Source organism: Homarus americanus, unplaced genomic scaffold (assembly GCF_018991925.1).
Source record: "Homarus americanus isolate GMGI-L3 unplaced genomic scaffold, GMGI_Hamer_2.0 scaffold31037, whole genome shotgun sequence".
In the NCBI taxonomy this organism is placed as follows: Eukaryota; Metazoa; Arthropoda; class Malacostraca; order Decapoda; family Nephropidae; genus Homarus; species Homarus americanus.
This window is the reverse complement of record NW_024722227.1, coordinates 14,125,425-14,197,513: the sequence shown is the minus strand read 5'-3', so window position 1 is coordinate 14,197,513 and position 72,089 is coordinate 14,125,425. Positions and strand designations below refer to the sequence as shown.

General features: G+C 41.3%; 4 protein-coding genes across 4 annotated transcripts; 2 read left to right on the top strand and 2 right to left on the bottom strand.

Moving 5' to 3' along the window:
• Positions 1-1,432: 1,432 nt before the first annotated feature.
• Positions 1,433-5,595, bottom strand: LOC121862617 (flocculation protein FLO11-like). The gene is made up of 7 exons (XM_042360933.1): positions 4,870-5,595; positions 4,606-4,749; positions 4,314-4,484; positions 3,301-4,071; positions 2,917-3,060; positions 2,569-2,829; positions 1,433-1,879 (listed from the first exon to the last, which is right to left on the bottom strand). The coding sequence occupies exons 1-7, from the start codon at positions 5,593-5,595 to the stop codon at positions 1,433-1,435; spliced, it is 2,664 nt and encodes an 887-aa protein (XP_042216867.1).
• Position 5,596: 1 nt separating this feature from the next.
• On the bottom strand, positions 5,597-8,978 carry LOC121862616 (mucin-5AC-like). The gene is made up of 4 exons (XM_042360932.1): positions 8,967-8,978; positions 7,486-8,730; positions 7,140-7,247; positions 5,597-7,036 (listed from the first exon to the last, which is right to left on the bottom strand). Exons 1-4 carry the CDS (start codon positions 8,976-8,978, stop codon positions 5,597-5,599), a joined length of 2,805 nt encoding a protein of 934 aa, XP_042216866.1.
• An 11,356-nt stretch (positions 8,979-20,334) lies between these two features.
• Positions 20,335-41,413, top strand: LOC121862614. The gene is made up of 4 exons (XM_042360931.1): positions 20,335-20,413; positions 36,403-36,513; positions 36,655-37,122; positions 41,067-41,413. Exons 1-4 carry the CDS (start codon positions 20,335-20,337, stop codon positions 41,411-41,413), a joined length of 1,005 nt encoding a protein of 334 aa, XP_042216865.1.
• A 67-nt stretch (positions 41,414-41,480) lies between these two features.
• On the top strand, positions 41,481-43,025 carry LOC121862613 (extensin-like). Its single transcript, XM_042360930.1, has 5 exons — positions 41,481-41,554; positions 41,818-42,038; positions 42,171-42,385; positions 42,449-42,693; positions 42,824-43,025. Exons 1-5 carry the CDS (start codon positions 41,481-41,483, stop codon positions 43,023-43,025), a joined length of 957 nt encoding a protein of 318 aa, XP_042216864.1.
• Positions 43,026-72,089: the final 29,064 nt, after the last annotated feature.

The following is a 72,089-nucleotide window of genomic DNA, read 5'->3' as shown; positions in this document are numbered from 1 at the left end:
CTCAAGCAACGTAGTTTATTGTTCCAGAGGTTTATCTCTCTCCTTACCCCCACCCCTTGAAAGTATAGCTTTTATAAATACTTTGGTTATGTTTCATTAGCATCTTAACTTCACCTCATGACGGGTAATACTCCTTCATCATCATCATCATCATCATCATCATCACCATCATCATCATCATCCCCCGTGTGAAAGAGAGAGAGCAACTTGAATCTTTCACACATGAACGGCGGCCTCTTTCTCCTCGTAAATGAAATGGGGATGGTACCAAACCCAGGACTGACAAGTATGGGCATTGAATTTCCTATCTTCTACACCCTGACGGTTAAGCTATAATTCCACAATTGCGGTATATACAAAAGAGTTGTTTCGAACAGAGAATGTGCTGCTCTTTCTGAAGAAAAAATTGGGAACTACATGTTCGACTCGTAAGGTGACCGACGAAAGAATAATTCTATTCTGTTTTTGTTTATTTGATACAACCTGACGACCCGACAACGTAAAGGTTGAGGTACTAAAGAATTTCACTGAGACATCCTAACCTGAAGCGGTCCTTTACTTGGGCACAAAAATATAAGAACATTAGTGCAGCTTATAAGATACACTTCAAGTAAAGCTGTTGGTGACTACCAGCCCAAACTTCTCATGAATTATCAAATAACAGAAACTGCTGTTGATTCTTTCTTCTCACAAGCCCTTTTGCAGAATTTATAACTCAGCTTAACCTGTGTGGGGATAGTGCTCTGAAACTAAACTGGTTACCCCATGAGCACGCCTTGAGGGACCATCAATTCTAATCTACTCTGAGTGGGTCATGGATTTCCTCAAACAGCAGAACCCTACTAGAACTATTGTGTACGTCCTGAACTATACATCACACACCACACAATTCACGCTCTGTAGGCTGCGAAACAAAAAAGCAGAGCTGAAGATGTAATAAACAAAAGCTTGATAACCATTGTCTTATGCATCAATGACGACAAAGTGTTGCATTACGATGTTTAATATCTGTTGACTTAGAGTCAAAGGTAAAATGTAATATAATTTTATTATTCCAGAGAAATTACGAAGTTTTCTGTGTCTTGTGCATTTATATTACCAGAAATATTTATAATTGTGTATCGTTACTTTACTATAAACATCTGTATTCCCTCAATCAGTATTTTACCAAGAACATGTATTTTTTAGATTATTTTTTATACATTAATCTTGAGCGTGCAATGTATATTTTTACTTAGAAGTATGTAACGTATGTGTCACATTAATGGGAATCCGACCTACAGTATATCAAGGAGGAAGCCAATAGAGACCCAGTTAGGGATGTTGAGCTTTTAGAGTTGTTGTGAATGGGCTCCTAACTTTATGGTTAGGAAAAAATAATACAGTTAAGTGCACTGGTAGCTACACTGCTTCAATGTCTACCAAGAAAGGACTAAAAGTCTCTAATGTGCACTACCCCTAACAGGCGGTCAGACCTTCGTGATCCATTGTCACTGTGTTCATTTGCCTTTTCCTTAAACTGACGAATTCTATTGATAGTTTTGTTGTATTTCTTACCTATACCCGTCTGCTTACCTAATGATTGTGTGTTCTGTGGCCGAGATGAGGTACTGGGGAGTAGTTCTGTGGCCGAGATGAAGTACTGGGGAGTAGTTCTGTGGCCGAGATGAAGTACTGGGGAGTAGTTCTGTGGCCGAGATGAGGTACTGGGGAGTGGTTCTGTGGCCGAGATGAGGTACTGGGGAGTAGTTCTGTGGCCGAGATGAGGTACTGGGGAGTAGTTCTGTGGCCGAGATGAGGTACTGGGGAGTGGTTCTGTGGCCGAGATGAGGGACTGGGGAGTAGTTCTGTGGCCGAGATGAGGTACTGGGGAGTGGTTCTAGGGCCGAGATGATGTACTGGGGAGTAGTTCTGTAATAGCCCCTGCCTTATAGGCATAAGTATTTATATAAATGGGTTAATTACTCTAGACTTATATACTCTATCACCCTCTGTACCTTTCCACTAGCAATGAGGTAGCATGTTCAGAGCACGTGATAAGGTGTGCCCACGGGGAGTCACTTCACTTAGTGCTGAGTTAAGGCACTGAGTAGCCGGCTCTCTGGCCACCTAATGCGGCAGTAGTTTGATATCCTTGACTAAAGGAAGACGTTATTGAGAGCCATCGTGGATGGTTCCGTCTTCCCTCGAGGGAGGACGTATATTACCGTTCTCCCTCGACGGGTATTACAGGCACTTTTACTCAACACCTCACACCAACAGGACGTATTTTAGAAGAGCTATTTATTATAGCTTCCGTCCTCATTTAACACTCATAGCTACAGTGATTAAGTTACGGTGATATACACTTGGAATCTGTATATAATATATTTTCTTAATAAACAGAAGAAGGACAGATGGGTTTCGCTACTCAAACCCTATATACTTTTACATGTTCCAGCCCCATTAACTCGTCAAGAATTAATGGTTAAAGGGCCAGTTCAGTTCTGTGCCTGAGATGACGTACTGGGAGTAGGTCTGTGGTCGAGATGACGTACTGGGAGTAGTTCTGTGGTCGAGATGACGTACTGGGAGTAGGTCTGTGGTCGAGATGACGTACTGGGAGTAGTTCTGTGGTCGAGATGACGTACTGGGAGTAGGTCTGTGGTCGAGATGACGTACTGGGAGTAGTTCTGTGGTCGAGATGACGTACTGGGAGTAGGTCTGTGGTCGAGATGACGTACTGGGGTAGGTCTGTGGTCGAGATGACATTACTGGGAGTAGGTCTGTGGTCGAGATGACGTACTGGGAGTAGTTCTGTGGTCGAGATGACGTACTGGGGAAGTAGTTCTGTGGTCGAGATGACGTACTAGGAGTAGTTCTGTGCCTGAGATGACGTACTGGGAGTAGTTGCTGTGGTCAGGGAGAATGACGTACTGGGAAGTAGGTCTGTGGTCGAGATGACGTACTGGGAGCTGATTCTATGGTCGAGATGACGTACTGGGAGTAGTTCTGTGGGTCGAGATGACGTACTAGGGAATGGACTGCAACACCTGGGGCGCGGCAGCACTGGGAGTAGTTCTGTGAATAAAGAGATGACGTACTGGAAGTAGTTCTGTGCCTGAGATGACGTACTGGAAGTAGGTCTGTGGTCGAATGACGTACTGGGGAGTAGGTCTGTGGTCGAGATGACGTACTGGGAGTAGGTCTGTGGTCGAGATGACGTACTGGGGAGTGGTTCTGTGGTCAGATAGTCACTGGGAGATGGTCATGGTCGGATGACGTACGCTGGGGAGTAGTTCTGTGGTCAGGATGACGTACTGGGAGTAGTTCTGTGGTCCGGATAGCGTACTGGAAGTAGGTCTGTGGTCCGAGATGACGTACTGGAAGTAGGTCTGTGGTCAGAGATGACGTACTGGGGAGTAGGTCTGTGTGGTCAGAGATGACGTACTGGAAGTAGTTCTGTGGTCGAGATGACGTACTGGGAGTAGTTCTGTGGTCAGGGAATGACGTACTGGAAGTGGAGTCTGTGGTCAGAGATGACGTGCTGGGAGTAGGTCTGTGGTCAGAGATGACGTACTGGGAGTAGGTCTGTGCCTGAGATGACGTACTGGAAGTAGGTCTGTGGTCAGATGACGTACTGGGGAGTAGTTCTGTGGTCGAGGATGACGTACTGGGGAATTGGTTCTGTGGTCGAGATGACATACTGGGAGTAGTTCTGTGCCTGAGATGACGTACTGGGGTAGTTCTGGTCAGGATGACGCCTGGAGAATAGTTCTGTGGTCGAGATGACGTACTGGGAGTGGGTCTGTATGGTCGAGATGACGTACTGGAAGTGGGTCTGTGAATCGAGATGACGTACTGGGGTAGGTCTGTGGTCGAGATGACGTACTGGGCCAGTTCTGCCTGAGATGACGTACCAGGAGTAGTTCTGTGGTCGAGATGACGTACTGGAAGTAGTTCTGTGCCTGAGATGACGTACTGGGGAGTAGTTCTGTGGTCAGAGATGACGTACTGGGAGTGGGTCTGTGGTCGAGATGACGTACTGGAAGTAGTTCTCAATGGTCGAGATGACACGTACTGGAAGTAGTTCTGTGGTCAGGAGATGACGTACTGGAAATAGTTCTGTGGTCGAGATGACGTACTGGGGGTAAGGTCTCTGTGGTCAGGAATGACGTACTGGAAGTCGGTCTGTGGTCAGATGACGTACTGGAAATGGAGTCTGTGGTGAATGACGTACTGGAAGTAGTTTTGTGGTCAGAGATGACGTACTGGGGAGTAGTTCTGTACCTGAAGACGTACTGGGAGGTAGGTCTGTGGTCGAGATGACTTACTGGAAGTAGTTTGTGGTCGAGAGATGACGTACTGGGAGTAGGTCTGATCCTGAGATGACTACTGGGAGTAGGACTGTGGTCGAGATGATGACGTACTGGAAGTAGTTTTGTGGTCAGATGACGTACTGGGAAGTAGTTCTGTGCTTGAATGATGACGTACTGGAAGTAGGTCTGTGGTCCGAGATGACGTACTGGGAGTATTAGTTCTGTGGTCGAGATGACGTGCTGGGAGTAGGTCTGTGGTCGAGATGACGTACTGGGAGTATTAGTTCTGTGCCTGAGATGACATTACTGGGGAAGTGGTTCTGTGAGTCGAGATGACGTACTGGGGTAGTTCTGTGCCTGAGATGATGACGTACTGGGGTAGTTCATGTGCCTGAGATGACGTGACGTACTGGGAGTAGGTCTGTGCCTGAATGACGTACTGGGAGTAGTTCTGTGGTCGAGATGACGTACTGGGGAGTAGTTCTGTGGTCGAGATGACGTACTGGGGAAGTAGGTCTTGTGCCTGAGATGACGTGTACTGGGAGTAGGTCTGTGGTCAGAGATGACGTACTGGGAAGTAGTTTGTGGTCGAGATGACGTACTGGGAGTAGTTCTGTGCCTGAGATGACGTACTGGGAGTGGTTTGTGGTCCGGATGACGTACTGGGGGTAGTTCTGTGGTCAGAGATGACGTGGGGAGTAGTTACAGATGAGGACTGACCTTGTGCAGGAATGGGTCTGTGCCTGAGATGACGTGCTGGGGAGTAGGTCTGTGGTCGAGATGACGTACTGGAAGTAGTTCTGTGGTCGAGATGACGTACTGGGGGTAGTTCTGCAATGCCTGAGATGACGTACTGGGGAGTAGGTCTGTGGTCCGAGATGACGTACTGGAGTAGTTCTGTGGTCAGAGATGACGTACTGGGAGTAGTTCTGTGGTCAGAGATGACGTACTGGGAGTAGTTCTGTGGTCGAGATGACGCGTACTGGGAGTAGTTCTGTGCCTGAGATGACGTACTGGGGGAGTGGGTCTGTGGTCGAGATGACGTACTGGAAATGATTCTGTGGTCGAGATGACGTACTGGGAGTGGTTCTGTGGTCGAGATGAGCGTACTGGGAGTAGTTCTGTGCCTCAAGATGACGTACTGGGAGTAGTTCTGTGCCTGAGATGACGTACTGGGAGTAAGGTCTATGGTCGAGATGACGTACTGGGAGTAGTTATGTGCCTGAGATGACGTACTGGGAGTAGTTCTGTGGTCGAGATGACGTACTGGAAATGGGTCTGTAGTCAGGAATGACATGCTAGGAGGTAGGTCTGTGGTCGAGATGACACTGGGTAGGTCTGTGGGTGTGACGTACTGGGAAATGGTTCTGTGCCTGAGATGACGTACTGGGGAGTAGGTCTGTGGTCAGGGGACCGTACTGTGACAGGTCTGTGGTCAAGATAACTGTGTACTGGAAGTAGGTCTGTGGTGGGAATATGACTGTGCTGGGGAGTAGTTCTGTGGTCGAGATGACGTACTGGGGAGTATGCTGTGGTCCAGAGATGACGTACTGGGGTGATTCTGTGGTCGAGATGACGTATTGGGAGTAGTGGTCAAGAGATGACACGTACTGGAAGTAGGTCTGTGGTCGAGATGACGTACTGGGGAGTAGTTCTGTGCCTGAGATGACGTACTGGGAGGTAGTTCTGTGGTCAGAGATGACGTACTGGAATTGGTTCTGTGCCTGAGATGACGTTACTGGGGTGATTCTGTGCCTGAGATGACGTACTGGGAGTAGTTCTGTGGTCAGATGACGTACTGGGAGTGGGTCTGTGGTCGAGATGACGTACTGGGAGTAGTTCTGTGGTCGGGGATGACTATGCTGGGAATAGTTCTGTGGTCGAGATGACGTGCTGGGAGTGGTTCTGTGGTCGAGATGACGTACTGGGAGTAGTTCTGTGGTCGAGATATTTGTGCTAGGGAGTAGGTCTGTGGTCAGATGACGTACTGGGAGTAGTTCTGTGGTCGGATGACGTACTGGGAATGGTTCTGTGGTCGAGATGACTGTGCTGGGGAGTAGTTCTGTGGTCGAGATGACGTACTGGGAGTAGTTCTGTGGTCGAAGATAACATTGCTGGGAGTAGTTCTGTGGTCGAGATGACGTACTGGGAGTAGTTCTGTGCCTGAGATGACACGCTCTGGGAGTAAGGTTCTGTGCTGGGGTGACTTGTGCACTGGAAGTAGTTCTGTGCCTGAGATGACGTACTGGGGAATGTGATTGTGTGGTCGAGATGACGTACTGGGGAGTAGTTCTGTGCCTGAATGACGTACTGGGGAGTAGTTCTGTGCCCTGAAGATGACGTACTGGGGAGTAGTTCTGTGGTCGAGATGACGTACTGGAAATGGTTTCTGTGCTGAAGATGACGTACTGGGAGTAGTTCTGGTCGAGATGACGTACTGGGAAGTGATTCTGCCTGAGATGACATACTGGGTAGTTCTGTGCCTGAGATGACGTACTGGAAGTAGTTCCGTTTTCAGAGATGACGTACTGGGAGTAGTTGTGTGGTCGAGATGACGTACTGGGAGTAGTTCTGTGCCTGAGATGACGTACTGGGAGTAGTTCTGTGCCTGGATGACGTACTGGGGAGTACGTTTCTGCTGGTCGAGATGACGTACTGGAAGTAGTTCTGTGCCGCAGAGATGACGTACTGGGAGTAGTTCTGTGGTCTAGATGACGTACTGGGGAGCGGTTCTGTGCCTGAGATGACATACTGGGAGATGGTTATGAGATGACGTACTGGAAGTAGTTCTGTGCCTGAGATGACGTACTGGGAGTAGTTGTGTGTGGTCAGATGACGTACTGGGAGTAGTTCTGTGCCTGGGGAGATGACGTACTGGGAGTAGTTCTGTGCCAGAGATGACGTACTGGGGAGTAGTTCTGTGGTCGAGATGACGTACTGGGAGTAGTTCTGTACAGGAATGACGTACTGGGGAAATGGTTCCTGTGCCTGAGATGACGTACTGGGGTAGTTCTGTGCCTGAGATGACGTACTGGGGTACGTTCTGTGTGGTCGAGATGACGTACTGGAGTCGTTCCTGGCTAGATATTATACTGGGGAGTAGTTCTGTGCCTGAAATGACGTGCTAAGATGGTTTCTTACCTGAATGACGTACTGGGAGTAGTTCTTATTACCTGAGATGACATACTGGGAGTAGTTCTGTCCTGTGAGATGACGTACTGGGAGTAGTTCTGTTGCAGATGACATACTGGGAGTAGTTCTGTACTTGCAGGATGACATACTGGGAGTAGTTCCACTGTGAATCAAGATGACGTACTGGGTAGTTCTGTGCCTGAGATGACGTGCTGGGGAGTGGTTTCTGGTCGGAAGATGACGTGCTGGGAGTGGATTCTGGCCTTGCTGAGATGATGACGTACTGGGGGTAGTTCTGTGCCTGAGATGACGTACTGGGAGTAGTTCTGTGGTCAGATGACGTACTGGGGAAGTAGTTCTGTGCCTGGAGACGTACTGGGAGTAGTTCTGTGCCTGAGATGGCGTACTGGGAGTAGTTCTGGTCGAGATGACGTACTGGGAGTAGTTCTGTGCCTGAGATGACGTGTGCTGGGGTAGTTCTGTGCCTGGATGACGTACTGGGAGTAGTTCTGTGGTCAGAGATGACGTATTGGGGAGTGGTTCGTGCCTGAGACTGACCACTGGGGTAGTTCTGTGCCTGAGATGACATACTGGAAGTAGTTCTGTGCCTGAATGACGTACTGGGGTAGTTGTGGTCAGAGATGGGAGTAGTTCTGTTGCTGGGGCATGCTGGGGCGTTGTACTGGGGATGACGTACTGGGAGTAGGTCTGTGGTCGAGATGACGTACTGGGAGTAGTTCTGTGGTCGAGATGACGTACTGGGAGTAGGTCTGTGGTCGAGATGACGTACTGGGAGTAGTTCTGTGGTCGAGATGACGTACTGGAAGTAGGTCTGTGGTCGAGATGACGTACTGGAAGTAGGTCTGTGGTCGAGATGACGTACTGGAAGTAGGTCTGTGGTCGAGATGACGTACTGGAAGTAGGTCTGTGGTCGAGATGACGTACTGGAAGTAGTTCTGTGGTCGAGATGACGTACTGGGAGTAGGTCTGTGGTCGAGATGACGTACTGGGAGTAGGTCTGTGGTCGAGATGACGTACTGGGAGTAGTCTGTGGTCGAGATGACGTAGGTCTGTGGTCGAGATGACGTACTAGGTCTGTGGTCGAGATGACGTACTGGAAGTAGGTCTGTGGTCGAGATGACGTACTGGAAGTAGTTCTGTGGTCGAGATGACGTACTGGGAGTAGGTCTGTGGTCGAGATGACGTACTGGGAGTAGGTCTGTGGTCGAGATGACGTACTGGGAGTAGTTCTGTGGTCGAGATGACGTACTGGGAGTAGGTCTGTGGTCGAGATGACGTACTGGGGAGTAATTATATTTCATCTCCCATGTTTCTAATTGTACCACTGAAACAAATTTATCTCTAGGCTAGCGATGAATTATATTAATCTATTTATCACATTATATAATACAGACACATGAAATATACACATTACAAACAATGATAAACATCGTTTGTAATGTGTACGTATTATATTACAAAATATATTTCTAGAATAAATATTTTCCTCTTTTACACATGTATTAACTATTATACCATAATAAGCATTTTGGTCAACACTCACTACCAAAAGGTTACCTTACTAGCACTAGTAAAGCAGCTTGAGTTCTAACAGTGAAAGTGAACTTGGTAAAGATCAAGATGAGACTTATGCACGCAAGTGTATGAACATTCGTTACTATGAGCGACACATTCTTACCAAGAACCTCTCACATTTTTTTAGATTTACCATCAAGGTAGAGTCCTATGAAGAAAAGAGTAACACTTTACGGGGAAGCCATTCTTCCTACATCCAATTTTCCTTGTAAAACATGAAGAAAATTAATAAATTCTCATATGAGACAACACACTGAATAAAGAAAGTAAATATTATCCAGTAGAATGCTAGGAACGAAGTACAGTACTACCGTATAAAACAATTTACACATCTGAAGAACTTTAAAACAATGATAAGCTTAGAGACGATTAAAAGAGTTTGGGAAGTAGAGATAACGAAAGGATGGGGAAGGGGATATATAAATCTACCATAGACTGTGTTGTAATACTGACAGAGGAAGCTTCCTAACACCAATAATTAATAAAACATTAACAAAAATAACCCTCAAGAGATGGGAACCTTTAACGGACTCCAGAATCAATATCAAGTTGGTTTTCGGAAAAGTATATAAACGATTGATCAGATTTTTGCCATTAACAACTGTTGTAGAAATACTGATAATATGGTTGAGTCGTGATATGTTTAGTTGAGGTAGCGCACATCAGTGTTCTCTGTTTAGATACTGGAGGTTCGTGGCATACTTAAGAGGCTGGTGGCAATGATAACATATTACTCAACCAGTGGCGTTTAAGTACAGTCAGAGACCAAACCTTTTTTTTTGTTTTTTAACATTACAAGAGAGGTGTCTTTTATTTACAGACTCTTCAGTTCCGTACTAGAAGAAGGTTATCAATAAATATAAAACACAGAGGAAGAAATAAAACTCCAAGATGTAAGGATCATAAGCTCAGCCAATACTGACGATGTAGATTTGATGGCCGATGATATTGAGGGAGAGGGATATATTATCCGCCCCTTAAAGCTAACGGCAGAGTGATGACTGAAGGTGAACCATACCAGAATAAAGTGGTGAGAATAAAAAAAAAAAAAGACCCAGCATTACAATATGTCCGGCTGAACAACCTTAACATACTGTACAAAGTGTTACTTAGTCTAAACATTAAAAGTAATAGATGCTAGGATTCAAGAGTTGTGTATTTTCAATTTAAGAAAGAAAAACCACAAGATTTCAGGAACAATTAGTTGAAAGTATACAATAGCTTGACAAGATCAGTGGTTACATGTGTCTGCGAATAACTAGATCAGAACCTGTGTAAGATATATATTTGATATAGAGACAATAAGTACAGAAGAAATTATACACTCAATCACAGAAAACCTGTTTTATAAGAACGTAAACAAAGATATCAGCTAGACATGTGGTGGGGAAGGATAACAGAATATCAAGAAAGGTAAATGAAAATGGAGGCCTCTTGGATGTGAAAATAAGAAAGATGGAATGATAACTTTGTGAGCGAAGTGCAAGGTTCTTGATTAATTGATCAACAGAAATGAATGAAGGAGGCAAGAGATAGTGAATAATGGAGTGGTTTGGACTGACGACATTTGGTCTGACGGCCAACCTGAGCAATTAAATATACCGGCCACCAGCATTTGTCTGCTCGAGGACAAACTAGAGGACTCCTATAATTTTCAGACCTCTCCGGTTTCGCCAGTTCTAGAAGCCTACTCGTCACACAGAAGAGATAACCTCTATGGTGTGGCTATTTATGTTGCCATAGAACTTCCTCATATGGAAGTCAGACTGAAAAGATATATATGCTGCAGCTTGTATGGGGTAAATTTATTATAATGTACTTTACAAATAATCAGTTCTACAATGAACATATGCCTATCTCTACTGGGCGAGGGTACTGTAGCCCGTGTAGGTGAACGGCCGACATACCATTAATTGATGTAAATTCACAGTCGACGCTGACACACGGTACACAGCCACACGAGCCATATAATATACAGTACACTGGTCGGTCGGCTTAAGTGTCTCGAGTATCAAAGATTCACAAGATATTAATTCTAGATTAAATACATTAAATACAATATAAATTATTTAAAAGACAATGAAAACTGTTGACAAGCAGGAAGCCTATTGGTAGACTCCAGTAACGCCCTCTATATCAACACAGTCTACCAAATGACCATCTCGCTCGTTGGATACCACGAGTGAGAGGAGAAAGCTCCGTCTGCCCGACCTACAAAAAGACGACAAGACTATAATTGAAAATTATCTTTTTTTCAAAAGAACCCAGTTGATCAGGAGGGCATGACTGATTTTTTATCAAAGTCATACATTTTAAATTTCGTGCACTATTATCTCACAATGATTCTACCATTTACATATCCAACTAATCAACTGTTTTAATTAAAACAAATTAAATACAAATGAGGGGGAGGGGGGTGGGGAAACTATGATTATATTCCCGGCAGAATCTTACAGGTGAAGCGAGGGACTCAGAATAAAGGCCAACAACAACACACTTGGCGGCCAGTCCAGTACATGTAACACAAGACCACAGAGATGCTTTTCAATTTGTTTTATAATATTTAAGAAGTTGACAGTTGCAGAACCTAGACCATTGATCAATGCCTGGGGTGATGAGCAGTTGAAACATCTAACTCTCTTACAACAATAATTTAATCAATGTGTTTCATCCTATCTGGGACACCTTCCCACTAAAAGATTTAATGTAAAAAAAAAATAAGTGTAAAACGCAATTTACATCCTTAAGGTCTTGAATATGATCACACTCTTCTTTCACTTAAAAACTGGTTATAACATCCCCACTGACTCTTAATGATACTCATCGACTCTTTAAAATTAGTAATAGTTTTACACACAATATTGATATTGTTACGGAAACTGAGCAGCTAAGAAGGCAAGTGTCTTAAGTTCCTTTACTTTACCTTTTACTTTATTTTAATCTCAAAATGAAAATGGTTTCTTTACCTGTGTGCGTCTCGGAGCTTTTGGAGTAAAATCATTTAATTATAATACCTTGTAATACTCATACCCAATTACGTAACAAATGACAATCTGTATGGTGAGCTTTTTTAGTTATTAAGTTTTACTGTAGGTTTAGTTATTATAGCATTACTTGGCTTAATAGAATATTTGGCATGACACGACAGCACCCAACACAGTATAGACAGTAGGACGTGAAAAATATGCAACTGATTTTTATATAATATTCTTAAAACAAAATCAACACAAAACACATATACAAGGGTGAAAAATAGTGTACTCAGCTGTACTAATACACGTTACAATAAACTGGCCAGTAGATCCCGAGGTGCACAGGCAGTGTGTATTTTATTTTTAATTTACTTATCTGAATTATTATTATTATTATTATTATTATTATTATTATTATTACATTTTCGCCCCCTAGGCCCCGATGTGGGTCGGGTGGGCTAATCCCCGTAAAAAAAAGAAAAAAAAGAAAAAAAAAGCCGAGGTGGTGGGAGTAGGACTGACTTGGTATCCCAGGGTTAAGGTTGACATCACCTGTCATAGATGGCGCCCCCAACAGCCGACGATGTTTTTCCACCAATCAGGAGCCATCTCAGGATTCGTGTTCTTACTAGTTGACTGCTGGTTAACTAGTGGTTTGGGTAGTGAGAAGTAAGCCGTGCAGATAAAGGTGACAAAGCAGTGTATATAAATGGAAGTGAGACCCTTCTATGGTACAATATTAATAATGAAATAATTTATTTAGCCATAAAAATAAGGATGCAGAGTGGATAAAAATAACAATATTGGCATGGTTGAGCCAGTTGAGAACCTGAGCTCTCTTAAAGGCACCTGATATATACTGTACATTTATTTCTTGTGTTTATTAAAACATCTTCACTATTTTCCCTCCACGATGATATGAAGTTTGTTTTTACTAGAATGTTGAAAGTAGTAACTGGCATGGGTTGTGTGTGTGTGTGTGTGTGTGTGTGTGTACACGACTTTAACATCACTAGAGGTAGATTAAAAGTTTTGCAATAAAAATGATCAGAGTTTATTTTGCCGTAGCAAGGATGTAAATGTCTGTATAAGTGATTCCCACTACCTGGCAAAAAACAATTACGAATTAATTTGTGACTGCCATTTTCGCCCCTGATGATAATTTGGCGATTTCAGCATCAATATTTATCACCGTCCTCGTGCTGGTGTGCAGCAAAAATATTATCTAATTATGCATAACTTGTGTTCTTTATATCCCTAATGGACTATTTTCTGGGACAATATTTAGCTGACTGGAAATGTTCAGGTACCATATACTGCCTTATTTATTGTTGTTGTTAACGTACATATTTACAACTGATCTGTCTTCTTGTATACACAGGTGTACAAATTACATACAATCCCTGAGAAATGCCACGTAACAATGCTGAAGAAGTCATGAAGGTATTTTCCCTCCTGGCCATGCAAAGGAAACAGCATGCGTATGTTTTTGTGCAAGTTGGGGATGAATTTATTTCTCAGAATTCACCTCTGAAAACATTCAAGATCACTTATTCAAAGGGGAACGAGGTCAGTAAGAACTCAACCAGGGGCCAAGAAAGAGCATTTGTGAATTGATTGTGTATTGACTGTAGGCAATATTTACTTTTCAGTTTTTAACAATTTAGAACGCAGAGAATATATGTTGAATACCGAGCCAATAAATTTATTACTGTTACAACATTCATGTTACATAACTCAACCTCTGACAAATAAATATTCACATACTCGTATATTTAATTCCGTATAGATCTCCCTCAAGAATATTCCTGGAGTACACCTTTAATATACAGTACCGTTGAGCTGCTAACCCAAGTGGCTGCCTGTTAAACGCCTTGCCTTCCATCAGCTCCATTAAGGTAATTCATCTTCCTCCCTCTCTGTCAGCTTATAATCACTTTCCGTTTGTATTATATCTGTCTATAATTTACCTTAATATATATTTATACTATTTACACAAAGTTGATAATGAATCGTTTCAGACTGTCATTGAAAAACTTAACCTATGTTGTGTATGTATGTAGGTCTGGCTTCATGCATGAGCACACATAACTGAACATCATCATACAATCTCTTATTCTAGACGACGTCCGCTCTCCAAATTTGTTTAATTTTTATCAATTTCGTTCACGAAATTTTGAGAAATCCACTCGTCTTTAAACTTGACAATTACCTTAATAATAATAATAATAATAATAATAATGATGATGATGATGATGATGATGATGATGATGATGATGATAATGATGATGATGATGATGATAATAATAAAAATGGATAAGGCTTGGAGGAGCAAAAATAATTGCCAATATTATCAATAATCAAATACATCTAAAAGTTATTATTTTATGTAGCCAAGAGTGTATAAAAGATTAATTTAACCCAGTTTCACACACACACACATAATCAACCAGTGTATTCACTCCCAGTCAATATAACCTTTTTGCATTATTATATATCATATTTGTATCACTTACAGTATGTTACTTGTATATTATTTGCCAATCAAGTGACCCATTCCCCAATTATGTAGCTGTATATTTTCAGCCTCCCGGCTGCCATGCTCTTTCAATAAACCGTTAATTATAATTATTACACACACACACACACACACACACACTCAAACATGTAACAACAGAGAAGAACGTAGACACATTATCTTAATATCATGGTCGAGAGAGAGAGAGAGAGAGAGAGAGAGAGAGAGAGAGAGAGAGAGAGAGCGAAATTGCCACTCTTCGCCGAAGCTTCCACTACCTCCCTAAATTACCAAATTACCAAAGAAGAAAAATATCCTCTTCAATATTTTCTCCTTCAACGGCACAATAATTAATCACCTTAAACATCTATTTATTTTTCCTAGTTCTTCACCATGGAAAATATCGGAGTTCATAGATTTCACACTTGGTAAGTGAATGTGTGTGTGTGCGTGTGTGTGTATAATAATAATAATAATAATAATAATAATAATAATTAACGGTTTATTGAAAGAGCTTGGTAGCCAGAAGGCTGAAAATATACAGTTACATATTTGGGGAATGGGTTACGAATTACAAATAATATACAAGTAACATAAGTGACACAAATAAGACATATAATAACTAGATGGGGAAAACCAGCTACAGTTCAATTTCAACAAGTGATAATGTAGGAGCAGTATTTACTGGGAGTGAATACACTGGTTTATTACAAGTTATTGATAATTTTTACAATGGTTGGGACTGGGCTGTTCTTATAGCGATCAGTTCGTGCACTTATGGGCTGGATGCGGTTGTGGTGTCAAACAGCAATTCTCGGGCTAGGGATCTCAGGTGGTAGTAGGAGCCGGTGTCGAGGATGGTGTAGAAGCTTCTTAGCAAATTTGCAGATGTGGTCGTGGTGATGGTCAGTGAAAGTCGAAAGGGTCAGTGTGTATGTGTATGTATGTGTGTGTGTGTGTGTGTGTGTATGTATGTGTGCGTGTGTGTGTATGTGTGTGTGTGTGTGTGTGTGTGTGTGTATGTGCGTGTGTGTGTGTGTGTGTGTGTGTGTGTGTGTGTGTGTGTGTGTGTGTGTGTGTGTATGTGTGTGTGTGTGTGTGTGTGTGTGTGTGTGTGTGTGTGTGTGTATGTGTGTGTGTGTGTAATAATAATATGTAAAATTAACGGTTTATTGAAAAAGTTCTGCAGCCCGAAGGCTGAAAATATACATTGGACATAAATGACTTATTACATACATTGGTGGTTTAACAAAAGCCTTCATTAGAGAAAGGTAAAGGAACATAGAGTGAACATACAGATTAATGTAGGATTGTACGTGTTGAACAGCAAATACGTAGTGTAGTAACTCCCTCCCAGATGGTGTTAGGAGGGACCTCACGTGATGTAGTAGTTCCCTCAGATGATATTATGAGGGACCTGACGTGGTGTAGTAATTCCCTCGCAGATGGTGTTATGAGGGACCACGTGGTGTAGTAATTCCCTCACAGATGGTGTTATGGGGGACCTCACGTGGTGTAATTACCTCACAAATGGTGTTATGAGGGTCCTCACGTGGTGTAGTAATTCCTTCACAGATGGTGTTATCAGGGACCTGACGTGGTGTGGTAATTCCCTCACAGATGGTGTTATGAGGGACCTGACGTGGTGTAGTAATTCCCTCACAGATGGTGTTATGAGGGGGCCTCACGTGGTGTAGTAATTCCTTCACAGATGGTGTTATGAGGTCCTCACGTGGTGTAATAGTCCCTCACAGATGGTGTGATGAGGACTTGACGTGGTGTAGTATTCCCTCACATATGGTGTTATGAGGGACATGTGGTGTAGTAATTCCCTCAGATGGTGTTATGAGTGAGAGGTTTGGTCCCAGTGTATGTGAATGTGTATGTATGTGTGTGTGTGTGTATGTGTGTGTGTGTGTATGTGTATGTGTGTGCGTATGTGTATGTGTGTGTGTGTGTGTGTGTGTGTGTGTGTGTGTGTGTGAATGTGTGTATGTGTGTGTGTGTGTGTGTGTGTGTGTGTGTATGTGTGTGTGTGTGTGTGTGTGTGTGTGTGTGTGTGTATGTGTGTGTGTGTGTGTGTGTGTGTGTGTGTGTGTGTGTGTGTGTGTGTGTGGTAATGTATTCATTGTTGCGAAAATACTAGGGAGGGTGACGGCAGGAGGAAGGGGTACACAATGGGTCTGGCGTAGTGAAATATATCGTGAGGGAAGGAGAGTTGGAGAGCAAAATTTATCTAGGAGAGGAGGAGGAGGGAGTGTAAGGAGAGCAATTTATCCTAGGAGAGGAGGAGGGAGGAGGAGTGTAGGAGAGCACAATTTATCCTAGGAGAGGAGGAGGAGGAGGAGTGTGGGAGAGCACAATTATCCTAGGAGAGGAGGAGGAGGAGGAGTGTGGGAGAGCACAATTTATCTGGAGAGGGAGGAGGGAGGAGGAGTGTAAGAGAGCACAATTTATCCTAGGAGAGGGGGAGGGAGGGAGGAGGAGTGTGAGAGGCATAATTTATCCTAGTGAGGAGGAGGAGGAGGTGTAGGAGAGCATAATTTATCTGGTAGGGAGGAGGAGGGAGGAGGGTGTGAGGAGAGCACAATTTATCCTAGGAGAGGGAGGAGGGGGAGGAGTGTGGAGAGCACAATTTATCCTAGTAGAGGAGGAGGAGGAGTGTAGGCATAATTTATCCTAGGAGGGAGGAGGAGGGAGGAGGAGTGTAGGAGGCGCAATTTATCCTAGTAGAGGAGGGAGGAGGAGGAGGTGTGGGAGAGCTGGTTTATCTAGTAGAGGAGGAGGAGGAGGGTGTGGGAGGCATAATTTATCCTGGTAGAGGGAGGAGGAGGAGGGGTGTGGGAGAGCCTGAATTTATCCTGGTGGGAGGAGGAGGAGGAGTGTGGGAGGCACAATTTATCCTAGGAGAGGGAGGAGGAGGAGGGGAGTGGGGAGGCACAATTTATCCTGGGGAGGGAGGAGGAGGAGGAGGTGTGGGAGAGCACAATTTATCCTAGAGGAGAGGGAGGAGGAGGAGTGTGAGGAGAGCACAATTTATCCTGGGAGAGGAGGAGGAGGAGGAGGAGTGTGGGAGGCACAATTTATCCTGAGTGAGGAGGAGGAGGAGGGTGTGGGGAGAGCATAGTTTATCCTAGTAGAGGGAGGAGGAGGAGGAGGTGTAGGGAGGCACAATTTATCCTGAGAGGGAGGAGGGAGGGAGGAGTGTGGGGAGGCACAATTTATCCTAGGAGAGGAGGAGGAGGGAGGAGGAGTGTAGGAGAGCACAATTTATCCTGGGAGGAGGAGGGAGGAGGGGTGTGGGAGGCACAATTTATCCTGGTAGAGGGAGGAGGAGGAGGGTGTGGGAGGCACAATTTTATCCTAGAGAGGAGGAGGAGGAGGAGGAGTGTGGGAGGCATAATTTATCCTGAGAGGAGGAGGAGGGAGGTGTAGGAGAGCACAATTTATCCTGGTAGAGGAGGAGGAGGAGGTGTAGGAGAGCACAATTTGTATCCTAGTAGAGGAGGAGGAGGAGGAGTGTGGAGGCATAATTTATCCTAGTAGAGGAGGAGGAGGAGGAGGAGGAGGAGGAGGAGTGTGGGAGAGCACAATTTATCCTGGTAGAGGAGGAGGAGGAGGAGGAGGAGGAGGAGGTGTGGGAGGCACAATATCCTGGTAGAGGAGGAGGAGGAGGAGTGTAGGGAGGCATAATTTATCCTGGTAGAGGAGGAGGAGGAGGAGGAGTGTGGGAGAGCACAATTTATCTAGTGGGGAGGAGGAGGGAGGAGGTGTAGGAGAGCACAATTTATCCTAGTAGAGGAGGAGGAGGAGGGTGTGGGAGGCATAATTTATCCTAGTAGAGGAGGAGGAGGAGGAGTGTGGGAGGCACAATTTATCCTAGTAGAGGAGGAGGAGGAGGAGGTAGGGAGAGCACAATTTATCCTAGGAGAGGAGGGAGGAGGAGGAGGTAGGAGAGCACAATTTATCCTAGGAGAGAGGGAGGAGGGAGGAGGGGAGAGCAATATTATCCTAGGAGAGGAGGGGAGGAGGAGGAGGTAGGAGAGCATAATTATCCTAGGAGAGGAGGAGGAGGGAGGAGGGAGAGAGCAAGGTTTATCCTAGTAGAGGAGGAGGAGGAGGAGTGTAGGAGAGCATAATTATCCTAGGGAGAGGAGGAGGAGGAGGAGGTAGGAGAGGCCAATTTATCCTAGGAGAGAGGAGGAGGAGGAGGAGTGAGGGAGAGCATAATTTATCCTAGTAGAGGAGGAGGAGGAGGAGTGGGGAGAGCACAATGAGTCCTAGTAGAGGAGGAGGAGGTGTAGGGAGGGGCACTGTAGGGGAGAGAGAGGAGGGAGGAGTGTAGGGGAGAGCACAATTTATCCTAGGAGAGGAGGAGGAGGAGGAGTAGGAGCATACTTTATCTAGTAGAGGAGGAGGAGGAGTGTGGGAGAGCAATAATCCTGGGAGAGGGGGAGGAGGAGGAGTGTAGGGAGAGCATACTTATCCTGGGAGAGAGGGAGGAGGAGGTGGGGAGAGCAATACTTATCCTTAGGAGAGGAGGGGAGGAGGGAGGAGGAGGAGAGCATTATTTATCTCTAGTAGAGAGGAGGAGGAGGAGGTGGGGAGAGCACAATATCTTAGTAGAGGGAGGAGGAGGAGGAGGTAGAGACACACTTATCCTAGGAGAGGAGAAGGAGGAGGAGTGTAGAGAGCACAATTTATCCTAGAGAGGAGGAGGAGGAGGAGTGTGGGAGAGCAACTTAGAGAGGAGAGGAGGAGGAGTGTAGAGCACAGTTTATCCTAGGGAGAGGAAGAGGAGGAGGGGTGTAGGGAGAGAGCAAGGTTTATCTAGGAGAGGAGGAGGTAGGGAGAGCACAAGGTTTATCCTAGGAGAGGAGGAGAGAGCAATACTTATCCTAGGAGGGGAGGAGGAGGGAGAGTGTAAGAGAGCACAATTTATCCTAGGAGAGGAGGAGGAGGAGGAGGAGAAAGAAGCAGAACAGTCAGGGAGTGTGAAATAAATCGAAGAGGAGAAAAGGAGTCGAGTAAATTTAAATATATATAGAAGAAGAAGAATCAGGCAGAATGACGGTACATCAGAGGAAATGAATTTGGGCCTGAATGAAATCAACATCTTGTCGGAAAATGACGTGTAAATAAATATATCAAAGGAGAAGTAAAAGAAAATATTTTAAAGATAAATATATAGTAAAACAAAAAGCAATTTTTAAGTGAAATATTCAAGATGAAAGAGGAAACATTCTTAGAGATAGTTGCCAAGTGTGAAATGGAGTTCTGTATATTGAACTAGATAGAAGACAAGAAAGATTAAAGCAATGTATATTTAACATTATGATAAGTCGAGTGAATAGAGATATATGTGGATGATTGAAAGAGACAGGGAGCCGGGAAGATTGCAATTTATCAATGGAGAAAGAAATTGAATCAAAGAACTAAAATACGTATAAATAAATTCGGGGGTGATGCATGAGGATGGTTGCAAGAGAATCACAAGGAGATCTGGCTAACACAGGAGGAAGGTCATGAGGCAGTGACGTCTATATATCAGAGGCGAAAAAGAAAAGTGTCAAGGAAGATGGAAAACAGAATGGAAATAAATATAAGGATCAGCCAGGGGAAGAAATGTATCAAGGAGAAGTAGTGAGGAAAAGTGAAATTCAGCCAAGACAAAAGTCATAGAAAGGAGAAAACAGAGAGGAGAAAGAGAGAGAGACAGACAGACAAAAGAGGATAAACATTTTTTTTTTTTTTCTTTTTTAAAATTGGCTGGGGAAGGCATTTGTGATAAATTAATTATCTCCTGAAGGGTAATATAATGTACAGAGTGTTCCTAAGTTCAGGCTACACCATGGATAAAATAGATAACGATATAGGTTTTTCATACACGAGAGAAGGTGAGTATAATTTCACACTTCAAAGGCTGTAGGACTGTAGGTTAATAGGTTATACTATGGCAACAAGGAAGAGGACAAGGTATTAAACGACATAAAAAGTGTGCAACTGAATGGTGAATGATGATGACATTCAACTAAAGGGGAAAAAATGAACGGAGGAAATGGTATGATAGGGAAGCACGTGTGTTGGAACTGAGGTTGAAAAGAAGGGGGATGATGAATTAGATTTTATTATTGCACTAACCATGGGCAAAAAGGAGGAAAGGGAGAGATAGATCGTGGCGTGAAGGGAAGTATGGAGACAGTGACAGACTGGTAGCGAAGACACGAATAGTTTTAAAGTGAAATTAGTCTTATAGTGAAAATATTGAAACACTACACATGTGAGAGTGATATTTCATGTGAGGGTGACATAGCTGCTGTAAAGAATAAAACAGTATACATTGGAAATGGAAGGGACATTGTTTGAAGGCTTAGGGTTTTGATGGTGAGAAAATATAAAGTTTAAAAGACTGATGTTATTTTGGGCTGTGGTGGTAACTGACAAACTAGAACGGATGTGGAGGAAGGTCTTAGTTGATAGTTGTAGAACGGCTCGTTAAACTAGGAACAATTTGTTTTTGTTTACTCTGCTCTAACAAGGTTACCGGCAGTAATAAATTTATTATAACTTTCCAGGTTATGGTGATCTCTCCAGGCTTGTTTAAAGTTCATTTGTCCTTTGTGAAATAATGGCTGATTCAGGGGGAGGACTCATGTTTTTTATAAGGATAGAATTGGCGACCGATTTGTTATTATTACCACCAAAGTTTGAGGAGTCCGTAACTTAGTACCAGGTGAAATGGGAGAAAAGTTTCACAAATCATCCCAGTCAGATCATGTTGAAGGTGAAAAAGTCAAATGAATCTATGCATGTTCCTTCTTTTGTGTGTAAAGGAGTAACATAAATAACAATACAAATTCCAAAATATTGTTGTGATATTAAAAGACGTAAAGCCGAGAGAAGGAGGAAGAAACTTTGACGGTATAAGTTATGGAACTGCCATTAACTTATATAATGTATACAATGATGATAAGTGCATTCTTATTGATAGAAGTAAAAAATAGCAGAAGTGTACTATTATTAGTAGTCGTAATAGTAGTGTGTGTAATAACAGTAGAAGCAATGACAGTAGTAGTAGTTGCCACAGTGGAAGAAAAGATATTGGCAGTAGTAGGGGTAACACTAACAGCTGCAGCAAGTAATGTATTGGTAACATTGGGAGTGAGACAAAACAGCCGAAATAAGTTCAAGGTGCAACTGTGTCATATGGAGGTGTCATAGACTCATAAGGAGGTGTCATAGACTGTCATGTGGAGGTGTCTCAAGACTATATCACGTGGAGGTGACGTGCACCACTCTCTCCCTCCAATCCTTCACCATGATAATTCCACCACAGTGTTATATTTACCAAGTGCATCATCAGTGTCGCTCTGACCCTGATAGGAAGTTATGTTCTATTTATTACTCCAAATATCCCAGTAAGAATGAGAGGAAGAGAGAAAAATGGTCGCTGCCGTATTTAATAGTGGTCCCACACATGTGATCCTGGTTCCTGCACATGATGATAAATGGAACAGAATGTAAAACACTCATTAGTTCTTCAAAATACAATACATCGGGCCACTCCGACAACGCGTGGGCTGAACCATCTGCGTGGCATACTGCTATCACTAAACTCATATTCAGTATTATGGCGGCCAACATATCGAAATGGCGAGCGTATAAAAGGATACTCAACAAAATTATTTAAAAAGTAAAGTACTGGATTACAGAAACTACGACTCTCATCTGTATAGCTTCGTATGATAAAAGCAAAATTACTCTGATGCCAATTAATCTCTCACAGATGCCGACCGTGTTATTGGAAATTAATTAGTTTGGCAGCAGAGTATAAGCTTACATTCTCTTTGAGTCCTAATACACAAATCCAAGGTAGTTCTGGGGGATGAAAGATGGTTTAATGGCTTGATAGGCTAAAAAAAAAATTACACACACACACTCACACTAAATTTATATTCTTATTACATTAAGCTGGAGGTGCGATTATGTGGACCTCTGTTGACTTGTACTCACACAAAAACTAATTATTAGAACAGGAATACATGAACATGGTAGGGTGAGGAACGTGTACATGATGTGTGACGGACAGGACACGTACACAATATTGGCGAATCGTGTTGGAGTACATTACAGTGTTAAATAGAGCATCTGGGAAATGTTGGACAGCATCTCGGCAGTCTCACACAATGCCTCGCCTTATTCCTCGCATCAACATACATTTTTTTATCTGATAATCTCGTGAGGAAGAGGATAGAGGAGAGGGATGAGGAAGTATAAAAGAAATTGGAAAAGGAGAGAGAATGAATTAACAATGGAGAGAGAGATAAAAAAAAATAAGAAACAAGAGTGTGGCAGGTGAGGAATGATATAGTTTATCTTTTTTTTTTTAGTGTAACAAATTTATTGACAAAGCTTGGAGTACAGTTTGCCTATTCTGAGTAATTCAGTCAGGTCTTGACACTGAGGTGGTATCACTTCTCACTGCCACGCAGGACAGAGGTTCATACACAAAGAAATACATCATATTCATTAACAGTATATATATTATATATAATAATATATATATAATATATATATATATATATATATATATATATATATATATATGCAAGTAAATCACTGTAGGAGCGGCTAATCCAAGATGTGAATTACACGAAAGCGCTTGAGAATTTCGCGTTTTCTTGTTTCTTAGTGGTTATCAGCATATATATTAATATATATATTATATTATATATATATATATATATATATATATATATTTTTTTTTTTTTTTTTTTTTTAATCAACGACCTCACCAGCCAGGACTCGAACCCTCGACCTACTGTGTGGGACCAGGGAGCGCTACCGACCATGCCACAAAGACACTAAAAGCAGTTCTAGACTATGTTATATTTCACACAAAGCCTGTTCATTGAGCTGATGGCGCCGTGAACCTCCCATTGGGAACTGCCCGTGCCATTTATGTGGATGTCAGTCGCATTTTACCCAATCCAGCTGGTATGAAACACGAGGTACCATATATACTTCATTTTTAGTCCATATAACACGCGGACTTTGAACATATAATGAAGTATATATGGTACCTCGTGTTTCATACCAGCTGGATTGGGTAAAATGCTAGATATGTCTGTATCCTAGCCTAATTTTGGCCACGACTACATCACATTGTCTGGTTCTGTCCTTATGCTGGCCATACCGGTACCTCTCGTCACAAAATTTGCCATATTTACTAATGCTACAACTGCCAGGTCTCTCTGCACTTCTCAGTTCTTCTAGATCAGAGTTCATGATTCTGACTTGAATGTTTTTAAGTACAGCATTAGACAGGCCAAGGTCACGGTCAACATTTTCTTTCTTACATGCCTCATTGGCCAGTCTATCAGCACCGTCATGATACCTAATTCCAACATGGGACGGAATCCACACAAATTCGATACGAGAGTTGTTCACATTGGCAGTTATCACATTTCTTTTAATATCACATACAACTTTAGACATAGAACCTGACGGGCTGTTCATTGATTTCAAAGCACTTTGAGAGTCACAGAATATCATTCCACCTCCATTTTCTTTAAGGTAGTCTGTGGCTAAGTAGATTCCAGTTAGTTCAGTTTGTGTTGTGCTGGACCAGTTATTCAGCCTTTGCTTGTTTGACACTATCATCTCTTTTTCTTTATATATTACAATTGCACAGCCTGTTCTACCTGTGTTTGTCTGCACAGAACAATAAGCATAACATTCACTTGATTTAATACTCTCTATGTGTCTGTTTGCTGTCTTTACTGTAAATTGTTGATAGTGAATACTTTCATCATTGTGAGTTTTGATCCATTTACAGACCAGACCATTCATCAGAGAAAAATGAGAGGGGAAGAGAGGGAAACAGAGAGGAAGGAAGACAGTATATTGCTTGAAAGTGAAAAAGGAAAAAGTCAGGGTTTAGAAGAGGAAAGAAGGTTGTAACATAGAGAATAAGCCACTAAGATACTGAGGGAAGAATGGATGGGACTGATAAGGGAAGGGATCAGGATTGAATGAGAGAGAGAGAGAGAGAGAGAGAGAGATGGGGGGGGTGTAGGAAGAACGGACGGATATAAAAAGATAGAAGTGAGACAGGGAGGCAGAGGAAAGAAAAATGAAATATAAAGGTGATAAAAGAGAGAGAGAAACAGGGGAAGAAAATTGGGACGAGAGGAGAAGGAAGGGAAAGAGATAAAAAGGAGAGTGGGGAAGGAGGCGAGTGAGGAAAAGAAGGAGAGACGGACGGAGGGAGCGCGATAAAGGGAAGCTTCAAATGAGGGAGTGAAAGAAATTTTTAAATGAAATTGGGAGGAAGAACAGAAAAAGGCAAGGGATGGAAACTAATAAGGGAGATGAATGTTGGGTGACGAAAGAGATGGAGGCGAGTGAAGAAGAGAAAGAAGGAGAAGAATGAGGGAGGGAAGGAGAGAGGGGGGAAAGGAGGGGAGTGAAAGGGAGATGGAGACAAGTAAGGACGAGAGGAAGGAGGAGAATTGAGGGAGAGTGGAGAAAAACGCAAATGAGGAAGAGATGGAAGGGAATGAGTGGGGCAGGAAAGATGGCATTTGGCTGAGTGAGAGAAAGAGGTGAGTGAGGGATGAAGGGAGTGAAGGAGATGAGGTGATATAGGGAGAGGAGGAAGAAGCGATAGAGAGGAAGAAGGGGGCAAGTGACGGAAGGGGGCAAGTGACGGAAGGAGGCGAGTGAGGCAGAAAGGAAAATAGGTGAGTAAAATTATTATGGCTGGGAAGATAACGATAACGCTAAATATATATATATATATATATATATATATATATATATATATATATATATATATATATATATATATATATATATATATATATATATATATATATATATATATATATGAAAGTTAGAGGGAAACGTTGTCTTTTTCAGAGGCAGCGGACGCCAGTATCTTATAGAGACAATGCAATGCAATAAGCACCTAACTAAGTGCCTCACCCAGGTAAGTCGAGGCAGTGATGTGAAGAATTTAATGCTTCAGTCCTTGTTTTGTCTGGAGCTCGTATTTTATTTTTATTTAACAGGGATACCTAGATTCATATATTTTTAAAAGCTTTCATAGCTATGTATTTTTTCAAGAAACGTGTTAATAAATTGTTATCAAGTCTTTATTTAGCAAAACTAGATAAACAAGAGACCTCTTGATAAATGTATATTTTATATGAATTGTATTTTCTTAATAATGTTAACGTTTACAATACATCATTATACCTCACATACTCCACCTGATGTGTCCTGGACAGTCGTACTCGAGAGTGAGAACCTACGGACTCATTTGCCTTTGATTTTAAAACACTAAAGACTTTCTGGTGCAATAATTAACAAAAATGAGAACTGCATTAGTTTTCAAACTCTCAAAGAGTATCTTAGTTTCAAGCAACTTCTCGAATAAGATTTTAATCCAATTTTACATTTTTCCAGGAGCTTTCCTTCTCAGGCAGAGAATCTCTGAGGAAGAGACGCTGAGTCACATCCCCAGGAATCCTTTGTGATAATAAGTGTGTCGCAATGATTGAAATTATTATAATAGTGATGGAAGTAATATTACCATCAATAATATTTATAATAAGAATGATAAATAATATAGACGGCTACATCTTAAAGTATCCAACCTCATTTTATGTTCTATATATACTGTATCTTCTGAACATAACCAAAGTATTGTAAAAATAAAAAATAAAATTTGGATTCAAGTAAAACGAGATACCGATACCTCACCTCCGCTCACTAAATGGACCTGGCAAGAGTAGGGATCATTCCATGGTTCTCAATCCCTCAGAGATATGCTGGTATGGACCGAAACCCTAATTTTGCCCAGAAAATATTATTCTAAAAACTCGCCTTATGCACAGGCTTAGTTCTCCTGAAGTTCTCTCCCCACTGGCCTACTACCTGAAGAAGCTAATCTTAGCGAGACGATGGACTTCAGTAGCAGATATGTATTGTTGAGAACTATTTATACTTCAGTATCTAAAATTAGCTAATAGTTTTTTTTAGGATCAGTTTTTTATAGAAAATATTTTTATTTTGAACAACTTCTGCTTTAACTTAGTATAAGAGAATATATTGAACTTTAACTTATTGATAATTTCACCCAAATCTCTTAATGCCAAAGTAATTTTCCCAAACTTTTGGCAAACGTCCCTGGATAATGCAACCAATCACAGGACGAAGAATAACGGGAGTCTAACGTATAGCCAATCCCGGACGTTGTTTTATCCGAGGGTGACTGACGTCACTTGTGGCGTTTCGCGTCTCCCGTCCCTGGAGAAGCAGGGTACTGGCTAACATTGGCTGTACAGTACCTACCTAGAGAAATATTTCCAGGTTTGAGAAGACAATAGGAAACGCTGTCCACCTACCGAAAGTTGATGTGACTATTTATATTACGTGGCCATCAATTTAATGTACACAAACATGTGGAGGGAATTCTACTGTAACTGTTCACTTTACACAGAGAAAGATTATACAAAGTGACCTAACTTTGCTCAGGAGAAATATTCGTAAAAAAATGTGTACATAGTAAATTAACTTTCATGGTATAAACAGAATGTGTAGAAATTTACAATTAACATTGATCACATTTACCTAAGTTTCGCTCGCGACCTTTGTCTTTCATCACATCAGTAGGTTTGACTTTTGTGTCTTCCATACCTTAGCCATATAGGGTCAAAGGCATGGTAATTATTGTCATAATAATGAAAAACAAGAAATGAATCCATTTTGGGGGTCTTGAGTACGAGGGCCACCTAAACTGTATGTTGTTTTTTATTTTATTATAGATTTATAAAAAAAAAAAACCTCCTGACTGTTTTCAATATCCTAACTGCAGGTTTAGGTACCCTTAACTTGTGGGTGAACTGGGGGTACTGCCTCGCTCAAACAGGTAGTGGAGTGATTGCTGTATCCACTCGGTCCCCGAATCCCTAGACCTATTGTAACCACACAAATAAATAAACGAAATGACAGTGGGTCGCGTATACTGCAAAAATGACAAACCAATATCGGTTAAAAAAAAAACAAGCTCCGCAGCTGAAATCGATAAAAAAAAACCTATTCATCAGTTTAAGGTTCAATGTCAAATAACACTAGGAATATTTATTTCACTGTCATTTCATAGCCAAGACAAGACTTCTTTTTATATTTTTTGTTTCTGGTCTTTATCAGTATTTAATGGGGTCAAAAGTTAATTAAATAACAGTTAAACATATATTTAGATCAATTCAATTTAAACTCGGCCAAAATAAGTTTTGCTTTGGGCCTCGGACACTGAATTTAAATTTTTGTTTTGTCATAAACTAAGATCTAAGATAAAAAAAAATGCCTAATTTGAGGGATGTGGTGAATCATTTTGCCATATATCAATTAATACAAGCAGGACTTGCCACAAAGATGATTTTAGATAGAGGCTTTAAATCGTGATAAAATATGTTGGAGTTAAATTAATTTATATTATTTTAGACGGGCCAAGGATTATTAAAATGCACATTATGGGTTTGGGGAATAAGACTCCGCTACAGTTCAATTAATTTTCCTCAGACACGATATGAAGAGGCCTTGCTGCAGTTTTCTTACACTAGGACAAGGGTCATAGGTCACCAAAAGGTCATCAAAAATTCACAATACTGGATTCTTGTCCCATTATTCCCATATCTATTGATCGAATGATATAGAACATGGTACACAGATATTTTCGTTCAGTCCCAAAACGAAATATAGAGACTTGTATTTTCTAGATTTTCTGTCATTTTTCTGTGATCAAAGTTCACTATAACATGCACAACCTTATGCTTCAGGTCCATTTAGTGTCAACCATGTAATGAGGGACTAAACGTGGGGGACTGGGTCATGTTTTATGAGCTTATGAATGCTGGCCTCATTAATGCTTCATATTCAGGTAATCTCAGTATCGTTTACCTCGGGTGCCACTGTTAAAACATCATGATAACAGTCTGTGATTAACAATACTCTGTGATAGTAGAGGGAAAGGATTTATCTCTACCCTCTGTTACTTCTACCATCTTAGGCAGCAAAACAAATAGCAATTAAAAAATAACATTTACAAAAATAACATTGAAATTTTATAGTAAGGGAGGAATGGAAGACGCAACTAATTACCCCGTCAAGAAGTTCTGTGCTTGTGGCCTGTCTGTGTCGCCTTCAGTAGTGAACCCTGAGTTGGGAGCTGAGCTGTGTTAATTAACGAAGCCATTTCTTTATGTTGTCCTCAACATTTTCTTCTTTCTTACATACATTTAAAAAAATCTTTATTATTCCTTTGAATTTTTTTTATTGTTATTACAATATATATATATATATATATATATATATATATATATATATATATATATATATATATATATATATATATATATATATATATATATATATATGTGAGGTATAGCAAAGAAGAAAACACGAAAACACTTCGTGTTTTCTTTCTTCCTTGTGGTTATCAGCATATACCTACATCACGCGCACCTACAGTGATTTACTTATATATATATATATATATATATATATATATATATATATATATATATATATATATATATATATATATATATATATATATATATATATATATATATATTTTTTTTTTTTTCGTGGTCGATTTAATTGCATTTTATATTTGTTCAGCCAACTGTATAGGACCATACTGGCTGACCTTGTTTCTCGATAGACAAAATTTTAATTTCGACTTTACGCTACACTTCATCAACACAGATTACGTCTAATAACTAGTTAACGTTACTAAATCCTGACACTTTTTGTCAAGTCAGCTGCTCTGTAATTTGGTATCATCATCACCACATCGTAAAGTTATATTCATGTAAAGTCTACTAACATTATAGTCAGCTTTACTTAATATTTCACCAACCCCACATAATTGTATCAGATTCCTGTCATCAGTGAGAGCTAAGTCTAGGATATTATCACCCCTTCTTGGCTCATCCATAACTTGGCTTAAAAATAACTTTCTCTCATGTTGATTAATTTACTTCTTTCTTGATCACCAGGTAAGTTGTTATAGTTTATGGCCTACCTGGATTTTCAAAATCATCATAATTATCAAAGAAAGAGTCTGGATGTGTGTAATAATAATAATAATAATAATAATAATAATAATAATAAAAATAATAATAATAATAATAATAATCAACGGTTTATTGAAAGAGCATGGCAGCCGGAATTCTGAAAATATACAGTTACATAATTGGGGAATGGGTCTCTTGATTTACAAATAATATACAAGTAACATAAGTGATACAAATATGTTATAGAATAACTAGGTGGGAGAAGCTCAAACTACAGGGCATTTCAACATAGTGACAGTGCAAAAAGAAAGATTAACTGGGAGTGAATACACTGGTTGATTACAAGTTATTTATATTTTTTTACATTGGTTGGGACTGGGCTGTTCTGACAGCGATCAGTTCGTGCTCGTATGGGCTGGATGCGGCTGTGGTGTCGAACAGCAATTCTCGGACGAGGGATCTCGGGTGGTGGTAGGAGCCGGTGTCGAGGATGGTGCAGAAGCTTCTCACCAAGTTTGCAGATGAGGTCGTGGTGATGGTCAGTGAGAACCGAGAGGGTCAGTTCATTGAGCGCTTCTTGATATGTGGAGTAGGAAGGGGAGAGAATAATCTTGCATGCCCTCTTTTGCATCTTTCCTAGGTGTTTACGTTGTGTGGCATTTAGAGAGGAAGACCATTTAGGGGAGGTATCGGTGAGCTTGGGAAGTATGAATGTTGAGTAAACACTGAGGAGCATGGGGGCAGAAACTCCGAGGGACTTGAGTCGGCGTAGGAGGTGGAGACGGAAACTGGAGGATTTGACAACTTCACTGACGTGTGGTTTCCAATTTAGTTTGTTGTCTATGGTGACGCCGAGGAGCTCAGTGGAATCTACAACCTGGAGTGTGTTGGGACCTAATGTAATGGAAGGGGGTGGGACAACGTCGGAGGAGAGATTGATGTGCATAACCATGGTCTTAGTATGGTTGGTGGTGACGTGGTTGCTGGTGGCCCAGTTTTGGAGACTGTTCAATAAATCCTGAAGGGCGGTATACAGTAGTCTGGAGCAGAATTGTTGACACTGATCCCAATGGTGGAGTCGTCGACATATTTCCAGCGAGCAGGGGTTTCTCTTAGGGCATCATTGATAAGCATAAGAAGCATAGTGGCCCCATCTTGGTGCCTTGGGGGCGACACAGGTGAGTGACTGAAAGGTAGAGACAGCCCCTCGGAAGCGTACAGCTTGGCGTCGGTTATTGAGGAAGTGTACGTGTGTGTGTGTGTGTGTGTGTGTACAATGAGGCAGAATATGAATGTGAAAAATGACTAAATCAATGAAAATAAATATTACAGAGAGTCAGGAATAAATAAATGTTAAATTTAATAAAGATGGAAATGAGGCAATGAGCTATTTCAAATATCTGGGAGTTGATGTGACGGTAAAAAAAAGAAAAAAGATGAATGATAAATTCAGCCAAAAAGCAGAGAAAGTTAAAAACGTGATTATGAAATGAATAGTGTAGGTGGAGAGAAAATGGGGTTGTACAGGGGATATTTAACCAATAGAATACACAGAATACAGACAGAATACAGAAATATGAAAGTGATGAGGAAGTGAAGGAAGTGCTAGGCAGAGAATTGCTCATGAAGCATGGATAGGATGAGAAATGGGAAGTGAAAGGTTAGTAAAATGGGTGTATAGAGTTCAGAGGTGGATAGAAAAAAGGAGGAGGGAAAAATAAGGAGATGGAATAATGGGGAAAAGACATACTAGAATTAATGAGGATCAACACCCAGTTATGAACACATGTTATGGGTTCATTGTGCGAATACTAACTCAGGTTTGGTTTATAGCCATCCTTTAGCTAAGTTCTTTTTCACATTCAAGGTTTTTATACTTTATGATTAAAAAGATTTTGTATTACCTCTTAAGTTTTAAGAATTAGTTGTGGTGTTACCTAAGGGTGATGGAAGAGGAAAGGTTATCCCTCCGACTCCTTATCCCTATATGACTTAATTGGGCAATTTAAAGTGACGCATAAGTTCTATTTTGTTGGTAAATTTAAAATATCAATGTTTGACTTTAAATATTCTATGATTCTAACATTATATGAAGATTTCCAGACCCTACTGTTGTATGTTACAATAATTGGTCTCAGAGACTTTCTAATGCTTAGAAAAATAAATCACTGGCAATCTTAAGGCAACGCTTTCATAAAGCCCACGAATATACTACCCAAGTGAGTTTCACCAGGACAGCGGATGACGCGGTACGGTCTTCTTTGAGGAAACGCTATTTTGGACAGCTCAGCCGGCCAGGAAGGCGCCCACGTTGGGACACTTGTACAAGTGGTTTAATACTTTTTCTCACTAATGCCTTCCTGTTTCGCTCCAACCGACGGACCTGAACCCCATGGGAGATGTATTCGCCTCCAAGTCCCCTCCGGGAAATACCTCCCTTCCTCCCAGGAGTGAGATACGAAAGAAGGCCGCGGCTTATCCCCATCCCGCTGACTCAGCCTGGAGCCCGTGACCAAGCTGAGGGTCCACATACTGTACTTACTTATATTCCCTTCACAAACTTTCTGCATAGGATCCAACATTGCGGGCTCTTGTAGAGAGAGCAGGTGGGCTTTACATATCCCCGCTTAGTCACAATCCGCGACATTAACAGTAACACTCAAAAGAATAACATCGTAAAAAAATAATTTCGTCAGCAATCACTACACCAACAATTTTTACTTCGCCAAGATGCCACGAAACGTCAAGTTGAAGTACAAATATAAAGAAAACAGAAAATTGGAAAATTGTGAGTGATGAATAACTTAAAAATACTGCACAAGGAGAGCTGAAGACTATAATACCTTCATCATATTTTTCTCACTGATGGTGGATTCAGCCACACCTGTCAGATAATAGAGGAAATAGAAGAAAAACTACCATCTAAAAGAAGCTGAAATTAAAGATTTAATTCACGTGAAAAAGACAAAATTTTAAGACACCAGCAGGAGAGAGTTTGTACAGTCTTCAAACACTGCTGGAGACAGCTGGTAACTGAAAGCCGTTTGTTTACGTAGTATAATATAATACTGAACAACAAAGCCCAACCATTAAATTAAGCAACGGGGAACTAAGTAACCAATCATCGATCACTTTTACATTTATTCATAATTTTTACTATGTACCATAGTAAACAAACGGCCTTTAGTTGCCAGCTTCTCCAGCAGTGTTTAAAGAATCTTGAACAAGACTGTACGTATATCAATGGGACACTTTTGGCATTTAACATGTCTCTTAACTTCTGGCCAACAACACTTTGCAAATAAAAAATAAATAAAAAAAGCAATATCTTACTACTGAAATATAATGAAATAAAATAAAATGCAGTTTGGAACACTGAACTTGTGACTGTTGGCAACTCTATGATGGCAGCCATATTATCTTTTGACTAAATGTTAGAATAGTTCTTTAAAAAATTCCAGAATTAAGAAACGCTGAAAATAAAGTAAACTGGAATTTTAAAACAGTATTTTCGATGAATAAAATAATTTCGCGGAACTTTTTTTGTTTACTAATGTACAGACGTTCAAAAAAGTATCTGAGACGTGGGGTCAAATGGATGTCAAAACGAATAATACAACCCTGTAGTATTATTCGTAAGGTTGGTAAGCGTGAGTAGGTGTAGGTGCCGCAACTGCTTATAACCAGAGTAGTTTATCTTTATAATTACAAGTATCCATCGACATGTAAATTGTAAACATTGTATTATAGTCTTACCTGTATGAAACTAGTATAACACCAGAGATAGCATGTTTGATGCCCTATGTGAAACACAGTATCGACCACAGATTATAGTTGGCATGGTGCTATGAACCCAAACAATGTGTTCAGGACGCGGGAGGTGGTTACACCAAATTTTAATTCAATAAATGTGAGATGCCATTACTGTTTACCTTACCTATTAATATAACATACCCTGATAGCTAATACATGTATACATACCAAATGCTACGTATGGATATAACAGTCAACATATGCATTTAATTGTTGTTGTTGCACAGTGGAACATTTAAGCATTACCACGCACATATTGTTTACTGTATGTGTCTAACATAGATAATGTCTATTTAGACTGTCATTCCCTGTTAATATAACCATATTGATTATATTCATATGAAACACGTTAATGATAAATAGCAAAAAACGTCTTATATATTACATGGCAACCATTGTGGCATGCAGGGCCACCACCTTTACGCCTGGTCCTCTACCATTTCCCCAAAACATTCGTCCCTTTGTTTCATATTGTCATGAACAATATTTTTCAGATACTTTTTTGAGCGACTGTACAATTACAGATTGCAATGCAGACTCTATGAAATGCCAGGGACTCTCGAGAGCTCTTACCTGCACACCACATCACTGTAACGAGACACACTAACGAAAAACAATGGTGTAATGATTACGTTATTGGGCGTCATTTCGCATTAAGCAATTTAAAATACAACTCATTTCTCGCTCTTATGAATTTAATAATGCTTCGGGGTTCTGGTTGTGTTTATGTCTGGGTAATATTTGTTATTACAGTTAATTATAAAAGCCAAGCGTCACTGTTAGCTTAGTGGGCAGAGAGATTTTTTTTTTTGTGATATACTAATCCTATTTTCCTGTTTATTGTTACATGCAGAACAAAGGTCAGAGTGTTCTGCCTGGATTACATCCCATTGAAGTATTTTTGTGGGTTTAATTTTTAATATGTCCAGTGGTTGGTCTAGTCATCTCATTAGTACTGACCTACACCGAGTAGTGTGTTGAATAATGTTTTGTTACTTTTTATGTAGATACAAAAACACAGTGCAAAAAATAATTTCTTCTAGGTTAAACCATACTACTCTATTGATGAAAAGTCTGGGGGTATCATATATACCTTTAATAGAATGTCTCTCGATCATCTCTTTTTGTAACTATTATTGCTAGCGTCACATTCCTTTATATCATTTGTGTAATTAATGTGGTGTAGTCATTGTATTTGCTTTAAAAGAATTTACACACTGTATGTTAGAATTACCATTTGTTTCAGAGTCTATAGTGTTTACCAGAATAATAATAGCTTTCGCTCAGGAGATGCTGCGATCGTTCTCTCTCTCTCTCTCTCTCTCTCTCTCTCTCTCTCTCTCTCTCTCTCTCTCTCTGCCAACTCTTCAAACAAATTTTTCACCACTGCTCAATTGTTTCATATGATACAAAATGGAAAAACTGGGAATTATAAACTGCCCATTAAACAAATACGCCGATTGTTCATATTGCACATCTCAACAACTGCAACAAGAACAATAGACAGACAAACATCTACTTTCACTACAAACGAAAGGGAAAGAGAGACGTATACCACACCCCAACAACAAATGCGATGACTTTCCTGCATAAAAAATAGCTCATTAGAACCAAATATGAAGTAGAGATAACCAAACCCAGGGAGAAGGACGAAAACATATTAACAAAGAAGGAGACTGATGCTGCTAAATTGTTAAATAACTTTGAAGTAACCACAAGATTTAACTAAACGAAGCCAAACACTAGCAGGTGAACATTATACATATTTACATAATGAATATTTTACCCCGATAAGGTACTGGACAGGTAAATGCCAAATGTCATCCTTAACAAAGAATACAATTCCATAATAAAGTTCCCGGATACCTTACTTTCCAAAACTTCTGAACTGAAAAAAAAAATAGCCCCAGGAACCGTAGAATATCAGCCTTTACACACCAACAATAATAAAATACGAGATAAACAAGGAATTTACACTACGGCAGAGAACCTAAACTACAAGTGGTTCAAATAGAGAAGAAGGGAACACGGTCAAAGACACACTACTGTACAATAAGGATGTAATGAGACAAGACTCAGATAACATACACAACACTGAACGAAGACTAAGGTTATTAAGAGTTGTGATCTATATGTTGTAGCCCAAAAGTTGTAGCCTATATATTGCATCTATATGGTGTAGTCTATGTTGTAAGTTGTATGATGTAGTCTATGCGCTGTAGTCTATGTGTTGTAGTCTATATGTTGTAGTTTATATGTTGTAAGCTATATAATGTAGTTTATGTGACGTAGTCTAAGTGTTGTAGTCTATATGCAGTTCTACGTAAGACCAGAAGCACAAACGCTAACAAAATATATATTGGAAGAGACGGCTCAATAAAACCGGGAATGAGAATAAAACACTTCACTTGTGAACAATTTGCTCGCCACTGTAAAGCTGAACCACTATTATTACCTGCCTCATCCATTATTCTACAACATAAATTACAATACTAGACCACCCAAAAACAAAAAACAAAATAAAACACGATCGCTAAAATACGCAAGAAATATCACCCTGTAGATCCCCTCTTTAAAATCACCCACGAATAACCAACCATAACAGAACTCAGGTGCCCGAGCTACACCTGATCAAAACACTCTTATTACCACCATTTTGGAAGACACACGATGCACGAAACAAAAGTAATCAATAAAGGGATCGAAAACACTACTATGAAATAACAATGGTATAATATCTCTCAAGAGGATTTAGAGGGAGTTTATCCACTACCAAAAATATTTATTGACTTCTACGGACAATTCTGCTGACTATACGTAAACACGAGACAACTTGCTCTTAACCTCAGTCATTTCTAGATATTAAGTACACATGCTTTAGAACCAAGTAAACACTCTAAAAATCAATAAACAATCTCTAGAAACAAGTAAACTATCTCTAGAAATCAATAAACAATCTCTAGAATTCGATAAATAATCTCTAGAAATCAATAGACAATCTCTAGAAACACGTAAACAATCTCTAGAACCCAGTAAACAATCTCTAGCAAGCAGTAAACAATCTCTAGAAATCAATAAACAATATCTAGACACAAGTAAACAATCTCTAAAACCCAGTAAACAATCTCTAGAAATCAATAAACAATCTCTAGAAACAAGTAAACAATCTCTAGAAACCAGTAAACAATCTCTAGAAATCAATAAACAATCTCTAGAATTCAATAAATAATCTCTAGAAACAAGTAAACAATCTCTAGAACCCAGTAAACAATCTCTAGAAATCAATAAACAATCTTTAGAAATCAATAGACAATCTCTAGAAACAAGTAAACAATCTCTAGAACCCAGTAAACAATCTCTAGAAAGCAGTAAACAATCTCTAGAAATCAATGAACAATCTCTAGAAATCAGTAAACAATCTCTAGAAATCAGTAAACAATCTCTAGAAATTAGTAAACAATCACTAGCATTCGATAAACAATCTCTAGAAATCAGTAAACAATCACTAGAAATCAATAAACAATCTCTAGAAATCAGTAAACAATCTCTAGAAATCAATAAACAATCTCTAGAAATGAGTAAACAATCTCTAGAAATCAATAGACAGTCTCTAGAAACAAGTAAACAATCTCTAGAAACAAGTAAACAATCTCTAGAAACAAGTAAACGATCTCTAGAAATCAATAAACAATCGCTAGAAACAAGTAAACAATCTCTATAAACCAATGCACAATCTCTAGAAATCAGTAAACAATCTCTAGAAATAAGTAAACAGACTCTAGAAATCAATAAACAATTTCCAGAAATCAATAAACAATCTCTAAAACCCAGTAAACAATCTCTAGAAATCAGAGAACAATTTCTAGAAAGCAATAAATAATCTCTGGAAAAAAGTAAACAATCTCTAGAAATCAATAAACAATCTCTTGAAATCAATAAACAATCGCCAGAAACAAGTAAACAATCTCTAGAAATCAATAAACAATCTCTAGAAACAAGTAAACAATTTCTAGAAATCAAGTAAACAATCTCTAGACATCAATAAACAATTTCCAGAAATCAATAAACAATCTCCAAAAACAAGTAAACAATCTCTAGAAGCAAGTTAACTATCTCTAGAAATCAATAAACAATCTATGAGTACAGGTAAACAAGGTCCTCTCTACATTTTAGATATAAATTGAAGAAAAACAAAAGGAAAAAAAATGATCAAGCATTTTAAGGAGAACGAGTTAATATATCTCGTATTTCAGAAAACGAAAATGAAGAATAAATTACAAATAAAAAAACTCTAAGTAGCTATACACAAGAGAAAATAGATATGGCAACACTGTATGTAAAAAGTTCTTAACATTGACGATGATACAACACAATACTCGAATACTTAATTATCCTGTCACACGAAATTACATTATTCCCCCAAAAAATCACTAATACCATACTCTAAGATATAGTAAAACCCTTTGACAAAGTATAGCAAACATGTCTTCTAACACAATACGAAAAGGTTTTATATAATTACCTGGCGACAGAGAAACATACGTCAACATAGGTGTACCTAATCATGCTGGCCAACCATATCAAGGGGGATGCTTCGTCACCCACGTTTATTGTTATTTATTTACACATCGGCTGCTCCACCACCAACTCCATACAGCGAATGTGTTGTGCTTGTCGACGACGAGACCCAAATAATGTAATAGTCAAACCCAAAGCCATTGTATACAGTCACACTTGTATATGCCATTAACAAATTGAATATAGAAAATATAAAACATACATGAATACAAAATCATACATACAATCAAATTCAAGTCCAAAGAGTAAAGCAATTACCCATTGAACTTTCAGTCAGAGTTCTTAGATCGTCATTTAATTCACAAGTTCAAATTAAAAATAAGTGCTCTTGTCCAGCCGAATTGTTTCGTAATAATAATAATAATAATAATAATAATAATAATAATAATAATAATAATAATAATAATAATAATAAAAAGCATTTGCAAAATTTGAACCTAACGGGTTAGTCTTAGGGAAGCCTCCACAGGCTTATTTGGGACAGGGTAGATACAGCACAATTTACATAACCTTTGGTAACATTAATAAATAATTAAATTTATCTTTTATTAAACCAGATATAAGCATTGTCAAAAAATCACGTGTATACCGAAATATTAACAAAATCCTCTTCTGGAATATTTGTAGAGTACATATCAAAATTGACCATCACTGAATTATTATGAGTCATTCGTAATACCTTTGACAAGTTATATGAACTCTCAAAAGTATACAGATTCGTCATAATTGGTTGCAAAACTGGTACAAGAATTTTTTTTTATAATCTATTGCAAGTATCTGTTTTGAAAACTTAATTAATCTCTCATTTAGTTATATGATGTAAAGATAGGAATTGACTTCTAGTATAGCGTTATGAAGAGCTAAGCTTTATGGGCATAGAGTGAGCAACCGGTTTCCTTAAACAGGCTTAGATACGATAATATTTCGTCACTTCGGATATGTTTTCCAGTTTCATATTTTCCGCAACTATTTTGTCCGGTAAAATTTTTTTTTTAATATTCGGCTTTTCAAATACAGTAATATAAAAAAGTGTTCGTATAAACTGGCTGAACCATGTGAATTTGTTACGTGTTCATCACTCCTGAAATTTTCAGTATTCTGATGATGGATAATGTTGTCCAAAACGTCAATAAAGAAGATTTAGCAGTTTCATCAAGTTTCATCCCGTTGCTTTAGTTATATATATATTTATATATATATATATATATATATATATATATATATATATATATATATATATATATATATATATATATATATATATATATATATATATATATATATATATATATATGTATTAACAACAACAACAATAATAATAATAATAATAATAATAATAATAATAATAATAATAATAATAATTAACAATTTACTGAAATAACATGGCAGCCAAAGAGCTGAAAACATACAGCCAACAGAGATGATACATAATGGGGAATGGGTCACTTGACTGGCAAATAATATATACTGTAAGTGACATAAGTGGTACAAATACACTACATAACAACAAGGGAGGGGGAGGGCGTTTAACGGGAAACTTCAGTACAGTAACAGTACAAAAGTAACTAAGTGCTCGTATGGGCTGGCTGCGGTTGTAGTTTCGAAAAGCAATTCACGTACGTGGGATCTCGGGTAGAAGCAAGAGATAATGGCAAGGATGGTGCAGAAGCTTCTACCCAAACTTGCAGATGAGACCATGGTGATGATCAGAGAGAGCCGAGAGGGTCAGTGTATGAGCGCCTTTTGATATGTGGAGTAGGAGGGAGAGATAATATTGTGTGTGTGTGGACGACAGTAGACTGCCAAAGCAGCCACTTTACAGTCACCTAACGAATAATATATGGAACACTGGTAGGCAACTGAAAAGGTATAAGGATAGTCTTAAGACAAACCTGAAAAAGTGCCAAATCGACCCCCTCACCTGGGAGACGATCATTCCACACTGTAACGCTTGGAAGAGCACCACACGAGAAGCAATCAATACTTTCGCATTCGCCCGACTGCATACCGAGGCGAACAAGCACCAGAGCCGGAAAGACGCTGTCGCCGCCCCTCCCACACTAGACGTAGCCCTCCACATGTGCCACATCTGTGTACGACCCTGCCGGTCCCGTATCGGCCTCTTGAGTCACCCCAGAGTTAGTTGTACCATAGCTGGATGATCGTCATACTCGATTTCGAGTGACAGAAAAGTAGTAGTTGTTGTAGTAGTAGTAGTAGTAGTAGTAGTAAAAGTAGTAGTAGTAGTAGTAGCTTCTGCCCCAATGCCGACAACTGCTGCAGATATTGACTATGAGGCTACAGTCACTGAATGCCGCATAGATCTGCGTCTCAACTAATTCAACACAGATAGGATAGCTACTTATGTATTAGGATATTTAATATTAAGGTAATAAAATGGCGGTGAAGGTATGGCTATTGGGGGAGGCTGGAGGCCACGTTTAAAAAAAAAAAAGTAGTAGTAGTAGTAGTAGTAGTAGTAGTGTGTGTGTGTGTGGGTGTGTGTGTAATAATAATAATAATAATAATAATAATAATAATAATAATAATAATAAACGGTTTATTAATAGAGTTGAAGCCAGTGGCTGAAAATACACAAACTTACATGTGATTTAGACATAATGATATGCGTTCAACACATTTACAGGGCTGTACAGAACATAAATCGGGAGCTGTTTATTATTTTAACAATAGATGGGATGGTGCTATTCTTATATCTATCAGTGTGGACTCTTGTGGGCTGAATTTTGTTGTCGTGGCGGACTGCTCGAGGTGGGCGGGGAACTGCAGGTGTCAGTAGGTGGCGATGACGAGGATGGTGCAGTAGTCCACTGCCAAACCCTGCTAGTGCGTGGTGGTGGAAGTCACTTAGGGATATGTGTGTGTGTGTGTGTGTGTGTGTGTGTGTGTGTGTGTGAATGGGTTTCCAAGCATATATATTAATATCAGTTTAACTGCAAAAACACGCCCTGTGACACACCTGGGGGGCCACCTACAGCAGCAGGTCCTGTGACACACCTGGGGGCCACCTACAGCAGCAGGCCCTGTGACACTCCTGTACCACCTACAGCAGCAGGCCCCGTGACACACCTGGGGGTCACCTACAGCAGCAGGCCCCGTGACACTCCTGGACCACCTACAGCAGCAGGCCCCGTGATACACCTGGGGGTCACCTACAGCAGCAGGCCCCGTGACACTCCTGGACCACCTACAGCAGCAGGCCCCGTGATACACCTGGGGGTCACCTACAGCAGCAGGCCCCGTGAATCACCTGCAGCCAGCAGCAGATTTCCTGTACCACCTACAGCAGCACGTGATACACCTGGGGGTCACCTGCAGCAGCAGGCCCACACCCTGGACACCTGGGGGCAGCAGGCCCCATGGCACCCTGGACCACCACAGCAGCAGACCCCGTGACACACCTGGGGTCACCTACAGCAGCAGGCCCCGTGACATAGCAGGACCACCTACAGCAACAGACCCCATGACACTCCTGGAGGACCACCTACAGCAAGCAGGCCCCATGGCACCTCCTGACCACCTACAGCAGCAGACCCCGTGACACTCCTCCTACAGCAGCAGGCCCTGTGACATACCTGCAGGACCACCTACAGCAACAGACCCCATGACACACCTGGAGGACCACCCAGCAGCAGGCCCCAGACACCTGGAGGACCACCACAGCAGCAGGCCCTGTGACACCTGCAGCAGCAGGCCCCGTGACACACCTCACATACAGCAGCAGGCCCTGTGTGACCAGCAGACCCCTGACACTCCTGACCACAGCAGCAGACCCCGTGACACTCCTTGACCACCTACAGCAGGAGACCCCGTGACACACCTGGAGGACCACCTACAGCAGCAGACCCCGTGACATCCCGGAGGACCACCAACAGCAGCAGACCCCGTGACAATCCTGGAGGATCACAGCAGCAGCCCCGTGACACACCTGGACCACCTACAGCAGCAGACCCAGTGACACTCCCGGAGGACCACCTACAGCAGCAGACCCGTGACACTCCTGGACCACCTACAGCAGCAGGTCCCGACACTCCTGGAGGACCACTCACAGCCCAGACCCCGTGACACCTGGACCACCTAGCAGCAGACCCCGTGACACCCTGGAGGATCACCTACAGCAGCAGACCCTGTGACACTCCTGGACCACCTAAAGCAGCAGACCCCGTGACAGACCACCTGCACCCTGTGACACACCTGGAGGACCACCTACAGCAGCAGACCTGTGACATTCCTGAGGACCACCAACAGCAGCAGACCCGTGACAATCCTGAGGATCACCTGGTGACACAGACCACCTACAGCAGCAGGTCCCGGTGGACCACCTGCAGCAGACCCCGTGACACTCCTGAGGACCACCTACAGCAGCAGGTCCCTGACACTCCCCGGAGGACACCACAGCTGCAGACCCCGTGACACCCTGACCACCTACAGCAGCAGAGCACTCCCGGAGGATCACCTACAGCAGCAGACCCCGTGACCTGCTGGACCACCTACAGCAGCAGACCCCTACCCCAGCAGCAGACACAGACCACCTACAGCAGACCCCGTGACACTCCTGGAGGACCACCCACAGCAGCAGACCCTGTGACACACCTACCAGACCCCTGTGACCACCTCCTGAGGACCACCTACAGCAGCAGGCCCCACCTGGAGGACCACCTGCAGCAGCAGACACCGTGACACTGGAGGATCACCTACAGCAGCAGGCCCGTTTCACTCCTGGACCACCCACAGCAGCAGACCCCGTGACACCTGGAGGACCCCTACAGCAGCAAGCCCTGTGACACACCTGAGGACCACCTACAGCAGCAGGCCCCTTGACTCCCTGGAGGACCACCTACAGCAGCAGACACACCTGAGGACCACCTGCAGCAGCAGACACCGTGACACACCTGAGGATCACCTGCAGCAGACCACCTACAGCAGCAGACCCCGTGACACACCTGGAGGACCACCTACAGCAGCAGGCCCTTCACTGGAGGACCACCTACAGCAGCAGACCCTGTGACACACCTGAGGACCACCTCAGCCTCGTGACACACCAGGATCAGCAGCAGGCCACGTGACACTCCTGGAGGACCACCTACAGCAGCATACCCCGTGACACACCTGGAGGACCACCTACAGCAGGAGGACCACCTACTGCAGCAGGCCCCGTGTTACACCTGGGGGACCACCTACAGCAGCATTCCACATGATACATCGGGAGGCGTGGGTGGGGGAGGACCTACCTGGGGCAGGTGCTGGGCAGAGGAGGAGCAATAGTAAGAGCGGCAGGCAAGCAGGGATGTGGTGCCTGATGGTGGTCATGGTTGTGGGTGTGTGGTGCTTGGTGGTGGTCATAGTGGCTGCCTCACCACACTCACCTCCACCACACACCACTCCTCCCACACTTTCACCACCCGTCACTTCGCAATTTTACTTGGTCTTGTTAACACCAATCACTGTCACTAGGAGGGATCTATAAGGATGTTTCCGACTGCAACTCAGTAAACCGGAAAATATGGGTTTCCACTTATTTTTAAATTCATATAAATCATTTTGATTTAACCAGTTTATCGCAAACAATAACTCCAACAAACATTAACAATCCATTTTAAGTTACAGGTACCAGTTACACTATTCGGAATAATCACAGAATATATGTAAAGTAGTGAGAGGGACACCTAAAAATCATTAAGAGTCTCAACGCCTTTCACACTGTAAGTGAGGAGCGAGGTGGACACCGCTGTCATAGACTCACAAACACACGCTCGCCCAAACGTCCCGAGCACGAATGATCTCACATGAGCCTGGGGACGCTGGGCCTGGCTGACGCAGGCGCACTCCGGCTCAGAGAGAATGCATTACCAGCAACTGTTCCATGTGAATGCTGTAGGCAAGCAGACAAGGATATGAATAATGTGCATATTGTTATTACTGAGAGTATGTTAACATAAAGTGTTACACAGCGATCCAGACCTGTCTCTGAGGGTCCGGTCACCAGTTATCCGCCGATCCATATCCTCCCCTCCTTCTCTGCCTCGCTTCTTCACTCTTTCTCCCCCTCCATGAAAATTTGAAAACAAAACATAAGGCCCTGAAGTTCTTACGCGCTCATCATTTCATAATTAGTCCTGCAAAAACAGTTGTGCATCATTCTTGGCCACATTTAGAGGGAATATGCGTATAGTTTCTGGAGCCGCTCATTTTTTCATATCCATAAGTCATGATATTTATAGGAATAATATATTGGTGTTAATGTGATACACGGACTTCACACCGTCAAGAAAAGAGGACACTGGGGGATTATAAGCTGGATGGTTAACTCGGAAAAATTAAAAATAATTCATGTAACAGGATGAAATAAGCAGAACATTCCTGGCGATAGTGAGGAATCATTTCTCTAGGCATAGTTGGCAATATGAAGTATCCCTCAAGTTATTGTGGGAAAAATGTCAAATATTTTTTTAGTTATATCGGAAAATATTTGGCATTTCTAAAGTGACAAATTGTGAAATACTGATTATGTTGCCTGTTACGCTTTAAAATTTGAAATATTGTCCTTGTAATAATAAGAGATATAAAGTAGTTCTCCCACAACACTGAGATATAAAGGACAATTCCCTGGTGACATGAAATAAAGAGCGTCTCTGGAGGCACTCGGTAATCTGAAAAGCTTTTGGGGTGCCGCTGTGACACGTAGACAAATACGTAAAAGCTCGTGACAAATGAAGTTGGTTTTAGGTTGGGAGTTTAGAGAAACTTCAAAATGTATTTACAAAAAGGAAATACAGACCATAATAAGCACGGGTTTAATAGAGAGCTAAAACAGAACTTAAACAGGTAAAATAATAAAAAAATGAGCGGCTATAAACGGGGTTAAATTATGCAATAAAACCTAACTGTATTAAGCATTTTCCCACGAGTGTAGGATTAAAGCGGAACTCTCGCCACAAGGCTGATATGCCCCCCCCCTCCTCATGTGGTCCTACAGGAGCGAGGACCCCTCCCCTTCCCCCTCTCCTACTGTGGTCCTTTATAACAGAGCCGAGGACCCTCCCCTTTCCCCCCCTCTCCTACTGTGGTCCTCTTACAACAGAGCCGAGGACCCCTCCCCTTTCCCCCTCTCCTACTGTGGTCCTTCTTACACAGAGCCGAGGACCCTCCTCCCATTGTGGTCCTTACAACAGAGCCGAGGACCCTCCTCTCTCCCACTGTGGTCCTTTTACAACAGAGCCGAGGACCCCTCCCCCTTTCCCTCCCTCTCCTCATGTGGTCCTCTTACAACAGAGCCGAGACCCTCCCCCTTCTCTCTCCCCCTCTCCACTGTGGTCCTTACAACAGAGCCGAGGACCCTCCCCCTCTCCTGCTTGTGGTCCCTACAATGAGAGCCGAGGACCCTCCTTTCCCCCTCTCCTACATTGTGGTCCTCTTGAGAGCCGAGGACCCTCCCTTCCCCCCCTCTCCTACTGTGGTCCTTTTACAACAGAGCCGAGGACCCCCTCCCCTTCTTCTACTGTGGTCCTCTTACAACAGAGCGAGGACCCTCCCCTTCCCCCCTCTCCTACTGTGGTCCTTACAACAGAGCCGAGGACCTCCCCTTCTCTACTGTGGTCCTCTTACAACAGAGCCGAGGACCCTCCCCCTTTCTCCCCCCTCTCCATTGTGGTCCTCAACAGAGCCGAGGACTCTGCCCAGCCTTGTTTTGGTCCTCATCACAGAGCCGAAACTCCAAAATGTTGCACTGATGACATGGCCTTAATTATGTTACAGAACAAAGGCCTCAACTATCACACTGTTTCAGCAAATCTTTAATGCCACAACTATAAAGGAATAGCTTCTTGATTAGTCTGTGTTATGTGACGGTAATTCAGGACAAACTAGTGATAAGTAATTTTGGTTATTAGGCAAGTATTTATGTACAATAACTTTTGCAAAGCCAATATAACTAAGCCGACGATCTCTACCACACACCAAGATGAACTTTAACCAGTGTTTTAGGTTCAAGGTTTGTCCAAAACTTAACTCGTTTATCCTGTTTCCACGTCTCACCTTTCTTTTCCAGAAACGACTCTAAATTATCCCCTCCAATCCCTGCTAATATTCCCAGTCACAAACCAACGAAAATCCCTATCTATTCTCCTTGGATATAGTACATTCAAACTTGATTTTATCCTTTATAGGCATCTTAATTGATTTACTTCCCCAATGCTGTGCACTCATCTTTGAAATAAACTAATAATTAGTCTCTTCCTCATAATAAAATAATCCATCTCCTCTCGCCTTACTCATCTTTAGAGTTATGAAACCTGACGTCAACAAACACCTATAAATACACCATCTCCATTTTGACGTCCAATTCCGTTTTCATTTCAATGAAGTATTGCTCAATTTTCTAACTCAAAGACCTGCCTGCGGTTCTGATAATTTAAAGCTTCTATTTTTCTTACTGTTGACATTTATGAACCTTTTGACTAGATCTAACATCAGTTTCTCCTTAACAAACTTCCTTCATTGCCTCCCGTTGCTTCTTAACTTTCCTAAATGTCTTTTCTATTCATCCACCAATCTGATTAATTTCCCAACAGTGTCAAGTAATAAAGATTTATTGCACGTTCCTTTCCTATTTTCACTCAACACTGATGAATTTCTCTCCGTTTTTTCTAGCATCACACCCTCTGAAAAATGGCAAATGAAATTCAACACCAGTAAGTGCAGCGTACTTAATATTGGAAGAACAAATACTTATAATGTATACAGCCTTAACAACATCAACCTAGAGAAGTCGACTTGTGAAAGAGACCTAGGGGTACTTGTAAGCCCGGACCTACGGCCTAGAAAACAGTGCGTTAATGTTCGAAATAAGGCAAACAGAGTTTTATATCTAGAAGTGGTAACAAGAGTGCAGAGGTCTTATTGAAACTATATCTTGCGCTAGTCAGGCCGCACCTCGATTATGCGGTTCAGTTCTGGTGCCCCTATTATAGAATGGATATAAATACTAGAGTCGGTGTAGCGAAGAATGACAAAAATGATTCCACTTAGAAACCTTCCATATCAGGATAGGTAAGAAACTTAACTTGCATTCCTGAAAGACGAAGAGGTGGGAGATATGATAGAAGTATTTAAGTGGTGAAAGGAATCAATAAAGGATATAGATAAAGTTCTTATAATATCCGAGCAGGATAGGACTCGGAGCAATGGATCAGTTGGATAAGTTTAGGTTTAGGAGGGAGATAGGAAGAAACTGTCTACAAATAGGGTGTGGACGAGTGGAACAAGCTTAGCAACTTTGTAGTAAGTGCGGGAACTCTGGAAAGTTTCAAAAGGAGGCTAGATAGATACATGGATGATAGAGTGGTAGTAACTCTCGACAGGAGCTGCCATGCACAGGCCAACCGGCTTATTGTAGACTCCTTATTTTCTTATGTTCTTATGTTCTTCTTTTGGTGAAAACTTTACCCCACATAAAAGTCTAGTTTTAATGACTGCTCAAACTCCTCCTAGATCACAAACACATACCTTGAGTCAGCTGCTCAAAAATCTTTAAATAACCTTGACATATTAAGATAAAACAAAACAATAATATATACTCTTGTTGATAAAATAATTTCCAGCTAATATTTTTAACCAATAAAACCTCTCTCTCTAATACCCCCCACGCACATCAGTATTCTTGATATTATCTAAACTGAAAGCCCCACACGTAATCACCATAATCCTTACATCTAAACTAAATACATCCAGAAGTTTTAAGTTTCCCTATTTTTGAGTTCATCTATACATTACCACAGCATACCTCCTACTTCTTTATACACTCTCTGTCTCACCTAACATGAAATACCGTTCTGACGACTGGTGAGGTGCATCATTATCCTAATGGCCTCACAAACAAGTCCCTCCTTCTCCTCCTTCACGTCAGACTCCTGTTTCTTCATTTTATCTGTTTTTCAGTAATTTCCCCTATCACTGCGCCAATCCAACCCCTCTACCTTCTCTTATTCTCAACACAGAATATGTTTTTTATCATGCTGTCTCTATACTTTTTCATAATTTTCTTCATTTCTTGCGCCGTTTCACATACAGTATATAATGTCCTGCCCCTCATTTCTTCCTATCCACCTACAAGAAAGTCAATGCGGTTATACTCCTGTAAAGAATATTTGAGGCAACTTTGAACAATACACATGAATGAGACTTTTGAACTGAAGAACAGCTGGCAGCAGATTTTGTTAGTCTACAGGTTACGAGTATGTCGGTGCATATATATGAATGCATTTGAATGAAGCCTGTTAGTATCTTTTTTTGTTCTTGAATAATTTCTCGGTTATGTCGCTCTGCCGTTTTTTCTAGAACACATAATTTACCTGTTTATTAAGAACTATGGCCAAACAAACTGCACAAAATTAATTAATACAAGTGTTGAGAACGACAGTAAATGAACACCTTGTAAAAAAAATAAGTATAAGATAATAGAAGGAATGTTCAACAAGTTCACAATGTTCAGTCTATGGATTTCAAATATTTAAAACCGGACGGAAGATATGAGACAGGCGTATTAAGGCCAGCTGGTGCCACCCAATAAAAACCAGAAAAGTGAAACAATAAGAAAGTCCGAATGTGGTGGAGAACATACAGTAAATAAAATGATACGTTAAAAAGTAGCATGACCCTTTACCTGAAGAGAAATATCTACCTTGAGTGTTACTTCGGCTGACATACAGGGAGAGAGTTTAAAACTACTTGTAAGTTCACAATAGCAGCGGTCAGGTCAGGGTATAAGAGCTATAGATCGACCAGAATAAAAGACACCCTTGACTGCATTCCACAATATAAGACAAAAAAAAAATCCTGATGGGCAGAAGGAATTGATTTGCATTGGAAACTCGAGACGACTATCAAGCACCTGGAGAAGGCTTCACCCCGAAATAGGATGAGGGACATAAAGCCAGAAAGATCTGGAAGAGTAATGGTGATGGATATTGTCGTGTTGCTGTTGAATGATGAGATGTGGTGATGCTATATAAGACGTTTAGATCCAGTATAGTACCGGTATAGATAATGATGAATGTAGGGTACGGAAGGTAGATTACTGAGAGAGCGCCACGGAGTATAGCTATAGGCAAGGTTATAACGTCCCAAAATCTAATGAAAAAGCAAGAGCTACAAATAAAAACATGATACGTGACTGAAAATGAAGAATATATGGTTTAAAAATAAATAAATCATTGAGTAATACAATATATATATATATATATATATATATATATATATATATATATATATATATATATATATATATATATATATATATATATATATATATATATGTATATGTGTGTGTGTGTGTGTGTGTGTGTGTGTGTCTCTCTCTCTCTCCAAAGGGAATGTTCTCTTAACATTACCCATTCCCATATTGTCCATTAGGAAACTCAATACAATTCATTAAATATACTACGCCGTCGTATTCCCTTTGGGAGAGAAATTTACTTTGTTGAAATGGGCGTTTGAGGCTGTCACATATAAGATCGGAGTCGTTTATCTCCTAATGAACTTCTTTCGCGTTTCTCGAAATCTTTGTAAAATTTGTCCTTCTTTATTATTTCTGTTCGTATATTCTAAGTTTTACCATAAAGAAAATGGATTTACTGTATAACTAACAACATATATTCTTCCTAATAGTACCAAATATAAAAGCATAAAAATTAACATTAAAATACTCGAGATAATAACACAGCACAATCATCCTAACACAGATCACCTCCACTCTGGAGTGTGAGATGGAGCCACTCAAACAATATACCCAACACATGGTAGCCTGGGACCATCCCTACACCTTTAATTATTAAAGCCCCAAGACCAACACCTAAAATATTTGTTGAGGCGTTGCATAGGATTGTTGGTTATGTTGTGAGTGGGACACACTGAACACTTTCTCGCTACACTTAACTTTTACACTAAAATTATGAGCTGTGTCTAGTCGCGTTTGCTCAGAATATCAATTTCTATCTTCCACTGAACTACACCGTAAAAAAAATATTAGAGATAAAAATTGATTTACCAAAAAAAAATTTGAAACAGAAAATTGATTAATCTAGGTTACTGCTGTACAAATTATCTAATCTGTTTTCATTCTCCAACAAACCATTGCATATAAAAATATTAATATATTATATCCATCCTATAATAACTAACAAGAAATATCGAGTTTATAAAAAAATTTCAATGAAAAAGTCGTTCAGCCGTATCATCATTATGATTTACTAATAACATTCCACTTGAATTGATTTACCAGGAAATACGAATTGATAGTCACCCGAAAAGAAATACTAGACCTGTGGTCGTTCTGGTCCATCACACCTGAACTGTTGCATGAAGACAATTAATATGTGGCCAATCCAATAAATTAAACAAGCGTCCAGATGAGATATGTCTGCTGGATATATATATATATATATATATATATATATATATATATATATATATATATATATATATATATATATATATATATATATATATATATATATGTACTGTATATATATCCAGCAGGCACATCTCATCTGTACAAGATAGAATCACATACAGAGGTAAATAACCACATCGATTGTGTGAGAGAAAAATAATGAATGGAAGATAAACAGAGATAAATAGTCCAAAACACAAAGAGAGAGAGATAAGCAGAGAGGGTAAAGGCGAAAATAAAAAATACAAATAAACTCTGTTGATTATTCTCCCATGGATACAAAGCAAAGAATAAATTCCTGGATTATCGAATGATACATTTTGAGAGGAGAGGATTTACGTCCAGCAGCGTCTGAAAATTGTTTAGAATTGAGTATTATGAAACGTGAAATTCTCGAGCAAGCTTACCGTGGAGGAAGGGCTTTTAGGGGGAGGATTGTGGAAGGAGGGAAGCGTCACAGATGTGATGATCGAGGGGAGAGACGTAATACAGGAGGAAGGGTTTGTGGGGCGCGAGTCATGATAAAAGAAAAAAGTTGCTGAATGTTAATTAATTAAACAATGCACTTAATGCAGGGTCTGATGTAGGAGCAGAAATATATAGTAATACACACACACACACACACACACACACACACAAACACAAAAGATTAAAAGCATATTTTCATCAAGACTTAGAATTCTGGTTTCACTGATATGAAATAAACAACTATTGGCAGGATTACTTGTACTGTTAGATGCTGCCTCTGGCCTACGTCCCCCCTTCCGAACAAAAGGGACATAATTCCCGGGCGCTGTGTGTATGTGATTTGCATTGAACACGTTGGTTGAGAAAGGAGGAAAAGAAAGGAAGGCAAAGTGAAGAAAGAATGATATTATGAGGAGAAAGGAATAACAACAGCAGGGGAAAGTGATTAAAGAAGGTCAAAATAGAAAAGGGAGATGGAAGAAGAAGAAGAAGAAGAGGAAAACAAAGTGGAAGAGAGAAAAGTGGTCCCAGAGAGTACAGCCTTAAAGCTTGCCTGGCTAATACCATCCTATACAATATCATCAAAACCGGGTACCACAGAATAGTACAATAGCATGTTGGTAATAAGAACATCTCATCTCAGACATCCTATACCATACTGAACCATGCTCTCTTACTCCCAGTGTTAGCAGATAAGAGGAACAGGAACAAAGAGGAAGACAAAGATAAAACAAAGATATATACACAAATAAAAGTAATGGTCGACAGGATGACGATAACTCACATTAGTATATAGTATGTTGTGTGAGCATAGCTTCCCATATAACAGGTAGGTCCCGAGAATGTATAAATATTTAAGACATATTAACTACATTAAACAGTTTATATATTCCTCTTAACGTACATCGAATATGTTAATTTATATATGTATTAACATGTAAACAAAAGTCACAGTAATTTAACGTAGAGAAAAACCATAATAGTTTCTTGTTTATATTACATGAGTGATGAAAAAAATATCAAACTCAAAAATACATTCAAAATCTATCTTTCTTATAATGACTAAATTTATGATTAATACAAAAAAAGCTTAGACTTCGCTATCAATAAGGAGAACTTTGACGTGGATGAAGGAACATAGTTCAAAGAACGTCAGATATTTTTTTTTCACCCATTAATGTGTACTGAACTGCTCTCGTGATTTAATTATATTATTATTGTACAACAACTTGTTTTAAGTAAAAGTGAAAGTAAAAGTAGGACATTAATACATTTCTTGGGTATTATTAATGTACACAATTTAATTACTATTTAGGAAAACGAAATGCATGAAATGAAATGACATATTGCTATTACAAAAATAAAATATTTCTTACAGGATCCAAAAACAAAATAATAATAACGAAATTGAATCAATTAGTTAATTAGACGTTCACCTGTCATCCTGTAATTAACTTTTCACCCTTGAAAAAGTTTTTGTTTTTACATATGTTTACGAGCTTTCATCAACTAATTTCTTAATGGAAATAACTGCTCACAAAGATTTAACTTCCTATTCTTTTCTTAATTTTAATATGTCAGCGTTAAGATGTATTACTACGTCCCCACGTTAAGGCCTATAGCTTGCTTTCAAAATTAAATTACACACAATATATTAACAACTGAAATTTAAGAGAAATGCCCTTACTTGGTCTTACTGTACCCAACACTGCACTGGTATATTTCACTCGACTGAACATAATGATATCTTCCTGTGTTCATAATTGTTCATGAACTAACTTGGTCTATGATGCCCTAATACTGCCCTGCATCGTAAATATGCCACGACATGAATGTCCGCCCCAGGTCGCCTGCACCGGTGACACCTTTAACTCCAGCGCCATATACATCACGAGTCCAAAGGTTAATGGGGCGTAAATAAGCTAGTTACATTCAGTACCACAAAACACAAATCTTCCCCTGTCGCTTATAAACAAGATCATTCCTAGCTATTACTTACATGCAGTTACACCGCATTGTACGAACCACCACTGCTAATATCCTCGGTCTGGTTTCAACAGTAACATTGTATACCTGGGCCTCAGAGAGCACTATGGGCATCAACATACAAAAGTGCCAAGTTAGGCACATACTTGCCAGCAAGAAACCCCTAATCTACCCGGATCTAACTATAGCCGACACCAGCATCCCGGTAGTGAACGGTTGTAAACTGCTGGGAGTCACCATCACCAACGACCTCTCATGGCAAGACCACAAGGGCAGCCAATCTTCTTCACATCCTCTACACCCTCAGAAAATTTAAGGCGTCGCCACAATTGATCAAACAAACCATACGTCAAGTACATCCGACCCATCCTGGAATACTGCTGCCCATTCCTCCACGCCGGACTCACACTACAGCAGGCGAAGTAGATAGAAGGGATTTAACGTCACGTACTGAAAATAACGCTGGATTGGGACACTAGGTATCAAAATGCCATTGACATGTTCGAGCTGACTACATTGGGACAGAGGCGCGAGGTCCTAAACCTGAAATTCGGGTGTAGTCTATACTAGCAGAGTCACGACATAGCTACCTGCTGCGGGAGGTCAGTGCCGGGGCAACACGGGTCACAGATCGCTTTCAAACATTCTGCTACGTCGCCAGATTCAAGAACCCATGTGTCCCAACTTAATTCACTTCATTTGTAACTTAAACTATATCATGAAATATTGTAATTCACGTACCCAGAACCTTTAACCCTTCACGCAATTATTATTGTGCCTTTTATCCAACCTATATTCTTTTATCAACATTTATGTAAACACGTGCTGCATGTGCCATATGCAGCCATGTAATGTTTATCAATAAATCAGTTTCTCTTTCTTTTACTCTCCCTTCCTCTCCGCTACAAATTACAGATACTGAAAATCCATTTTTGGGTTCGTCTATGTCTCACTTCCGCGCAACTTTTCACTCATCACAATATATATCCGCCTTATGAGGACACTGCCCTCGTGTGTGGTGTGGTACATTACTGTCCTACTGTCATTATACAAAACTCACTCTATTATCATCTGTTTCTGTAGTGACCAGCTCTTCACTCCTTCCTTACCTCTCCTTTGTGGCAGATGATTCCCCTTCCGTCTCTCTCTTTTATACTTTTTATTTCCATGGTCAGAGCGCCAACGAAATGCCATCCTTCATCCCCCTCCTTTCAGTCCAAGTTAAAACACTTATCATTCTTTATCATACCGCCCGTTGTCCGTGCAAGTTCCAGTTAGTTGAACCTGACCATCGTGCCGGCACTTTCATCCTGAAAATCGAAAGACTGAAAACAAACAAACAAACAAACAATCAAACAAACAAACAAACACACACGCACACACACTCAAAATGTTGTATTAGTGATATCTTCTACAACTTGATCAACTTCACACTTACATAGTCACAGGGTCGGTCAGCCCCGATGTCATGATATAAATAAAGTAATGAAAGGTTCATAAAAGTCTGTGCAATAAACACAGTGATTAAATAAAAATAACTATAGATAATTACTTATCATAATATTGATACAAATGTAAATATTAATGTAATTAATAATTGATTATTACGAACAGTTATTCCTGCTTGATATAATCATTTGGAAATATATTCTGAAATTCAGTTTCATTATTTTAATGTAATTTTGTATCTTATATTTAATCTTAATTTTATATACAATAATCGGGGAGGTAAACGGAATGGGTATCAGACGTGAAGTATTAACTCGTTTTCCTTTCCAGTCTTCAGGTAGTTTACTGCCCTCACGATCAAGGCAAGAGTGGGAGTAATAAACACAGGAAGATCAACTAAGAATTTCAAACTTAATCAACTAGATCAGAGTGGTCCAACGTCCCTAACACTGACGGCCAACAGAATTTCCTTAAGTAAGTTCATGAGCCGCATATCTTGTTTATTAAAAGATCACAAAATCGCAAACTCTCATACAATGTGACCCCTTCATCGATCGCCTTCCCTATAAATTTTACAGTCAGATACGCTTAATTCTAATGTCCATCTTTGCTGTCAGTGAAAGCCAAGGAGGTGAGGGTTTTTTAACAAGAGAGTTAAAGAACGAGAGATGTATCAATCTTTTCTTCTAGTTTCAATTCCAACTGTTAATGCAGGTGGTCGTGTTTTAGGCAGGTGTCGAGTGTCGTTATCAATGCCGTTCCGTGTTTCTCAATTTCACTTGTTTCATCATAAACAAGTGCTTTCACAAATACATGTTGCTTTAAACAGTGAACATATCCTGTGCCTAAAGTTTTTTAATTTCGGAAGACGCTTCTGTGAAACAAACATCAGGAACTATCGTGTCTCTCGGGGGTTATTTTTTGGTTATAAAAGAAGGATCCGATTGTAGCTCACACAACTCCACCTGAAGATCTGAAACAGAGTCTCAACTGTAATTTCCACCGAATCATAACACACCTCAAGACTCAGCTTCAGTGTGTCAAAGTCTGAAAATCTTTCATCAGACTCGGCAAAAGTATTCTAAGTTTTTACTGCAAAAGTTGAAAAGTCTGACGTGCCATCATTTGCCAATAATTCACGGCAAGAGGAAAAGGGGGTAATATCATTCTTAAGACAAACCCCAAATAGATGTAGTTTCTTGCGGAAAGCTCCATTTGTCTCACCACCTGGGAGAGATTCAGCTGTCTTCTTTACAATCTGAGGTTCAGCACACTCATGTGATCAATCATATACGTCAAGAGTTACAGTGAACGAAGAAAGTCTTCACTTGTAGCTGTTGTCGATATGCTCATTCTACAGGAGGCAGATAATTTCTCTCCTGAGAAAAGAAAAGTACTGGAGGTATTCCCCTACACTCAACCACCTGGTAGTCGACTACACTTCGCTAAATTTGCCTTTACCTTTTCTAAGAAAGTTATGAATATCCTGAGTCTGTGGGATTTGTTACCTCCTTTTGTAATGACAACACTGCTCAATCCCATTACATTGTCAGCCATGACTGTTGTACCGTCAGTCACACTGTAGGATCACTTCTGAATCCCTCCACACACACACACACTTTAATAACAAAGACAAATACTGCATAAAAGTGAGATTATTGTGTGCTACTATTAACCTCTTCACTACGAGGACGCCACTTTCAACATTTTATTTGGTTAACGTCGCACGATTTTATTCAGCACAGAGGGGTTAATAAACTATCTCCACTAAAAGTTATCTTAAACATATCTTCATGTATTGAGATGCCTTCATCAAGAGAACAGATAAAAAGTATTTATATTTCTAAACGATAAATTTAAGTTTGGAAGAAACGTTTTCATTTATTTTCTCACTCTCCTCGCCACAGACTCACGAGAAAATGACTCACTTTAAAAATTTCTGAGTATTTTATCGTCCTCAAACACCCGTGTCATCCTCAGTGCTGACTGTCTTACAACTTTCTCATACCGAAAGTATCTGTTATTTTTCACAAGTATCAGAGAGACTTCTGTTACGAGTTGGGGATTTAGAATATAGTTAAAAGTCTACCCAGATCCCAACAGGCAACAACAAAAAAAAAACAAAGACAATCGGACTATAAAAGGGTAGACAAAGGATGCGAGTTTTTGTTGTGTATAATAAAGTACCATCAATTCCTTAACAAAATATTCAGCTTTCTATAATTTACCCTTAACCATACTTAACCTAAACATTAACAGTATATACATATATATACAACATACAATAATTTGAAGCAAGGTGGAGGTGAGGGAGGCAATATAAGATTACAAATACTTAAGTGCGGAGCTGAGATGGCTGACGAGTAAGGCTGAGTATTGTAGAAGACGGTAGGTAGTCACTGTGCCGTAGGTTTCCAGGATAGGTGATCCTGTGGTCACTTCCCAGAGTGAACTCAACTCTCATCGAACTGGAGCTGATGAAGAAGACTTGGATATGGAGAAGGGAAACCACGGAGTGGTAACTAAGACTAGTCATACTCGTGTTTCGTCCCTAGATGGCGTTGCTCGTGGTGCTGGGTAGGTAGATCAGGACAATAGATGGCGTGATTCGTAGTGCTGGGTAGGTAGATCATGACAATTGGTGGCGTGGTTCGTAACACTTCCTATAATGAAGTATGTCTTGCTGTTTGAGGCTGTGTAAGCTTGAAAAATATTGCCCGCGGTTCTCCTACGTACCAGTAATACTCTGTCTTGTGTTGTGTATCATAATGTGTCCTTATGTTGTTACTTGGTACAGCTATGGCTTGTAAGCACACAGCGCACCGCGGGTTACCGTTGTTTTCGGTAAAGAAAACATGTCCTTCCTGGAAAAGTTTTATTTTTTGCTGGGGTTCATATTGGGGGCTACAGTTGACAAGTCACTAAGTATACTTCTGGCCAACAACTGAGATCTATAAACGTAATACAATACCAGATGATATTAATGCAGATCGACTAATGTGTGTTTGTTAACAGTATAATAAAGAGATAGTAAACTCATATACATTAAAGACATGTATAAGAAAAGCCTCTGATCCCTAAGGCCTTGTCGCCCTAGGTGGCTCCGTGTACCGATGTCACACGTCAGATGATTGATTATTAATCACTAACATGAATTGCAAAGGGTATAGGTGAATAGTTCAGGAAAAAAAACATGAAAAAAGAATACTTCTACAGGGGCAACTTTGTTCACCCAAGTGTAAATGGACTTTACACCTGAGGAACATGGAAGAGTGGGAAGTAAAACTCTCCCAGCACACACACACACACACACACACACACATACACACACACACACACACACACACACACACACGCGCACACACACACGCACACGCACGCACACACACACACACACACACACACGCTCACCTATGCCTCCCCTACCTGGTCTTCCTCCCTAAATGCCACACAACGTAAACACCTAGAAAAAGTGCAAAAGAGGGCAAGCAAGATTATTCTCTCCCCTTCCTACTCCACATATCAAGAAGCGCTCAGCACACTGACCCTTTCGACTCTCACTGACCATCACCACGACCTCATCTGCAAATTTGGTAAGAAGCTTCTGCACCATCCTCGACACCGGCTCCTACTACCACCTGAGATCCCTAGCCCGAGAATTGCTGTTCGACACCACAACCGCATCCAGCCCATACGTGCACGAACTGATCGCTATATGAACAGCCGTCCCAACCATTGTAAAAATTATCAATAACTTGTAATAAACCAGTGTATTCACTCCCAGTAAATACTACTTCTTGCACTGTCACTATGTTGAAATGCACTGTAGTTTGAGCTTTTCCCCACATAGTTATTATATATCTTATTTATATCACTTGTTAATTGTATATTATTTGTAATTCGAAACCCATTCCCCAATTATGTAACTGTATATTTTCAGCCTTCTGGCTGCCAAGCTCTCTCAATAAACCGTTAATTATTATTATTATTATTATTATCAAGCACACACACACGCACACACACACTCACACACATATTCGTTGAAAAGCCTGAAAACCTTTGGATACGGTACCAACACTAAATTTTCAGTTAAAATTACAATGGCATCTCCCCAGCATCAACAAAGAAACTCGAAATTGGTGAAGTCTTAAAAGTCTCAGTAGACAGACGAATACCAGAGTGGTGGATGCCATTTAAAGTCTTCAAGCGAGTAACCTTAATCAATATCTGACCCACTAGCACACTGTGAAAGCGAAGGGAATCCTGGTCCGTTCTCCAAGAAATGTGATACAAACCCGGATAAGATCCATTGCATGGTGAAATGAAGGCTTGTGAGACCAAAGGTAGGTAATCCAAGTGAGCTTCTTTTAAGAAATCAGCTCAAATAAGTGCCTTTCTTCCACACATGGACTCGTTTCCGCATAGAAATAGGCCAGTACATAAATGCATGGCCAAGGTTATCATGGGAAAAACAGAAACAAACCTCTCTGCCCACTGAATACCCTATCTAGCGACAACTGAAGGTGCGCTTGAAGAAGAGAAAGATATCGATAGATTATAATCTATCGATATCTTACGTAGATAATTATCTACGTAAGAAGTACTCGAAACATTAAGGAGGAAGACCGTCCACACTGCCAATGGTTTTATTTGCAAAAAAATATCAATGCTGAGCACACCACCGTATGAAACACCTTCCACCTGGTATTTGATATCAGAGAAAGTGTTCCCAACCCGAACGCGAAAATCACGATCAGCGAGTAACGTGTCCATAAATGAGTAAAAATTCTTAAGGATCCCATGACTCCAAGCTGTATAATTTGCCTTTTCGAGATAAAAAAGACAATTACATGGTGCCTCTTGATAGCAAAGACCTGACAAATCAACGACTCTAATCAATTCAAGGCAGCAGTGATGGAGTGCATCCTCGGGAAGCCATACCGGGACGGGGAGATGAACCCTCCACGCTCCAGGAACCAATCCAATCTCACTTTGACCATCTTTTCAAACAGCTTACACAGGCATGGAGTTGAAGCTATGGGGCGATAATTCAGGGCTTCAGAAAAATCCTTCCCTGGGTTAGGAAACGGAAAATTTCCAATTAGATGGAAGGGCACCCTTTCGCCATATGGCAGATCACAGCGTATGGAATATCGTCTGGGCCGGAAGAAGTGTCGCAGCACAAATCTAAGGCGACTATGAACTACCGCATGGTGAGTAAGATTCCCCCCAACTGAAGAGATGTGTAAGGCATTGGCTGCTTTCATTTCCCCGTCGCAGCATAGAGGCCACACAACCACTTTATCACAGTTACCGTGTAGCTTTTGGGAACTGTAAAGTAGGTTGTTGTGAAGCTGTTTCTTTCTCTTTACTGCTAAAATTTGGACCTCTTTCCCTTCCCACACCCTTCCCCACAACCATAACCTCACCGATTTTAAATGGCAAGTGTTCCAACTACTAAAAACTCTTATTGTTTTCTTCTAATTTCCCGACAAAGCCTGGCTCGTTGAGGATATCTCTCATGACTGGAGTCTAAATCATAAAAAAATCACATATAGGCTGGGCTGATAGGCATCAAATAGTACATAAGAATATAGGAACATAAGAATGGAGGAAACAGCAGCGGGCCTATTGGTCCATACTGGGCAGTCCCGTTTACACCCAACCCCTGTCGCTCATATATTCATCTAACCTATGTTTGAAGTTATCCAGAGTATTCGAGTTAATGATGATGTTTGGTAACTTGTTCCACTCATCCACTAATCTATTTCCAAACCAATGTTTACCTGTCTCGCGCCTAAATCTAAATTTGTCTAATTTATAACCATCGCTACGAGTTCGTTCCTGGTTGGATGATTTAAGTACCTTTGTTATATCACCTCTGTTTAACCCTGAATTCCATTTATACACCTCAGTCATATCGCCACTCACTCTACGTCTCTCGAGGGAGTGCAAACTCAATGCTTTAACCTGTCTCTGTACTCAAGGTTCCTAATGCCCGGGATTAGTCTTGTCATTTTCCTCTGTATGTTTTCTTGGGATTCGATATCTATTCTGTAGTACGGTGACCAAAATTGAACTGCATAATCCAAGTGAGGTCTCACAAGCGCAAGATATAGTTTTAGGATAACCTCGCTAGTCTTGTAACAAACAATCCTTTGTATGAATCCAAGTACTTTGCCAGCCTTGTTTCGAGCAAATGCACATTGCTGTCTTAGTTTAAGATTCCTAATTATCATTACTCCTAAATCTTTCTCACAGTCGGATTTCTCTATAACATCGTTGTTCATCTGGTATCTAGTTTCTCTGTTTACATCTCCTGGACTAAGTACTTTACATTTGTTCACATAAAATTTCATCTGCCATTTTTCAGACCACGCGAAAAATTTGTTTAGATCTTCCTGTAGTTTTGCAGAGTCCTCGTTAGACTTAATTACATGACCTATTTTAGTGTCGTCGGCAAATTTACTCATACTGCTGTTTACTCCCATATATCTATGTCGTTTATGTATGTAATAAAAGTAATGGTCTAAGTACACGAGTCTTGGGGTACTCCACTAGTGACGTTGCTCCAATCGGATGAAGTGCCATTAATGCTTACTCGCTGTTTTCTTTCCTGTAACCACGCCTTAATCCATTTTAGAATATCTCCTCTAATTCCATGAGCCTCCACTTTATGCATTAGTCTTTCGTGGGGGACCCTGTCGAAGGCTTTGCTAAAGTCGAGATAAGCCACACCATAATCGTGTCCGTCATCCACTGATTCGAAAACAGTTGAAAAGATTAATAATAGATTTGTCAGACATGAACGCCCACTTTTGAAACCATGTTTCTCGAGGTAATTTTCGAATTGAGTTTGAAATTATTGTTTCCAGTAATTTGCCTACAATTGATGTTAAACTAATTGAAAGGTAGTTAGAGGATAGAGTGATCTATCTCCTTTCTTGGAAATCGGAATTACATTCGCTATCCTCCAGGATTTTCTGGTACTACATCGGTTTTTTTTATGACATGTTAAACAAGTTTGCTACTTACATTCCTGTAATACTCTGGCAAATATCTAGTCGTTACCTGGTGACTTATTAGGCTTTAGTTTATATATTTGTTTGCTAACATCGTTACTGGTCACAACTATCTCATTTAATCTATTTTCTTCGCGATCTCTGTAGATAGTCAGTGCCTCGGGTATCATGTTTAAATTTTCGGTGGTGAAAACTGATGGAAAACATCTGTTCGGATTATTGCTCATTTCTCCGTCGTTATCCGTTAGCTTGTGGTTTATGACTGTATTTGTCCAATTTTGTCTCGAGTTGAGGTAATTGAACAGACAAGATTTATTATGAGGTCTTCAGGTAAGAAGATTATTTATGTTATAAACAGCTTATAAAAGTGTGCCAAAAAGTTAACTAAACACTTAGTTTTATGACGTCAGTTAACATTGTGAACAAGTGGTACTAGATGACGAACACTTCACAGTAACAGTAGAACATTGACAGAATCTTACCGTCTAACAAGTTAATAGTTCGGGAATGTAAATAAGTAATTGTACAAATGTATTTGTTTCTATAAGAAACTTCAGTCTAGGGATTTGGACTTGAAACTTTACTTTTGAAACTCTCCGTAAGTGAATTATATCTCTCGATTTCAGACCATAAGCTCTACCTAATGAAGATTTAACAAAACATTTCATTTTCATAATCATATTCAACTTTCCTACTGTTACTAACGTTGTTTAACTTCTACTCTTCAATCACTATTTCTCTTCCCTGTTTTTCAGCCCAGTCATACCTCGCCCTCGTAAATCTTCTAAAGTCAGCCAGCTGACCGCTGGCCGGACAACCTGCCCTCTTCCATATATCATGCCAAGAAAACATTGCAATCTGTGAGGATGAGCAAACTTGTTTCAGCCGTTATGCCACTACTACCACCACCCGTCGCACCACTACTACCACCAGCCGTCATTCCAGCCTTCACACCGCTACTACCACCAGCCGTAACACCACTACTTCCACCAGCTGTTACACCACTACTACCACCAGCCGTCACACCACTACTACCACAAGCCGTCACACCACTACTACCACCAGCCGTCAAACCACTACTACCATCAGCTGTTACACCACTACTACCACCAGCTGTCACACCACTACTACCACCAGCTGTCACACCACTACTGCCACCAGCTGTCACACCACGTCTGCCACTAGCTGTCACACCACTACTACCACCAGCTGTCACACCACTACTACCACCAGCTGTCACACCACTACTACCACCAGCTATCACACCACTACTACCACCATAATACCACTAACTCTCTCACCACTACTACTGTACCACCAGCTGTCACACACTACTACCACCAGCCGTCACACCACTACTACCACCACCGTCACACCACTACTACCACCAGCTATCACACCACTACTACCACCATAATACCACTAACTCTCTCACCACTTTTTTTTTTCTTTTTAAATGTGGCCTCCAGCCTCCCCCAATAGCCACACCTTCGCCACCATTTATTTACCTTAATATTAAATATCCTAATACATAAGAAGCTATCCTATCTGTGTTAAATTAGTTGAGCCGCAGATCTATGTGGCATTCAGTGACTGTAGCCTCATAGTCAATATCTGCAGCAGTTGTCGGAGTAGGGGCAGAAGCTCTCGTTCCCCTGAGGCAGAGCAAAGCCGACCGAAGGAGAGAGAAGGACAGTCGACATCTCATCCAGGCTGTAACATAACTTCTGGGCTGCTGCTTCTGTTCGGAGATCAACTCCGCGAGTCTGGCGTAGAAACATCTTGCACTTGGGCCCATCCCACCAGAGGTTGTGAACACTAGAGGAGTGAAGCTGCCTTGATCAACGTTTTGAATTCTCTCCCCATATGCCCTTAACTTGTCGTTCGCATTCCTCCTATGTGCAGCATCGAGAGCTAGGTTACGGTGACAAGCGGCCATGGGATCAAAAATCCTGATGTCAAAGAAAGCTCGCTGTCCCCGCGTCCAGAATCCTCGAGCACTGACGTCCACACGGGCTTCGTTAGATGTGTTTGAAGTCCTGTGTTGGAAGATCTCGCCATCCAATGGAAGGAGGGTCGGTTCTACCATGACGTCCCGGCAGATTTCCTTCAACATATTTGCTGTGAGATCCCTTACCTCGTCATGCCTCATGCATATGAAGCCCCCCTTCTTGCAGACCATGGCGTGATCGCCATCATAGGAAGAGCCACACACGCATTGGGAGGGCAAACCATCTACTGGCCAACCGTACCTTAGAGCAATGGCATCTGTAAATTCTTGTTTGTTAAGGCTGAAACCATTTGCCCTTATCGGTAACGTAGTTAACCAGTTCGAGGCGCCCACCTCCTGTGCTATAGCTACTTTTTTTGTCAAATTTTCTGGAACCTGCAGCAATAGTTGCTGCAACATGTCATTTTGGCAGTGCTGCCGATCTGTTGTAATGGACCTACGGATCTTATTTACTTCGCTGGTGTCCACTTCCCCTGTTGCATTCTGGGCTATTATGTGGTCAGTGAGGGCTGCCGTGAGCTTAAGTGAATTTTGATGTTCAGTGTCAGCAATCTCCTCTGGATTAGTTAGTCCCATCCCTCCCAGTCTTGGTGGAAGTGCAAGAAGTGTTCTTTCTGCTGGGGTTAAGTCAGGGTGTTTCACTAGTTTGGGAATGAACTTGACACTGATAGCTTCTTCCAGAGGGTGGAAGAGGGGGCCGATCTCAGGGATGGTACGCATCAGGTAGCTCCAGCGATGCTTGACTCCATGGGTGAATGCTGCAAAGGCCGCATGTGGCTCTCTCACCACTACTACCACCAGCTGTCACACCACTACTACCTCCAGCTGTCACACCACGTCTACCATTAGCTGTCACACCACTACTACCACCAGCTGTCACACCACTACTACCACCAGCTGTCACACCACTACTACCACCAGCTATCACACCACTACTACCAACATAATACCACTAACTCTCTCACCACTACTACCACCAGCTGTCACACCACTACTACCATCGGCTGTCACACCACTATTACCATCGGCTGCCACACCATTACTACCACCATACTATCAGCAGCTGTCACACCAGTACTACCACCAGCTGTCACACCACTACTACCACCAGCTGTCACACCACTACTACCACCAGCTGTCACACCACTACTACCACCAGCTGTCACACCTGTATTACCACCAGCTGTCACACCACTACTACCACCATATTACCAACTGTTACACCACTACTACCACCAGCCGTCACATCACTACTACCAACAGCCGTCACTCCACTATTACCACCAGCCGTCATATTGTTTCCTTAAAATTGGTAGAATGTATGAACCATGGGACTGGTGAATCTAAATGGATCCAAACTACAGCTACACAGATGAAGATGTTTGGACTAGACCATCTGTACAAAGTTGAGACACAACATCGCTTCCTGCCACCCTGGCGGACAGTTCCCTTCGATATCACAATACAAACATATCTGCCTAAAAAGTTAATTGTACAAAGTATATATCTCCTACACACTGCCAAAGTGAGAGCTCTTGAACACATATGCACCCTACAGACTGATGATAGCATCACACAGACCATCTACACTGATGGATCTCTTAACACCGCTTGTGGGAGGGCTGGAAGTGTTATCGTTGTGACTCAACCTAACGGTAATATAAATGAAAAGGGAGTTAGAATTAACAACTGGGCATCCACTCTTTAAACTGAATTAGTTGCCATACTCACAGCGATCAAATTCATTAAAACCACTTTCACTGACAGTCTCATCATCACTGACTCTTTCCTCACTACTTGCCCTTGACGCCCTCAACTCAAGTTGTCACGCGCTTGTCTCTGAAACCAGACACAAATATGCGTACCTTGTTGGCCGGGGTGTCAAGATCAAACTGTTGTGGATCCCTTCTCACGTACGCCTCAAAGAACATGACAGAGTTGATCGCCAAACTCGCGTCTGACAAAGGCACTGTTGAATACAATCTGGGTCTGTCAAAAAGAACCCTTAAAACTGTAATTAGAGAGGAACTTATTGATGCATTTGACGCAAGTAGACAAGTGCAAACAGGCACTAGTCGATCCATAGTTTACCATGATGAGATGTATCAAATGAAATATGTATATGGAGCAAGTAACAAGATCACTAGATTACAAGATGTTGTAACTGATAAACAAAGGTTAGGATATAAGTGCCTCTGGCAGTATGTTTCTCAAGCAGATGTGAACAAGACTAAATGTAAAGAGTGCGGCCAAACACATGGCCACACACTCGAACATTACGTCCTCGACTGTGTGAAGATATAACCATTTAGGGACACTGTGTGTGAAATGGCACAACACTTCATATCTGATGGCAAGATAGCCGACATATTAAGATTGTATCCACTTTTTTGCACTTAGTAGCTATGTCAGTTCCCATGTATAGAACCAAACACACAATGTGCTGGAACACCTCTCACGCATATGTGAATAACAAAGTGTGCGGCCAGACATACTGCCTCACACGCCTGTACTCACTCAGTTGCTAATAAGTTACCCTTTATGTATAGAAATAAACAAAGAATTTATTTGAAATACTCTGCAACATTCAGTACCAGGATATCCTGACCACGGGGGTTAATTATTCTGACCCTTTGTAAACCATACACTGCAATCCTTTTGCGCTACCGCTCACAGGATGAGTATGGGGTGCACAATAAACTAGCCACTGTAAGCGGCAAGATTCATCAATTTAATTCGTCACACCGCTACTGCCACCAGCCGTCACACGATTACTACCAACAGCCGTCACACCACTACTACCACCAGCTGTCACACCACTACTACCAACATCCTTCATACCACTACTACCACCAGCCGTCACACCATTATTACCACCAGCCGTCACACCACTACTACCACCAGCTGTCACACCACTACTACCAACATCCTTCATACCACTACTACCACCAGCCGTCACACCATTATTACCACCAGCCGTCACACCACTACTACCACCAGCTGTCACACCACTACTAACACCTGCCGTCACACTACTAATTCCACCAGCCGCCACACCACTACTACCACCTGCCGTCACATCCACTACTACCATCATCCGTCCCACTACTACCACCAGCCGTCACACCACTACTACCACCAACCGTCAGACCACAACTACCACCAGCCGTCCGCACCCTGCTACCATCAGCCGTCACACCACTACCACCGGCCGTCATACCACAACTACCACCAGCCGTCACACCACTACTACCAACAGCCGTTGCACCACTACTACCACCAGCCGTCACCACTACTACCACCAGCCGTCACCACTACTACCAGCCGCCACACTACTACTACCACTATAATACCACTAGTTCTCTCACCCTACCACCAGCCGTCACACCACTACTACCACCAGCCGTCAGACCACAACTACCACCAACCGTTCACACCACTACTCCCATCAGCCGTCACACCACTACTACCAACAGCCGTTGCACCACTACTACCACCAGCCGCCACACCACTACTACCACCAGCCGTCACACCACTACTACCACCAGCCGTCACACCACTACTTCCACCAGCAGTTGCACTACTACCACCAGCCGTCACACCACTACTACCACCAGCCGTCACACCACTACTACCACTCAGCAGCCACACTACTACTACCACTATACACCACTCTGTCTCTCACTCACCACATCAGTCACACCACTACTACCACCAGCCGTCACACAGCACACACACCAGCCGTCACACCATTACTACCACAGCCGTCACACCACTACTACCACCAGCCGTTACACCACTACTACTACTACTACAGCTGTCACACCACACTACTACCACCATAATAACTAACTCCACCACACTGTACCAGCTGTCACACCACTACTACCACCAGCCGTCACACCACTACTACTACCATAATACTACTAACTCTCTCCACCACTACTACCACCAGCAGCCACATCACTACTACCACCAGCCGTCACACCACTACTATCACGCCGCCGCCACCACTATTCACCAGCCGTCACACCACTACTACCACCATAATACCACTAACTCTCTCACCACTACTACTGTACCACCAGCTGTCACACCACTACTATCACCAGCCGTCACACCACTACTATCACTTGCTGTCACACCACTACTACCACTCGCCGTCACACCACTATCACCAGCCGTCACACCACTACTATCACCAGCCGTCACATTATTACTGCTAGCGGTTTCCGCATCACACTGCAACATTTTTCAATAGACTTTTGAACACGTTGCAATGTATAGAAGACTTGCACACTATGTATACGTACATAAAAAAATATATTCCGGTTGTTGCCGCAGTGACCGGTTCCGCCCGGTGACGACCCGAATTATCCCCACCCCCTTGAAATCACCATCTGTCTTGGAAGCCACAGTGATCACCAGTTTCGCCAGGCAACACCTCAATAAAGAGTTTATCACTTCGTGAAATGAAAATGTCTGCTCGCACGGTTTTATGACTGGCTGTGGTCTACTACTGGTGTTATGACTGGCTGTGGTCTACTACTGGTGTTATGACTGGCTGTGGTCTAGTACTGGTGTTATGACTGACTGTGGTCTAGTACTGGTGTTATGACTGGCTGTGGTCTAGTGTGGTGTTATGACTGGCTGTTCTACTGGTGTTATGACTGACTGTGGTCTACTACTGGTGTTATGACTGGCTGTGGTCTACAACTGGTGTTATGACTGGCTGTGGTCTAGTACTGGTGTGACTGATGGTGGTCTACTACTGGTGTTATGACTGGCTGTGGTCTACTACTGGTGTTATGACTGGCTGTGGTCTAGTACTGGTGTTATGACTGGCTGTGGTCTACTACTGGTGTTATGACTGGCTGTGGTCTACTACTGGTGTTTTGACTGGCTGTGGTCTAGTACTGGTGTTATGACTGGCTGTGGTCTACTACTGGTGTTATGACTGGCTGTGGTCTACTACTGGTGTTATGACTGGCTGTGGTCTACTACTGGTGTTATGACTGCTGTGGTCTACTACTGGTGTTATGACTGGCTGTGGTCTACTACTGGTGTTATGACTGGCTGTGGTCTACTGCTGGTGTTATGACTGGCTGTAGTCTACTACTGGTGTTATGACTGGCTGTGGTCTAGTACTGGTGTTATGACTGGCTGTGGTGTACTACTGGTGTTATGACAGCTGTGAATACCGTACTGGTGTTATGACTGGCTGTGGTCTACTACTGGTGTTATGACTATCTGTGGTCTAGTACTGGTGTTTATGACTGACTGTGAGGTCTACTACTGGTGTTATGACTGGCTGTGGTCTGATACTGGTGTTATGACTGGCTGTGGTCTACTACTGGTGTTATGACTGGCTGTGGTCTAGTACTGGTGTTATGACTGGCTGTGGTCTACTACTGGTGTGCGGCTGGCTGGTCTACTACTGGTGTTATGACTGGCTGTGGTCTACTACTGGTGTGCCTTGACTATCTGTGGTCTAGTACTGGTGTTACTTGACTGACTGTGGTCTACTACTGGTGTTATGACTGGCTGTGGTCTAGTACTGGTGTTATGACTGGCTGTGGTCTACACTACTGGTGTTATGACTGGCTGTGGTCTAGTACTGGTGTTATGACTGGCTGTAGTCTACTACTGGTGTTATGACTGGCTGTGGTCTACTACTGGTGTTATGACTGGCTGTGGTCTACTGCTGGTATTTGTATTATCTGTGGTCTAGTACTGGTGTTATGACTGGCTGTGGTCTACTACTGGTGTACTTATTTGGCTGGTCTACTGGTGTTATGACTATCTTGTGGTCTAGTACTGGTGTTATGACAGCTGTGGTCTACTACTGGTGTTATGACTGGCTGTGGTCTAGTACTGGTGTTATGCTGGCTGTGGTCTACTACTGGTGTTATGACTGGCTGTGGTCTACTACTGGTGTTATGACTGGCTGTGTGGTCTACTACTGGTGTGCATGACTGGCTGTGTGGTCTACTACTGGTGTTATGACTGACTGTGGTCTACTACTGGTGTTATGACTGACTGTGGTCTAGTACTGGTGTTATGACTGTGTGGTCTACTACTGGTGTTATGACTGGCTGTGGTCTACTGGTGTTTATGACTGGCTGTGGTCTACTGCTGGTGTTATGACTGACTGTGGTCTACTACTGGTGTTATATTTGTTGTGGTCTAGTGCTGGTGTTATGACTGACTGTGGTCTACTACTGGTGTTATGACTGGCTGTGGTCTACTACTGGTGTTATGACTGGCTGTGGTCTACTACTGGTGTTATGACTGACTGTGGTCTACTACTGGTGTTATGACTGACTGTGGTCTAGTACTGGTGTTATGACTGGCTGTGGTCTACTACTGGTGTTATGACTGGCTGTGGTCTACTACTGGTGTTATGACTGGCTGTGGTCTACTACTGGTGTTATGACTGGCTGTGGTCTAGTACTGGTGTTATGACTGACTGTGGTCTACTAATAATAATAATAATAATAATTAACGGTTTATTGAAAAAGTTCTGCAGCCCGAAGGCTGAAAATATACATTGGGCATAAATGACTTATTACATACATTGGTGGTTTAACAAAAGCCTTCATTAGAGAATGGTGAAGGAACATACAGTGAACATACAGATTAATGTAGGTGTTGAATAGCAAACTCGTAGTGTAGTAACTCCTCCCAGATGGTGTTATGAGGGGCCTCACGTGGTGTAGTATTCCTCACAGATGGTGTTATGAGGGCCTCGTGGTGTAGTAATTCCCTCACAGATGGTGTTATGAGGGGCCTCACGTGGTGTAGTAATTCCCTCACAGATGGTGTTATGAGGGGCCTCACGTGGTGTAGTAATTCCCTCACAGATGGTGTTATGAGGGCCTCGTGGTGTAGTAATTCCCTCACAGATGGTGTTATGAGGGGCCTCACGTGGTGTAGTAATTCCTCACAGATGGTGTTATGAGGGGCCTCACGTGGTGTAGTAATTCCCTCACAGATGGTGTTATGAGGTACCTCATCATTAATATAACAAGCCTCTTGGCGTTATCTCTGGACATTGGATCACCAGTGATTAAAACTCTAAAATTGTGCATTCTTTCCTTTGTATGATCACTGTGTGAACATGTTCAAGTATTGTCACCACTGTTATTCTCGTTGATTATTTCTTCCTAAGAAATAGTAACTTCTGGCGTGAACTTGTTGATATTCCGGTAGTAGGTTAGGGATTGAGCAGCCAGGTAACAGCACCAAAGCCACGTCTATTTCGGTGAGATAAGTGTTATCCCAGCCTGTTTGCTGTTATCAACTGGCCTACTACTTATGACCTGTACTACTTGTTATGACTGGCTGTGGTCTACTGACGGCTATGAATGCGGTATGCGCTGTGGTCTACTCTGGTGTTAAGATGCTGTGGTCTACTACTGTCTATTTGACTGTCTATTGTTGTTAACTTGTCTCTATCAATGATGTCTATTTCTGACCTGTGGTCTACTATTAACTGGCTGTGGTCTACTACTGGTGTTATGACCGTAGTGAACAACTTCATCAGAGGAAGAATTACTTATTTGATGACAATTAAAATCAAAGGCGTGAATATCATATACTTGGCCAACTCCCGTCAACTCATTGCTCACTTTGCTTTTGTCGATTGTTAGATGAATGTTTCTCAGATAAATTAAACTGACTCGTTGGTCGTCATACTGTGAACACATAAGTCATTCACGATAGCATAGTGTGGGTTTTATTCTTTAACATGATATCAATGACTAAGGAAGATAGAACATCAAATTGTGTTTATTAAATCTTCCCCATGTCATCAATTCTTTAAACTATCATTAGGAACATCAGGTCCTTCAAGAAGACGGCCAAGATGACGAGTGAACACATCTGGAAGTTGGTCCAGACCACAGATGCTGTTAATCGTTCCCGAATACAATTGCAGAATATTTCGAATACATCATTAGTTCTATTAGCATTATAGCAGTGCATTGGAAATTTTATGCTTTAAGTTAATTTATATTACTCTCAAAGTATTTGTATTAACTTTGTCGTCGGGAAAGATGATGTATTGGTAACACGTCTATTATTAGTTTGGTGTTGACATTCAGATTTGCTGGAATATAACTAAACGTCATGAAAGGATTGTGACGTAGCCGTGACATTCGTGATGAAATGTTGACGTCATCAGCAGTATCTTTATACCTTGATCAGCAGGAGCCTAAGAGTGGCATGTGAGCAGGCGAAGACAAGTGTTTGTCCTCAATAGAAAAAAATAATAATTATTTGAAAGAGGTTGCTTGTACCAGTGAAATTCTTCATTGCTACTAAGTAGTCGCTGGCGTTTTAATCCCAATAGTATACACGTTAGCGTGATATATCCTACAGTACAATATTCAGGTTTTGCAGAACTTCCCTCGACCAATAATGTTACCAATAATAGTAATACAGGAGAAGAAGGCGAGAAAGAACGAGTAATGATAATAATAATAATAATAATAATAATAATAATAATAATAATAATAATAATAATAATAATAATAATAATAATAATAATAATAATAATAATAATAATAATAATGATAATAATAATGATGATGATGACGACGACGACGATAATAATAATAATAATAATATACTTTAAAACTAATATTTTAAGGTATTGGCTATAATAAACATACACGAGCACTATGG

Bases quoted from the DNA above. Each gene is read 5' to 3' on its own strand.
- LOC121862617 (XM_042360933.1), bottom strand. From the start codon at position 5,595: ATGTCATTCCTGACTACAGACCCATTTCCAGTACGTCATCTCGACCAC. The intron at 4,485-4,605 runs GTAATGTCATCT...CTCGGACCACAG, and splicing joins CTCACAGAACCACTTCCCCA to ACCTACTTCCAGTACGTCAT. The intron at 1,880-2,568 runs GTACGTCATCTC...TCTCGGCCCTAG, and splicing joins CGACCACAGACCTACTCCCA to AACCACTCCCCAGTACCTCA.
- LOC121862616 (XM_042360932.1), bottom strand. The intron at 7,248-7,485 runs GTATGTCATCTC...ATTCCTGTACAG, and splicing joins ACAGGACAGAACTACTCCCA to AACTACTCCCAGTACGTCAT. The intron at 7,037-7,139 runs GTACGTCATCTG...ATGTCATCTCAG, and splicing joins CAGGCACAGAACTACTCCCA to GCACAGAACCGCTCCCCAGT.
- LOC121862614 (XM_042360931.1), top strand. From the start codon at position 20,335: ATGTACAGAGTGTTCCTAAGTTCAGGCTACACCATGGATAAAATAGAT. The intron at 36,514-36,654 runs GTAAACAATCTC...AATAATCTCTAG, and splicing joins TAAACAATATCTAGACACAA to AAACAAGTAAACAATCTCTA. The intron at 37,123-41,066 runs GTAAACAATCTC...TACCACCTACAG, and splicing joins TAAACAATCGCTAGAAACAA to CAGCAGGCCCCGTGACACAC.
- LOC121862613 (XM_042360930.1), top strand. From the start codon at position 41,481: ATGACACTCCTGGAGGACCACCTACAGCAAGCAGGCCCCATGGCACCT. The intron at 41,555-41,817 runs GTGACACTCCTC...GACCACCTACAG, and splicing joins CACCTACAGCAGCAGACCCC to CAGGAGACCCCGTGACACAC. The intron at 42,039-42,170 runs GTCCCGACACTC...GACCACCTAAAG, and splicing joins TGGACCACCTACAGCAGCAG to CAGCAGACCCCGTGACAGAC.